General features: G+C 38.0%; 6 protein-coding genes and 1 long non-coding RNA gene across 7 annotated transcripts; 2 read left to right on the forward strand and 5 right to left on the reverse strand.

The window, feature by feature from the left end:
• Positions 1-3,809: 3,809 nt before the first annotated feature.
• On the reverse strand, positions 3,810-8,455 carry LOC141648290 (protein kinase STUNTED-like). Its single transcript, XM_074456836.1, has 10 exons — positions 8,049-8,455; positions 7,740-7,813; positions 7,533-7,651; positions 7,279-7,385; positions 6,599-7,108; positions 5,992-6,240; positions 5,713-5,876; positions 5,392-5,613; positions 5,119-5,268; positions 3,810-4,381 (listed from the first exon to the last, which is right to left on the reverse strand). Exons 1-10 carry the CDS (start codon positions 8,206-8,208, stop codon positions 4,103-4,105), a joined length of 2,034 nt encoding a protein of 677 aa, XP_074312937.1. The 5' UTR covers positions 8,209-8,455; the 3' UTR covers positions 3,810-4,102.
• Positions 8,456-17,490: 9,035 nt separating this feature from the next.
• LOC141648293 (ubiquitin-conjugating enzyme E2 8-like) lies at positions 17,491-19,981 on the reverse strand. The gene is made up of 4 exons (XM_074456838.1): positions 19,765-19,981; positions 19,464-19,591; positions 19,163-19,267; positions 17,491-17,814 (listed from the first exon to the last, which is right to left on the reverse strand). Exons 1-4 carry the CDS (start codon positions 19,832-19,834, stop codon positions 17,662-17,664), a joined length of 456 nt encoding a protein of 151 aa, XP_074312939.1. The 5' UTR covers positions 19,835-19,981; the 3' UTR covers positions 17,491-17,661.
• A 1,588-nt stretch (positions 19,982-21,569) lies between these two features.
• On the reverse strand, positions 21,570-26,027 carry LOC141648292 (rac-like GTP-binding protein ARAC3). The gene is made up of 7 exons (XM_074456837.1): positions 25,635-26,027; positions 23,817-23,904; positions 23,486-23,595; positions 23,318-23,381; positions 22,652-22,716; positions 22,113-22,178; positions 21,570-22,017 (listed from the first exon to the last, which is right to left on the reverse strand). The coding sequence occupies exons 1-7, from the start codon at positions 25,731-25,733 to the stop codon at positions 21,913-21,915; spliced, it is 597 nt and encodes a 198-aa protein (XP_074312938.1). The 5' UTR covers positions 25,734-26,027; the 3' UTR covers positions 21,570-21,912.
• Positions 26,028-27,772: 1,745 nt separating this feature from the next.
• LOC141648295 (beta-galactosidase 14-like) lies at positions 27,773-32,823 on the forward strand. Its single transcript, XM_074456840.1, has 19 exons — positions 27,773-28,062; positions 28,193-28,288; positions 28,407-28,519; positions 28,713-28,779; positions 28,862-28,954; positions 29,032-29,175; positions 29,266-29,360; positions 29,435-29,540; positions 29,640-29,724; positions 30,032-30,150; positions 30,237-30,398; positions 30,483-30,655; positions 30,759-30,868; positions 30,963-31,072; positions 31,208-31,315; positions 31,392-31,496; positions 31,760-31,905; positions 31,988-32,336; positions 32,444-32,823. Exons 1-19 carry the CDS (start codon positions 27,859-27,861, stop codon positions 32,564-32,566), a joined length of 2,508 nt encoding a protein of 835 aa, XP_074312941.1. The 5' UTR covers positions 27,773-27,858; the 3' UTR covers positions 32,567-32,823.
• A 2,034-nt stretch (positions 32,824-34,857) lies between these two features.
• On the reverse strand, positions 34,858-42,150 carry LOC141648297 (uncharacterized). Its single transcript, XR_012545985.1, has 6 exons — positions 42,062-42,150; positions 40,510-40,875; positions 38,018-38,152; positions 37,788-37,937; positions 35,627-35,769; positions 34,858-35,103 (listed from the first exon to the last, which is right to left on the reverse strand). It is a non-coding gene; the product is annotated as an uncharacterized LOC141648297 (long non-coding RNA).
• On the forward strand, positions 35,425-41,640 carry LOC141648296 (beta-galactosidase 13-like). Its single transcript, XM_074456841.1, has 19 exons — positions 35,425-35,777; positions 35,882-35,977; positions 36,071-36,183; positions 36,496-36,562; positions 36,655-36,747; positions 36,846-36,992; positions 37,345-37,439; positions 37,532-37,637; positions 37,843-37,927; positions 38,029-38,147; positions 38,453-38,614; positions 38,711-38,886; positions 39,020-39,129; positions 39,250-39,359; positions 39,498-39,605; positions 39,699-39,803; positions 40,244-40,389; positions 40,488-40,833; positions 41,225-41,640. The coding sequence occupies exons 1-19, from the start codon at positions 35,598-35,600 to the stop codon at positions 41,348-41,350; spliced, it is 2,490 nt and encodes an 829-aa protein (XP_074312942.1). The 5' UTR covers positions 35,425-35,597; the 3' UTR covers positions 41,351-41,640.
• Positions 42,151-43,747: 1,597 nt separating the features above from the next.
• On the reverse strand, positions 43,748-56,506 carry LOC141648294 (E3 ubiquitin-protein ligase UPL3-like). Its single transcript, XM_074456839.1, has 17 exons — positions 55,354-56,506; positions 54,546-54,656; positions 54,321-54,437; positions 54,064-54,234; positions 53,818-53,979; positions 53,101-53,349; positions 52,891-53,012; positions 51,070-52,495; positions 50,282-50,371; positions 48,227-49,777; positions 46,910-47,134; positions 46,717-46,821; positions 45,519-45,599; positions 45,355-45,423; positions 45,114-45,242; positions 44,434-44,553; positions 43,748-44,159 (listed from the first exon to the last, which is right to left on the reverse strand). The coding sequence occupies exons 1-17, from the start codon at positions 56,233-56,235 to the stop codon at positions 44,094-44,096; spliced, it is 5,676 nt and encodes a 1,891-aa protein (XP_074312940.1). The 5' UTR covers positions 56,236-56,506; the 3' UTR covers positions 43,748-44,093.
• Between the last annotated feature and the right edge of the window lie 14,337 nt (positions 56,507-70,843).

Raw genomic sequence — 70,843 nt, forward strand, 5'->3', positions numbered from 1 at the left:
TCTATCTATGAGTTGGTAATTAATCTTTTGTTTTTAATGAAGTTACTAGAATAACTAACTATCACATCGATCGATGTAGTCTACTTCCTCCGTCCTGGTCAATAGTTTACCCTTACTTTATTTCGTCTCACAAAATAAAGTAAATGTAAACTATTCACCCGTACAGAGGGAGTACTACATTTGGACATGAACACATAAATTCAAGAGTCTAGCTACTTCTTTAGTTTTTTGGTCTTTTTTTTTGGTGTTGATTAGGAGTATCAACTAACGACAGCTGTAGCAATCTCCTTCGGAATACTAAAGGCATTTTAATACTCTCTCCCATTCATCATAATCTTCCCCTTTGGTTTTGGCACAATACTGTAGGAAAAATATTAAAATAGGAGTAAAAGAGTTGTGTGGGGTTGGTGATAGGAGAGAGATAAATTATTAGTAGTTAAATAAAGAATTGTGGGGCAAAACATAAAAGAAAGTAATAAAATAGAAGTAAAAGAGTTGTGTAGGGTTTGGTGATAGGAGAGAGGAATGAATAAAATAAGAATAAAAGTTTCTAAAAATAGAAAGGAGAACATTAGTTTAATAATCCGTTTCGGGAAAGAGGGAACATTATAATGACTGGGAGGGAGTAGATTGGTATCTCCTAAATGCAAAAGTCAGGAACTTATTACCCACACCAGCCAACTTTGGTATTCTTTAGTTTTTTTTCTTGGAATTGTTGCAAGCCAAATGTGTGTCATTATGGATTGTTCATTGGGCTTCCAAAATGTGGAATCTCATGACCAGCCCAACATCTTGGACCGAAGACTAATCAACATATGCCAATAACATTATAGGGCCGTTTTATGAGATTTGACCCACAAAAGAAAAAAAAGAGAGGAGTCCAAATCCAAGTCATTATATTTAATATTTGCTCAATTTTATTCATTTGTTTACATTTATTAAAATATTCTTCTTAAAAAATAAGAAAGGTAAATAAGTGACTTCAATGGAGGGAGAAATTTATATGGATGAAAGCATTATTAAAAAGAACAATTATATCTAGACGATAAAAGAATTAAAGTTTAAGTTAAATTTTATGATTAGTTACGTACTCCCTCCTAGTCTGAGTGTTGGTTCCCTTTCTTTTGGGCACCAAAATTAAGTAAATGAATTTGGACCACACAAAATACTCTACCCCACATGGAATTGAATTTGGACCACACAAAACTTACCAAAAAAAGGAAAGAGGAACCAACACCCGACTAGCATGGAAATGGAAAGAGGAACTAACACTCAGACTAGGAGAGAATATTTGTTTTTGAATAAGGAGAAAAAATAAGATTTGCCGTCTTCTTTTTGATGAATAATCTTAATTGAATTGATTTGATCTAAATCTATAGGTCCAGAATTGAATTCAACTTAACTTGTGATACAAAACCTGACTTGAGCTGAGTCGAATTTAATGTATAAGACCTTAATTGAATTCAATTGAACTCAAATAATCTTAAATTAAGTCCAAAGGAACAAGACCTTCACAACTTGTGCTCCATTATAATTCAATTGAAATTTTCTAAATTGTAAGCTCTAATGATTATATTATCGACCAATTATACTACTAGCAATTACATACGAATAACTTTAGTTTAGTGGCGAAGACAGAAAGCCTCACATTTTCATGATCCCAAAAAGAAATTTGTAAAAAAGATGATTCTACAACTCTTACACCGGTTTATATAACGAAGTAACTATTACAAGCATTGCTACAAATCCAGGCAACTACAACGCCCCTTTAACAACGATTATTCACGAAAATCACAATAGACGTTGTAGAATGTATGGCGCGAATTTTACTAAAATGAATTACAACTGGTATGGTTATAAAAACCGTTGTTATAAGTTTTAACAACGGGTTACACATGCACAACCGTTGTTAATAATTTGGCGCAAAATTGACGCAAAGGTAGTGAAAAGTAATCACAACGGTTGCTTTTGGAACCCGTTGTTAAAACTTATTTGACAACGGTTGTTGTTCTACAACCGTTGTTAAAGCTTATTTGACAACGGTTGTTGTTTAATAATCGTTGTCAATACCTTCCATACTATAAACCACACAAACACAAGTCTGCTACAGCCACAAAACACAAACCTTCATACACAAACACAAACCCAACAGACAAACACAAACACAAACACAAACACAAACACAAACACAAACACAAACACAAACACAAAACACACTTTCTCATCGTCTCTTTCTCTCTTTCTCATCGTCTCTTTATCTTTCGCCGTCATCGTTGATTTCATCGTCTAATTATCGGGTAAATCTCGCCGTCCATCGTTGGTTTCATCGTCTTTCATCGTCATTATTTTCTTTTTCTAATTATTTCATTTGCATGTGTATGTGTTAGTTTTTATCGACCATTATGTTATTTCTTTAAGTATTATTCGCTTAATTCGTCTTTCATCGTCATTATTCGCTTAATTAACAAAGATGAAGCAAGATGATAGAGAGGAATGCCGATAAACATAATTAATATATATATATATATATATATATATATATATATATATATATATATATATATATATATATATATATATATATATATATATATAATAAATACATAAATTAAAAAAAAATTACATTAATAAAAATGCAATTCTTATATTTTCATAGAGGGTCTTATTCTCTTCTATGATATCCGTCCTCTCCTCCTTGGCTATTTGGAGGTTAGTTCAGCCAGATTGCTATATCGTCATATAGCCGCAATCGCTCCGCTCCGTCAAGCCATCTTCTTTGGCGTCCTTCAGAATGGATCGAGCATCCGCAAGGTAGCTCCTGAAACTTTCCTCAATGTGGAGCAACCGGCGGATGAAACTGTTGTTGTTCTCGATCATAGTAAGAGTCTTAAGGATGATATCATTCATTTTGTTGGAGTTTGGGGTTTGTTTTGAAAGATTAAGTAGGGTTAATTTATTTGAAGTTTGTTTTAGCAGTTAGGGTTTGGAGATGTATATAGTGAGATAATGGAAATGTTAGTTGGGATAATGCATGTATTTATACTAAGCAATGTGTGAGTTGAGTTGTTTTTTAATTAATATATATGTTAGGAAGTTGTGCCATAATCATCATCATATCTCTCAATGCTGCTTCAAATCTTATTACTAACCTTCTCATTCCATATTGTCCGTTCATATGCACAGTGATAGCAGTAATAATGCATGCATCGGAATTATAACAGCCCGTAATTATGCACGCATCTAGTAATATTTAATTTAATTTTTTTTATTTTTTAAGAATAAACAACGGCGGTTATTTATTAAAAAACCGTTGTCTTTAGTTATAAGAACGGTTTTGTATATTACAACCGTTGTTATAACTTTCCCCCCAAAATTGAGTCACACTTTCCACAACGGGTTTTTATACTTAAAACCGTTGTTAATAGTTTCAACAACGGGTTCCTTAAGAAACCCAACCGTTGTTAAAACCTTTTACAACGGACGCTTTAACAACGTCCACTTTTTTATATAACAACGGTTTTTAACCGTTGTTATAACCTGTATCTGTAGTAGTGAAGTACTTTATTTTAGTTTTCGAAGATTAATCTATGACTTCTTTTTAGATTCTTCTTGAATAGTGTAGGGTCTATTTCTAAGATTATCTAGTCTTGCTTGTGGCGGTGCAGGTCACAAGCTTCTTACATCTCACAACCCCTTTTTCATTTTAACATTATTTTAATTGGTTACGAGTTGTGAGCACCATCATACCCTGTGACCGTCCCAAGTAAAAAAAAATTGTTCTAAAATAGTGTAAGGTCTTTGAGATTGGATTAAAAGTGGGCAGAAATTGACAATGTGCCTTTTGGCTTTGATGGTAAGACACTAAAGATACAAGACTTCAAACTTTGATGCATATAGACATGTAGTTTATATCATAAACTACATAGTACAAACTCACATGCTAACTACCCAAAAATGTCCCCAATTCTCTCAATATCAACTCAATTCACTGTGATTTTAATCAATCCAAGTATCCGAACCGACCCACCTCTCGAACGGGTGCACCCATATTATTTTCCCACAATGCTATACAAAAAAAACACAAAGTGGAAAAAAAAGGTAGCTAATCAATACTACATCTGCCTTTCAGAAAGTCCTCTAAACAAGGGCTCTGAATTCTCTCAAGGCTACTAAACGACGTAAAATCGTCTTGATCAATGTCGAGGAGTGCTAGGCTCAAATGCGATTGCTTAGCGCTTGAGTTTTGGTAAACCTCGTCATCATCCTCGTTGTCATTGTCGTCATTGACATCAAAGTTGTTCGTCTCCCCCTTTTCTTGCTCATACACATGAGCCTTGGCCCATGACTCCATATTTTCCTCTCCTTTTAACAATTTCAGAATCTATGTTCACAAGTTGACAAATATACAAAACAGTTTATTAGATATAAATCATATAAATAAAGCCACTTTTATTATTATAAAGTAAGCGATAAGCGACATGATGGCGTAGAGCCGGAGAATCACTTGGATGCATGATGTATCATAGTTTCACATTATATAACACTATATACAGATGGGAATATTAGGGACCTACGGTTAGACCTGACAAACGGGTCATTGCATGCAGGATCAATTGTTTTGGCCATTCGGGTGCCATTTGCACCATCATCGGGTCATTTAAGGCACACATGATTTTGTTCCATCGTTGCAGACCGAGTTATATTTGAATCGGGACTATTAACGTTTTCCATTCAAATTAGGCATTTCGGATAACCCATTTTCGGGTTCAAGTTGGTCACAGATTGGAGCCCGACTATTGAGATCGTGTCAGTTTTGTCAGGTCTACTACATGATACATAGTTAAACCCAACATATGTCATGATGAATGCCGCAATGACCCATTTATACAGCAATGACACGTTGACACCCGTTTGTCAACGGGTCATTGCAGGATCGGATGGTTTCGGCCTTTGTCATCGGGTCATTTAAGGTACACGATTTTGTCCCATCGTTGCATATCTTGAGCCAGACTATTGAGATCGTGTCAGTTTTGTCAAGTCTACTAAACGATACATCGCCTACACTCAACATATGTCACGATAAAAAAAACCCGCCTTTATCGCAAATTTAAATGTTACCTGGGCCATAGTAGGACGAAGCCTAGCTGCCCTTGTCAAGCAAAGGGTAGCTGCAAGGACCATCCTCTGCATTTGGCACTCATTAAAGTTTCCTCTCAAATTTGGGTCCAGAATTCCACTTAGTTTTCCACTTTCTAGTATTGGTTTTGCCTGTTTCATTTGTCAACATCAAAATAGTGATATTAATCTACCAAAAACAACATTAATAATAGACTACTCGAATTTCGGTACTAAAAATTGATGTATGCTATTAAGACGGAAATAATTACTTACCCACATAACCAAACTCTCCTGGCCTTTGCACGAATTAATCGGTTTCTTTCCTGATAACAATTCAAGAAGAACCACACCAAATGAGTACACATCAAGTTTGTCGGTCACCTTCCCGTACATGAAATATTCCGGTGCTAGGTACCCAAAGGTGCCTACCACATCGGTGTAGGTTTCGAAACATGATTCATTTGGTCCCCATATTGCTAGCCCGAAATCTGACAACTACAATCAAACAACAAAAAATTTTACCGTTAACAAAATGATGAGAGTCTGAGACGAGCTTTTGTAAGACGGTCTTATATGTGCGATCAACCAATTTACCTGAGGTTCAAAGTTGTCAGACAGTAAAATGTTCGACGATTTGACATCTCTATGAATGATTGGTCTCGAACAGCCCGTGTGCAGATACAGGAGGGCCTCTGCTACCCCTACTGCAACATTATACCTAACTTCCCATGATAGTACAGATTTTTCTTTGTTGTCGGCTGTTCAAATCGAAGCAAAAAAAAAACCCGACTCAGATCAGAATTATGACTCGACTTATAACTCGGAACAAATATATAAAGAAGCAATGGGGTTTGATTAAGATGAGAGTTTTACCATGCAAGTTTTCTTCTAAGCTTCCTTTTGACATATAATCGTACACACAGATTAGCTCGCTGTTGTCGACACAAACACCGAGCAAGGGCGTAATATGTCGGTGTCTCAACGAGGAAATGATATTAACTTCAAGAGAGAAATCCTTCCATGCTTGTTTTGATGACTTTAGAACCTTGACAGCAACTTGTTTACCGTCGAGAAAATTGCCTTTGTAAACTCTGCTACATCCTCCTTTCCCTATCAAATTCCCTGCATAAACCAAAACCGAATCAGAAACCGTAAAATCTTGTCAACAACTCATTCAGAAACTGTAACACGGGATTTATTTCCGCGGTTTGGTTATTTTGGTAAAAATGAATAGAAACTGTTAAACACAATTTATATAACCTTTAATCATCCTTAACCAAACCGCGGAAATAAATCCCGTCAGACCGGTTACTCGGCCGAGTGTTCCTGGACAGTAACCTGACCAGAAAACACATGACACTCTACTTGGCCGAGTTAGCCCTATTCGGCCGAGTAACCAGATCCAGAAAAACCGTGGTATTACAGAAACTGTAAGACCGTCTTAACCAAAACATGGTATTCAGACAAGAATGCAACTAACCTGCAGAGAAATGTGAGGTCGCGTGGCACAAAACCTCGTAACTAAACCAAGTGAATTCCAAAAAACTCGACTCAAACGATATTCCGTGTTCCTCTAGCCATTCATTCCACAATGACTGATCACTCTTCCTACTAAATACTCCATCACAACTACTATCCCTTCCTACAGGAGACTCTGACTTGCTAGAACAGGAATCACCACTACTACTTTGTGGAGTATCGGGTGGTGTTCGGTCGGGCAAGCCCATAGCCCATTGAACCACCGACATTTTCCGAGAATCCAATGCTTTTTGCGTTGGAAGGCTCGTTCTTCGAAGCAAAGGCCAACCAGGCCTTTGTTCTGTAATAGGAGGACTCTCCATATTAAAGCTAACTGATCTTTTAGGAGCTTTGCTTTTTCCGTCACTTGAATCGGTTTCAAGTGATTCCGAATCTCCAACCTCGGATTGAACTCTGCCCGGGTTTTCGCCCTTTTCGGGTTTATGAATGCTTGGTTTGAGATCTTTAGACCCTACATGAATTACATCAAATAATTCAACCACATGAAAACTTCAAAAATATAAAGACAATATAGGACAACAACAATTATTGAGTACTAAATGAAATGTTTAACCAATAAAAGGACCGTCTCACACGGTAAGACAGTCTTATTCTATAATTTGTATTACGACGGAAACTAACCATTAGAGCCCCTTCGTTTGAAGATAACTTTGCCATTATGAACAGTAAACACTTCAGTTGTTGATGACAAATGTTTGGTACAATATTTGGCAGTTGATACCCAACTCCTGAAATTAAATTAACTGCTTAACTAATCAGATTATAACAATATAACAAATACTTTTATGACATAAATATATTTCATTAAAACATTATTATCTTTTATGTTTTCTTTTTATAAAATTAAAAAAAAAAAAAAAAAAAAAAAATCTTACCCAAGTGCTCCAAATTTGCTAATCCCAAGAATTACAGCTTTTGCAGCACAATCTTTTGCCTCTTTTACCAAACTTTTTTTTATTGATTTTCCAAATAATAATTTTCCACTAAGTTTCACCTAAAAAATACATGAATATTCCATTAAAATTAATATTGTTTATTTATTTTAGAGAAAACAGAGTAAAAAAGAGTAAAAATTAACCCACCTTGTTAATTTCACATAATCCTTTATAATTCTTCAAATAATCATCCAACAAATTCTGCTCCTTACATGCATCACCTATATCATACAATAAAAATGCAACACCAAAAAACCTTAGCAACCTTAGCACTCCCAATAGAACTCGGGTCGGCTAACATGAATCATTTAAATACGAAACAATGGAACATCATACATTAAAAATGCAACACCAAAAAGCCTTAGCAATCCCAACAGAACTCGGGTTCGGCTAACATGAATCATTTAAACACGAAACATAAAACATAATAATAATTTGTGTAATAATAATAATAACCTGAATTTCTTGAAACATGAATAGCAACAACATGATCTTGAGGGTTAGCAACCATAACAAGAGCCCAATCAAGTAACTCTTTGCTTTCATTATCAAATCTTATTCCAACCAATAATTTCCTTGTTTGATCAAACCCTTTATTTTCCTTCACAATTGTCATTTTTTCTTGTTTTTAAAAAAAATATATAATTCCTTAATGGGATTTTTTCTTCTTCAAACAACTACAAAAAATAGAGTTTTTCAGGAGAATTTAAGCAAAAAAATCCCATCAAAAATGATCAAACACTTTTTTTGATTAAACAACAAAAAGTGACATTTTTTCAAGCATTATTTGGTAACAAATCCCCTTTTTAATAATAATATTAGGGTCAATAAGTAGTAAGTGACAAAACATTAGGGGACAAATCAAATCAACCTAAACTTGTGAAATATATACTTATAGTAATAATATTAATTAAAATTATTTAGCAACATGCATTAAATAATACTATTGAAATGTTTGTTTTATTTTAAATGTGAAGAATAAACCGCCAAATACCCATCACTTGAGAATGAAGTACAACCACTTATACACCTAAAATTTGGACCCATTATGATATAAAAAACTATATGGTATAATTTTATAATATGATATAGATTTTTAATAATTTTTAATGATATAATTGTTATTATTGTTATTTTATTATTTTCCACTATTTAGGGTTAAATTAGTTGAGGATTAACAATGTTGGCATAAGAAGAGAAGAGTAAAAGAAGCCGTGAAAAATGGACTAAGCTAAGGGAACTTGTTAATGGTGCCACGGAACAAAAACCCTTAATAGCAGGTTACTTATAAATGTAACCGACAAATTCTCTACCGGCTATAACGGGTTAGCAATGAATTTTTGAGGCTTTTTTTTGTGATCATATTGTTGTGTCGTGTGTGAAGTGTATAAAAGAGATTCGAACAGTAAGTGGATTATACATGATGTTATAGTTTTTGAGCATTAATATAAAGTTTTTGAGTTTTAATCTAAAATTTTTGAGTTTTATTTTAAAGTTTTTGAGTTTATTTACTTAAACTTTAATCTCAAAAAGTTACATTATAACTCAAAAAAATTACATATAAGCTCAAAAAGATTTGATTTTTGACATCATAAAACTAAAATGTAATTTATAAACTCTATAATACTCGAAAAAAATACACAAAAACTCAAAAAATCATTAAATATGATGTAGTATATCCGATGTACAATCCTTTTTCTCAGATTCGAAGTATATAAACTTGTGTTCGGTTTTTTTCGAGTAAAAAGAGTTGAACTGAACTGAATTTAATGGAGTTAAACTGAATTGAACTGAGCTGAGGTAAGTCCATGACCATGTTCTTTTCGGCTGAAAGAGCTGGAACTGAACTTAATGGAGTTGAATTGAACTGAATGAAGTTGAACTTATTAACTAAACTGAAAAACTGAAACGGTCTGATATTAAGACAAAAAAAAAGGGTCTTACAGCAAAACTTAACCCAAGGTTTAAATGCATAATTTGGTTAACTTATTATCTAATAATCGTTTTTTTTTTGTTTTCTTAATATTATATCAAAATCAAAAGTAAATAAATAATTAGAACGGGGAGAGAGTAATATTAATGTGATAACCGAGAGATCGAGGGAACAGAGGACGCAACGCAAGGAACACGCCTCACAAAAAGCTAGGGACCCAACAAAATCTGGTGTATATGAGAGTTTGACTCCTCAACAATAATTAGATTGTTAAGTATGAATTATTGTCTAATTTAATTGCATGATCTTGTTTAGGTTAAATTAGTTGAGATTTAATTCTTTTTAATTCGCACCTGAATTTTAGCTAACGTCGTCCTTCGCTTCTTATCCAAGTTTTTCTATTTCTTTTTGTTAATAAATGAGAAATTTTGTGCTCTTTTAATTATTTTTATTTTATTGTATATATGTCAACTTAGCCATGAAGATAATAATAATTCAATAAAATGGGAGATGAGATTTTTCTACACTACATCAACTAAACCATTGCATGTGTTAGGACTTTTTAGGTATTTGTTTTTTGCTAATACAATATCCGTTTCAATCATTTGTTTACCTATTTTATTTTTGGGTGTCTTATTAGTTACAGTAATTGTTTACCAGTTTACCTTTCTATTTTAGAAATGTCTTTAACGGACAATTTGATAATCTACACTCAATTTGGGGCACTTATCATCTAATAATTGGTCCTCTCGTTTTTTTGGTGACTAGCTAGAGAACTCGCAGCCGCTATCTTTGTTGCGCACTGGGTAAACCCTCGGATATACGTGAGTATAAGCTAAACTTTTAAAACCGTCGACAAAATAAAGTGATTAACAGTGTTACTAATTATCTAAATTAAAATAGTATACCATGTTTCTAGAGTAGGTTTTATCACAAATTCTTATTTGTGACGGAGGGTATCCGTCACAAACAAGAGACGGGTATCATATTGTCTCACAAAAAACCCATAGGGGGTGAGAGAAGGAGCACATGGGGTGGGTGCCCACCTTGTCCCCTCTACCCATTTCCACTCACAAAATACCCGTCGTAAGATCCGACCCGTCACAAGCAAGACTTATTGATGTATTATAGACTTTTTTTTGTAACGAGAAAACCCGTAGCCGTTATTTACACTGCGCATTAGTTAAATCCTCAAGTAATTTGATATATTTAATAATAATTGAAAATTATTGATTCAAATTTTTAAAGTTATTAATATTTTATTCATTTTTCCAAATGTCATTATTCTTGTAGGTCTCTCAATTTTATGACACCGAAACTTTTATTTAATACGTACTTCATATTAATTTGTCACCTAAAGGTGACTTTTTAATATTATAGCCATGATAAATAGTCGTACATGATGTTTTATCGTCGGATAAAGATGATTTCTTTAATTGATCTGATCAGAGTAAATAGTTTGCTTGACTAGCTTACTTGTATAAAGTATTGTCAAGATGAATCAAAATTTGGTACGAGTATAAACATGAGTCAATTTTCTGTTTTTGGTCATCATATTTAGTCACCTTCAACTACAAATAGTTACAAAGCCTAAACAACAAAACCAAGTGGGTAGTAGTACTCCATATGTCCTTATCTTAATTTGTGTAACAAAAAAGTTATAGATCATTATCGATCGATCATTATATTATAAATTCCGAATTTCGCTTAACTCATTTTTACGAGTTGGGATTTTTATTTTATTCTACTTTTATATCTCAGAATCTTTATCTAACGATAACGATACATTATTCTTAATAAAAATGGTAGTAATTTGTTGTCACGCAAGTAGCAAGTTTGCGACCGTAGACTTTAAATTTATATTTTAATCGCGAACAAAAATACAAAATAAAGATTCGGTCACTTGCCAAAATCAAATAATCTCCAATCCCACTAAATAATGGGAAGAAAAATAGAAACTTCACCAATAATAGTCATGTGTGACCATTGTTTTGTAGCATATGGGCAATTGGATTAATCACTTTTTTCCTTTATGAGTCAGAGTTGGAGATTGACCTTTTCAAAATTCCATTCCAGGCTTAGCACGTACAAAAAGGATTTCCATTAGGAAAATGAAAGGGCGCCATCGGGTGACACCCAATTTGGGCGACACCCTCTCACATGGGGTGAGTGCGGGCCCCTTCAATAAAGAATGCTTGTGAGAGGGTGGCACCCAAATTGGGCGTCACCCGGTGGCGCCCTATCACTATCCGTTTCCATTAACTTCTACCATTGTAAATATATAAAGAACTAATAAGTTAAAATGAATAGAATACTACGGAGTATAAAATAAATTATGAATAATTTTCACTCTCAATCTAATATTTAGAAATTATTATGTAAATAATTGATTTTACATGCGAGGTTTTACATAATAATCCTCCTAGTTTCGTATTGATTATTTTGAACAGTTTGAATTTCTAATGGACGAGACTGAAAAAACAAATAAAACCGACTATACTAACTGCAACATCCAACGACATCCACCGACCACCACCATGAACAGTATTCATCCACCGCTATCACCACCACCCATCATTAACTTTTGTGTGTACAATAAGATTCAGCTTCGAAGGAATTATTATTATTAGATCGAGTTTACATTTATTGTGCTGTATATTTCAAAATCCCTAAAAAAAAAAAAAACTCTGTCATAATTATCTGTCTGCCTTTTTTATCCTTTATGAGGGATATTTGAATTAAAGAGATATTTTAATTAAAGAGATACAAATGACTAAGACGAAGGAAGTATATTGTATATTTGTATGAAAATGCGGCTCAAAGATCGAAGAGTTGAAGCACATGATGGGAATGAAATTGCACGTCGTAAATTTACATGCAAGGTGACAAACTAACATATGATGACTACATTGAATCTTACTGCTAACTGTTGAATTCTAAATAACTGCATTTATGACTGTTTTTAATAACTGCAATATAATTTGCGGCATACACGAGCTTCCTCGACCTCATCTCGTCCTTGCAAGCTCGTAAAATATTCATGCATGTCAGTTAAAGCGGTTGTTGGGATTGCCGCCTTCACCGGCCACTCCTTCACATTAGATATTGTTCGTTTTGGGACGAGTCTGAATTTAGTTATTAAATTCCCTTGATATATATCAATGAATAATAACCAAATTAAGTCCAAAAGAAAGGCCCCACTGTCTTCAGAAATTTGAAATTTACCTTCTATACAAATATTTTATAAATATATATCAAGACATTATTTGTGTTGAACGATCTCATAGAAACGTTGTTAAAATAATTATCAATGTTTTTTTTTTTATAATAAATTCCCGTTGTTAGTATTTATTTCAAACCGAATTACTTGTGATTTTAAGCTGACATCAATTGGATATATATATGAAAAGTTCTTGGGTACACCCGGTGTACAAGATTATCGTACACCCTAGCCAATGATAAATCTTTAATCATATTTCACTTAGATTTTGCTTTGTTATTTATGGAAAATACGGGTAATTCTAATATTCTTATTGGCTAGGGTGTACGGTGACGTGGTGCACCGGGTGTACCTAAGAATTTTTCTATATATATATCAGCTTTTTTAACTTTTAATTTGTCTTGTTTTATCAAAGTTTGACGAGTTAATTTCAACAAAATTGACGGCTAGCTATAGATGACGAGTATCTCTGATCAATTGAGGTGTCAATTGTTGATAAAATTAAAAGTAAAATAGATAAACTTTATTACATGTATTTTTTTTCTTTTGGCGAAGAAGATAAAATTGATTAATGAGAAAAGTGAAACGTGCAAGGCTTTGCGTTCAGCTGATGACATCCACGGAAGTTACACGCTGCATGTATATCAAAACTTCCATCAACTGTTATCAAGATTATCATGCACGCTTTCATGCATCAACGTCATTCATTCATCTACTCCCAATTAATTACTCTTGATTTTGGTTTACTCCTTCGTAAGCGGTAAATAAGATTATACATTCAGTTATACAAAAATATTATTGTACAACCTTAAAGTCTTGATTTTAAGTCCATACAGTGCTTCAAGTTAACCACAATAATCTGAATTTAAAAACAATTTAACCTCGCTCTCTCTAACTTTCCTCTCCCTTCTCTCTACAAAAAAACAAATAAAAACCCTTAACACAGTTTCTTTGCTCCGCCGTCTCCACCTCCCAATTTTTGCCCCCGTCTTCTTCCCCTACCCATTCGCCGGAGATGGGTTCTTCCCATTGCCTATCTCCGACGAATCGTCACATCTCGATCTTTGAAATTGCCAAGATTCAACTTTGTTACCTTCGCCTTTCCTATCCCGTCACTGCTCTTTATGCCGCATGCTCTGTCGCCGGAGATGAGACTGTCCTGGCTTATCTCGGGTGACGTGTCTCTCACTCTCATTTTTAAAATCTTTACCCCAGATTTTCACCCTTTTCTGATTTGTTTTGTTTTGACCCGTTCTCTTTATGGTTCATGCGATCGGGCATCTCCTTTCTGGGTTCCCCTTTCTCTCCGCCTGTCCTTTGGTCGATCTCATTGCATGCAACACGGGTGGAGTTTTGTTTGATTTTGGTGATTGCTTCAAGCCCATTACATGTCCGGGTTTGAGTCCTTCTTTGTTGTTACTGTTCCTCCGGCACCTTGTCCTGTCACCGTTGTTGTTGTTGTTATCAACCCAGGGGTGATCCCCCTATTCCCCCCACCCCTGGTTTGTTTGTGGTCGTGTCGATGAGTATAGCTCATCCTGTCGCTGTTGTTTTATGTGGTCTTGTTTTGGATCCGATATGGTGATCCCCCTATTTCCCCCACCTATTGGTTCCATTTCCCTTATCACTAGTGTCTGTTAGTGTCGTCCGTTGCTTTTTACGCGGTGATCCTGGGAGGTGTTGTCTGGTGAAACGGTTGGCTTTGTGGTGTCTTTGTTATGCCTGGTGGTTTTGTTGTTGGGTCTTCCACTTCGGTTTTTGTTGCATGCATGTGTGTCTGTGGTCTTTCGAGTCAGTTGCAGTTCGAGTCTTTGGGCCTAGAAGTTTTGGGTGCTCTGGTTTGCGTTCGGTTTGGTGAGTCTGGGTGTTATTGGTTTAAATTTGTTTGTGTGGTTTTGAGTGGATTTTCGGTGAGTTGGTTGGCTTTGAGGTGCTTTTGGTTGTTGAAGCTTTTCTGTCGAGATGTGTTGGGTAGGGTGAAGTCGGGATCTGGCAATGTTGTGGGTTGGCCGGATGCGGTGGTCTACACCTCCAGTTAATGTCATCATCAGCTAATTTCCTTTCTTGTTTTTATGTTATAATAACAATCTCCTTCTTTAGGAGTTTTATTTGTAGTCTTGGGACACGTTCGAGGTTCGATGGGAGATTGGTTGGGGTGAGCTCTATCGTCGTCATTTTCAGTTTACTTGGTTCTTTGGGTTGTTGGTCTTTGAACTGTTTGGGTCGATCACCACGGTGTAGGAGAATCTTCTCCGCTGAAGACAAGCTTGTTAAGCTCGTTCTTCCCCTTTTCTTTCTACGCTCTTGTGGCGTAAGTGCACCTGGTCCGTCCCGTTGGCCTTTGGGATTTTTTTTTTTTTTGACAGAAGGTTGAATAACTTACATTATTGTAAACAATACAGAGTAAGCTATTCGACTAGATAGCACCAGACACTTAACAAGATCTAGCACTACAAAGCCATACATCGAGATTACATAACATTTATATAAAAGAAAAGATGTGATATTAAGATAAGCAAGATAAACGGTGGTGGAATGACACGAGACGACATCTTGGTCACGAACGCTGGTATCACCATCATTAACACAAAAGACCTCCAAATACCGTCGATACATACTCACGCCGGAATGACAATAACAAGATGTACTTACGCTCTTGCGAAAAGAACGTAGAAAGAAAAGATGGGAGGCAAGACGAAATCTGCCCTCGACGGAGAAAAATCTCCTACACCTTAGAGATCGCACCCATTGATCATAGGATAGACGGATCGAGAAATCCAACATGCAATGTGAAACACGAACTCCCAGAGATAGAAGCACCTCAACACCAACACCGTAACAGGGACTTGACTTACCACTAAAGAGACGATCAAAGCTCCTATAGGAGGAGGTTATTAGGAGATAATAACAAAACAGGAAAATTAAAGGAAACACCATTCAAAAGACAAGAAAACCACCACCTCCGACCCCAACCAACACCACCATCGAAGACCCAAAAACCACCCTACCCAACACCCCTCATACACAAAGAAAAGGACCCCAGCTTACAAAATCTCACTCCAACAAAAAGCAGCGGACCCATCAGACCATCCACGAAAGACACGACACCCCCAACAAGCACAAAATCACTGAGACTCCAAATTCCAAGCGAACCCCGCCAGGACCATCGGCAGGTATGCAAACTAGACAGAGACACAACAAACCATCAACAGAAAACCGGAAAAGGGACCAATCTGGTGGGGGAGAGGGCGAGGGGCCGAGGGGGGGGTGGGGGGAAAACACCAGATCGACCCAAACGCACCACCATTGACAAAAAAACGCACCACCATTAACAGAAAAACGCACCACCAAGAGGACCTATGCTCCTCGACACAACAACGACCGATGGTGGGGAGAAGGGCGAGGGAGAGGGGAAACACCCCTGGAAAGCATGCGCCACTTCGATGACAGGACATGGGAGCGCGGAACGGACCGACCTCAGACCAACCACATGAAAACCCGCGAAGCCCACCGGACAAGCAGGACGAAAAGACGATCCAATGAAAGGGAGGAGCGAAATCAGGCCAACGGGGATCGCAACAATGATGAGGGGTGATTAATCACCGGAGATGGGTCAAGGAAAGACCCCATCTCCGGCGATGGGTAGGGGGAGAAGGGAGAAGGTGGAAGTTGAGGAGAGGCGGTGGAAGCAGAAAAGGGGATTTAGTTTTTTTTTTTTTTTTAGAGAGAGGAGGGAGTTTATTTTTAGAGAGATTATCTAGTAGAGTTGCCTTTGGGAATTTTTAGTAAAGTTGTTGATGTGGACTATTCTGCTCGTGCTCAAGCTTTTCTTCATAAGTCTGCCCTCATTAATCTTTTTTGCTTTGTTGTATTTTTAATTTTGGCTTTGTTGTAATCTTTAAGTTTGGCTTTGTTTCACTAGTTTTGCTAGTCGTGCTTCTAGTGCAACCTGGTCCTATAGCCTGTATTGTAACTTTTGGGGTACTATAATCACCCTTTTTTTCTCTGTCAAAAAAAAAAATGCTTCAAGTTAACCTTTGTTTTAGAAAGAATATTTTATCTACCAAGTATGAATGTATATGATAGGTGTACGATAACTAGTTATACCTTAAACAGTTTACACGAGTAGCACGAGCTTTTAAGCAAAGAGTCGTAATCATAAAATGCAATGTATCAGTGTATGGACCAAACGTTAGTTAGTTCAAAATTCCAAGCAAGGGAAGTATCGAACTACAATGTGTGAGCGTCTCATTTTAGCCTGTCCCTTTTGTGTCGGTGAACAAGTACATACTTCAATCTTCACACCAAATTAATACTCCCTATACCGTATAACATTCAGTAATATTTTACTCTATACCTTCCAATCATTTTTTAACCTTATTAAAATATCTCTCATAAATAATATAATAAATAAATATGATGTAAATAATTGGAACGCAGGGAGACATTTTAGAAAGAATATTGGAGTATACTTATATTTATATAATTTGGAAATAATGTCATATTTTAATATACGAAGTACGAATTAGTATTCTTTATTCTTTTTGGTAGAAAAGAACGGAACTAAACTGGACTTAATGGAGTTTTTCTGAATTAAACTGAACTGAAACAAGAATTAATTTGTGAAAAAATGAGCTGAACTGAACTGAATTAAATTGAATAGGGTTGAAATGAACTTTAATGAATTAAGTCTAAAAGAAGGGGGCCTAAATACGAGTAGGAAATATGGCCTCACAGCCATTCAATAAAACAAGAAAAGATGGTATTATTAGCAATTTTTCCTTTTGAACCTCTAGTAAAATGCCATATGATAGCCTCCAAACAACAGTTCAAGGCTTGAAAAATCTTTAACATAACATTTTGGAGAAGAGATACATATGGAGTCTTGGTAAATTATGACATAAATAATGTGGATGTTACATGAAGTCTACCATGGCATACTTCTGCGTCCAGTTACGTGCCATCGACTCGTACCTCGCTCGGTCCGACTTGTACAAGTGAGCAAACTCCGGTACCAAGGGATCGTCTGGGTTCGGATCCGTTAGCAAGGAGCAGATGGACAGTAGAACCTGCCGACAAAATAGTTTTATTATTTTTTTCTACAAGAGGACTTTTAGACTTTCATTTAATCTAATTAATCCAAGTCAATCTTTGCTTTAGGCTGCGTTTGGCACGACACTTCAGGTAATTTATTTGACCAAAGTAGCTTATTTGACCAAAATTTTAGCTACCTGATTTTTTTGCAAGTGTTTGACAAGTAGCTTATTTAATCAAATAAAGTACCTGAAATGACTTATTTTCCATTTTTCGCCCTTTTATTCTACTCCCTCCATTTCTTTATATATGACGTTTTGTATTTACGAGGTAAGCATTTGACTTTACAGTTAGTCTTGCTATAGACGGGTATATCCGTCTATAGCTATAGACGGGTCAAATACAATGAAAGTTGTGACATTTTTGGCCCCACCACCCCACTTGTCTTTTGTTTTATTAGGAAAATAGTATTGTATTTGACCCGTCTTTCATTATAGACGGATAATGACCGTCTATAATGAGATTTTGTGTTGACTTTAATATTTACAAAAATATATTTGTTCAAAAAATATAAAAATAGTACCATTAAATTCCTTACCAAGAACACTTTCATATGAGTATACATATCATAATATTTAATCTTATATTTTAAGAGATATTGAAGAGAGAAGGGAGTATCTCGAAATGTGAGAAAGTCATAAATAAAAAACAGAGGGAGTATAATATTAAATAATTTTCATATCCTTTTACGTTATTTTACCAAAATCAACTACCTTTTCAGCTAGTTTGTCAAACACATTTTTATATAATCAGTTACCTTATCAGCTCCTAATTTTTAGCTACCTTATCAGTTACCTTTTCAGATTTCAATTAGCTTTTCACTTTTCAGCTACCTTTTCTGATAGTTTTGTCAAACAGAGCCTTAAAGAACGATTAAAATAGTCGATATCTATGTTCATGCCAATAGTTTACGTTTGCTTTTGGATTGTTTTAATCCTCGTTAATTTTCAAAATATCATGCTTAAAGTATTACTCCTTCCGTCCCGGTCATTTGTTGTCCTTTGGTTTTGGCACAAAGACCAAGGAAAGAGAAGATGGTCAATTACTAAATGACATGTGGATGAAATTGAGTGTGAATGACCAAATTGTTCATCAAATGCAATCCTAAAATAGAAAGGACAACAATTGACCGAGACACCCAAAAATGAAAAAGAAGAACAAATGACCGGGACAGAGGGAGTATATCTTATTTATCGATAATAAATGAGTATTTAACCAAATTAAAAAATCTCATATTCTATAATTTCCGAAGGTTATAAATGTAAGGTTTGATTCAGGCACGTGTATATTGTCAGAAAATAGGAAGGATGATGAATAGATGACCTTGGATATAGTGAGTGCAGGACTCCATTGCTCCTTGAGTATATCAAGGCAAATACTTCCATTGCTATTAATATTTGGATGGAAGACTTTAGTCTTGAAGGCCACCTGCATGATGCATGTGGGGTTCATCAATTCTGTCGTTAGTTTCGATATTCTATTCACGATAACAACATTACTCTAGTACCTCAACAGTCTCGGAGCACAAATTCTCATATGAGGCAGTCTCAGAACAATATTATGAAATTTACGTGAACAATATTAGATCGCGCAAATTTGAATTATAATGAGAAAATATGTAAACCTTAGGAGGCTTGAAGGGATAATCAGGAGGAAAATGGATGTTAACGAGGAAGACGCCACCAGCGTAAGGACTTTCGTTTGGACCATAAATGGTTGCTTGCCAATGGAACATATCTTCTGCTACTGGACCTGAAATGTATCATAATACAAAGCAATCAATGAGTTCAACACGTCTTAGCCGAGGCTGGAAAGTCACGCGCTTTGATACCATGTTAAATTCTACAACTCGGGTTTGGGAGCTTGGAAGCATCAATCTAAGAAAATTAGAGGAAAAGAAAGGATAGCATTAAATTCAGTATTACCGGCACTGCATGAACTCGGGGGGTCTCTTTCGAGTTCCTTGAGCTCTTTCAAGATTCTTCGAGACGCCATTGTTTCACAGACAACACTTGTGATACTTCAATTCAATGAGCTTCTAAGCTTGGCTAATACAAGACATATATACACTTTCAAGAGGAAAAAAAGTCAGCTGTTTAAAATAGGGATGCCTGGTGTTTTAGTGCTAAAGTGTATATGCATCTGTAAAAACTGCTGTGAGTGGGAATAGCACAGATTCCATAAAAATCAAAATTAAAATTAAAATTAAAACATGGAAAGAATCTAATCAACAAAAAAGATCTAATGATAGTGATTGTAGTTGGTGATTTCTCAATAATTACGCTTATATTAGTAAAACGGGTCATTCAGTCAGATCAGACACGAGTCCATCATTGAGGGTATTTTTGAGTTCAGGTTGGGTCATTTCGGCAATTGGTATCTTATTATCGTATAAGATGTTCAAGTGTCTCTTCGAGATCAACGAATTCCAGTTGGATCGGGTTAATTCAGGTTTTGAATCATAGTCGGACTATATTACATTCAGATACAACGGGTAAGATGATAACTCGATTCAGTATAATATAAGAAGCATAGACAAGTAAATTAAGAAGTCGAAAATGATGATATATTCTTAAAGTAGAGTATCAATTGGAGACCACCACAAAGGAGTAGAGTGCATCACCCATTTATCAAATGGGGGTCCATGACATGGTAGAGATGGCATTGCTATGCCAACCATTCTTTGTGTACGAATCTTGAATAGCTTTCAAGTCACTAGAATGAAAGCATAATATCTTCACACAAAATTACACAAATTATTGTAAGGTGTACCCATCTTATTAATTATTTCATCAATGGGGAATATACATTTAAGGACAAATTTATCATGCAACTTGCTAATAACACAACACTATTAGACCATCCCCAAGCAGTGGTCGCGCTAACTAGGTCGCGACCCGATTTTACTCTTAATCCTAATTTATTAACCTTGACCCATTTTCACCCTCCTAAAGGAAGGTCGCGACCTGCAGTCATCAACCCAATCATTATCCACTTTACAACATTCTCAATCATTGTTTTTTATTGTTTTATAATTGTTCAACCAATAAGAAATTGACACGTAGAAGGTCAATAAGACCCCTCTTTTGATCAACCTTGGTCACAAATTGACCAACCTTGGTCACAAATTGACCATTTCTTGTTTTTGGTCACAAATTAACCACCCTTGGCCACACATTAACACTCCTAATTACTTGATTAACCGTGACCAAGCAAGGTCACGACCAAGCAATTGACCTTGCTTGGGGATGGTCTTACAATTGGTCTCTTTCAAGACGAACATATCAGTTTTAAGATTGTTTTTTGGCTAGTTCCTATGCATTCTGCTTTTGTCCATCTATCCTATTTGATCCGTATTAAGTATAGAACGGATATATTTGTCTTGAACAAGAATTTGTCAGTCGAGTCTAAAATGATGTGGTTCAAGACTTGTCTATATGTCGTACAAACCTCGAAAGCTGGTGATTACGACTTGACCTTGAATCCTACATGACCAAGTTCGCTTCTCATGTCGTGCAAGAAAGAATGCCCTTACCTCCACCCTGCACGACATTAACATGGAAAAGGGGTAGGTGGTCTGAAGTCTAGTTTAAACTGACTTGTTCCGAGAGAGGAACTATATCTAAATTTTTAACAACCCATATATTACTCGACCAATAAATAACCGGCTTTACTCGTTAAGCCCTAAAAGAAGCGGCAGCTGGTTTCTTCGTTAATTAAAAAAGAAATCTGAGAAAGGAAGCGATAATTGTACATATAATGCAAGATAACGAAATGTTACAAATGTAAACCTCGCGAGCTTAGTTACAAATACTACTATTATATAGTCACACAAGCAGCAAATCTTACAATGAAACATAATTTTGGCAATAACAACTAACAAAGAAAATGATATACAGATAGCAATGGTCAGTATCCGAGCAATCTGCCACCGGATACTTGTCTGTCAGTCTCACCTAACAAACTACTGGCATGGTGGCATCTAAAGAAGATCGAAATAGACAAGAGAGTAGTTCCAAGGTAATGTAATACGTAGTAGCAAGAGATCGTACTTGTCTTTTCAATGATGTTTGTTACAGTATCGAACAACCTTTCTGCGACTTTCTCTTCTTTCTCTTCTTGTGTTTTGGTGGTTGGAGAACCACTTTGATAGCAGCGTCAAATACGGCCTTTATGTTCTAAACTCCGAAAGGAAGGTAAATACGGGAATCTCATTAATACACAGAAACAGAATCAATATATTGTTTAAATGGTTCAAGGATGAGCAATTTACCTGCTGTGTTTTCGCACTACACTCGATATATGCAACTGCTCCAGTCTGTTTCTTCAGCTCCTCTCCCTTCAAAATAAGAAACACATGTAAGTAGACCTCATAAAACGAACCCCACCTAAATGAGTCGATCCATCACCCATATAATATAACATGAGACCAGAATAGGATCACTCAAAAATGACCCAAATCCCAACTTGACGCAACCAAAACTGTACTTGGCCCAATTTGTTGGACCTGATATTGACCTGACCCTCAATGACCCGAGTCTAAATGGCTAATTAGAGATTATGCCTAAGTTTATCATCCTAAAATTGGTAAAAATCAAAGATGACCTTAAATTCCAAATGAATATGATTGACCCAACTGATAACCGGCCGCCTTAAAATGATCCCATTTTTTTCAAGGTCTAAATGGAAAAATTCTTCAATCAGATATTAAAAAGTAAAAAATAAAAAAAAATAAAAAAAATAATGGAGGTCTTAGTTAAAAAGAGACTGGCCAGGAGACTTGGCATTTGATCATGCAGCTCGTTTGTTTACCTGAGCTGTTGTGATAGGCACTGCACCAGGGTGATCCATAAAAAATTGTTTGTCGTCACGAAGATCTGCATAGAGCAAAGTACATACGAATCAAAGGATGAAACTCAAAAAAGGAAATTAAAGATGGGAGATATGAATCTCCTCATAAACTAGCCAGTAATATTTGGCCTACTCTTTCCACATAACTCATAAACTCTCTAGCTAGATGGCGTTATACTGAACATTCATGCAATAATTCCTTTACTGTCGCTTCACTTTCTTAACCGGTATGGCGGAGGTATCTACAACTTACTGAGTATCACATTTTTTATGAGAAACTGACTGAAACTGAAACTTTCGCTTAATCGAGCCCTGTCGCCCACCATAATCATCTACTTCTTTACGAACATTTAGACGGCTCATTTTCACAAAGCTACTTAATAATAAAAACAAACTCAAAACCCTTTGACCACGCCCTAAATCTCAAAAGTAAGGTGATCTGTTAAAGATCAGTCAGGAAAAGCAAAGGCGATTTATTTAATGGCTGTGTTGCTTATGGAATACTATATTCAAGATCTCAAGACATAGCAACAACAGGACAACAGTCAAAAAACATAAAAGTATAACACAGTGCACAACTGCACATGCATATCGAGTTACAAACCCTTCACAGATGGATAATCTTACCAAGTTTTGTTCCAACAAGAATAATTGGCACATTAGGAGCGTAATGCCTCAATTCAGGAATCCACTGCAAAATGCATTAACGTGATAACATCAGAAAAATATGACACTGAGATTATTTCGTGCTATCTGTGAGATATAACTAGACATTTTAACTGCCAGACATCTTACTTTCTTGAAAACATTTTCATAACTGGCTTTGCTAATAAGTGAAAATGCAAGAATAAAGACATCAGCCCCACGATAGCTTAACGGCCTCAGTCTGTTGTAATCTTCCTGACCTGTTTCATAAAACAGATTATAAAATCAGGATAAATTGACAAGATGTCACCAAAAATGTACGGAGAGAGAGAGCAGATGTTAGCTGCTTAGTTGGTAAGGTCATTTGAAGGTGGTATCATGTCCATGGTTAGAAAATCATTTGCATTGGTATTGCCCTTGTCACCCCCCCCCCCCCCCCCCCCCAAGAATTAAATATAGGAGAGAGCAATTTGAAACCTACCGGCAGTGTCCCATAACCCTAGATTAACAGTGCTTCCGTCCACTACCACATTGGCACTGAAATTGTCAAAAACTGTTGGCACATAATCCTGTTCAAATGAGGGAGGCACACAATGTCACAACTCATAGCCAGTAAAAGTCTTTTGAAAAGTAGTGTGTGAAGGTGCCACGTTACGACATTATTTCAGAATCAACTTAATATTCAGAAACATTCTCCGAATTAGATAAGCAATTAAAAAATTAACACATAAAGAAAGGATACATAAAGTTTCAAATACATAGCCCTAGTGTAATCTGCAAATTCTCCACTATAGTGTTTGAAATCAAATTGTTAACTTAGGACAGAGAGATGGACCACAAATAGTATAATAAGAAAAAGTTGTGTAGAGCTAAAAAGATCTCTCATATAATATAGAGGAACAAAATGAAAGGATAAAAAATCCTGACTATCCAAAGTTCATGCACATCGATGGTTGAATCCCTTTACATGGGAATGGGGATAAAAAAAATCGAACTCAAATTTGTTGTAGTTAAGTGGTATAACTTTTTCGCCATTTTGTTCTTGCAACAAGAGACTTAAAATGCACAAACCTCTAGGCTCTAAGGCAACAATACACCACACTCAAAAAACCTTCAACAATTCTTTCAAAAAAAAAAAAAACCTTCAACAATAGATCACCTCACAAGTTATTGTAAATCCTTAGCTCCCCAAAACGGTGCACCTTGCACTACCAACAAACAACTAACAATTTACTTGTTTGATCAAATGAATCTAAATGACTCAATCTATTCAATTCAATTACCCAAGGAATGTGATCCTTGTAAACGTAAAAAGACCAACTAGATTGATGATTGACTATCATAATTGATATTCAATAATCAGATTCAATCTCTGAAACTACAAAGGGCCTTTTGGAGTCATTTCAGGGTTTAAATGTTGAACCTCCAATTTGTTTCAAAGAGGCGGTTTTGACAAATTAAGTAAAACCAAACCACCTAGCAGAGTAGCAGCTATATATTGTTAAGCTAATTGAGCTTAATATACTTTCGACACAAAAAACTAATGTAAGACAGTCTTCCATGACCAGCCCATTAACCCTATCACTAAATGAAAGAAGGACTACATCCGTATTTGGGTTGGTCTCACACTCTCACATATACACACTGATCCACATGATACAATCACATTCTTATGACTCAAGTCTCAACCATAGCCAGGATTCCCACAAATCCTCGACAATGTACGGTTTAACAACGAGATCACAGCACCCCGACTAAAAAGGACAGTCAATCAGAATCAACTACCAAAAGAGCAGATAATACTAGCCCATTATCCCCAAATCAGTATTCCATACCAACTGAAACCCTAATTTCAGCTTATTTTCCTACAAATCATGTAAACAGCGAGCTCAATCACAAATCACACTAACCCCATTAAAACAAATCAAACATCAAATCAACAACATAACCAAAACCTAAAAATTGAAACTTTACAACATTTACTAAATTGTGTTTTAACACTACAATTACATCAAAATTAAAACAAGAACAACTCAAACAAAAAATACCCAGATCACAAAACTCAAAATCAAAGGAACCCACTTCATCAAAATTTAACCTTGATAAAAATAAAATTCTTAAAAAAAATATATATACAATGAGGTTTAACACTACAATTACATCAAATTGCAATATGAACAACTCAAACAAAAAAAATACCCAGATCACAAAATACAAATACAAAATAACCCATTACATCGAAATTTAACCTTGATGAATTTAAAAATTAAAAATTAAAATTTTAATTAAAAAAACATACAGTGGGGAAAGTGTTGCTAGTGTAAGAGATGAGCATGCAAGTTTTTCCAACAGCTCCATCACCAACAGTTACACACTTTATGAACCTTGATGCGCTCATTTCTCAAACTAAAACGACGTCGTACAATACACTACAATGGTGGTTGTAACTTGTAACTACTTGTTTTAGTTAATTAGCTTGGCTTTAAATGTATTAATTAATTAATGTAATAAACACATTTTTAGTGAAATTAAAGAAATAATAAGTTTGAATGAAGTTGAAGAATACACATTTTGTGGTAAGGGAATAGAGAGAGAAAATGGATTAGGGATTTGGGAATTGGAAATTTGAAGATTTGAGTGAAGTCTTGAAGAGGAAGACCAAATATTGACACTTTTTTCTTTTTTCTTTTCCATTTTTGGAATTTTTCTTTTTTCTTTTTGTATACTTTTGTGACTTTGTTTATGGTGGTGAAATATTGGGCTAAAAAGGAAAAATGAAAACCACCCAAAAAAAAAAAGGTGGATTACATTTGTGTTGAAAATTATACTACTAATTTAAAAATTTGTAAATTTGAATTTACAAGTACTTAGATTAACTGATAATGATTATTCTAATTTAATTAAAAATTTCGGATTGTGATAATATGTAAGACGGGAGGGGTAGGTCATCCAAGATAAGTGTGGAAGAGAACTGAAGATGGCCGAGGCCAAAGCGATTTTAGCAGAAATGAAGGAGGCGAGACAAGCTGGTTGTACAAGAGAACTCATTGAGAGCGACGGTAAAGAAGTCATCACAGATTTGTTGCACCGCAAATAAGGGGGGAGAGATATTTACCTTGTCTATGATGAAATATTTGATTTAGTTTCTGAGTTCGAGTCGATCAAATTTAATTTTGTTACTTGTTAGTAGGAGATGTAATAGGATAATTTATGAGTTAGCTCATATAAGGCCTTGGTCGCATGGAAGACGTGTATGGTCTGATGTGTTTCCACCAAGTATTGTTGCTTTTGTTGATTTCAATTTAGTAATGTAGTTAGCCTTTTGGGTTTCTATCAGAAAAACCCAAAAAAAAAAAAAAAAATAGATTTGACCTTAGTTTTACCATTTTTGTGATTATAATATACCAATCCTCATTAAACTTGATGATAGACCAAAAAAATTGAAAAGCCCTTTGAACATCTATCTAATAAAAAGAGTATAATTAGTTTTTTTAAAGTAAAATAGTTTAGTACCAGTAATTTTTAATTTAGCACAAATTTTATGAGAGCATTATTATAAAAATTTATTGTAAGACCATTTTAGTGCATACAAGATGTCACCCTTTTTATGTTTTGCTTATCTTTTTTTTTTTTTTTAAATATTTACAACACCTTTTTAAGTAATAATTCCGCAGTTCTACATACCTATTTTATAATATTAATACATGTTTTATCGTATATTGCTATATTTTATACGGAGTACCTCATCTACTATATATTATTGTACCTATTTTATGATTTTTAGTTACCTTGCTCTTAAATAGTCTAATAATAATTTATTGTGAAACCGTGCTTAAGAAAACTTACTCTCTATTCAGGTAAAAGTCATGACTTTTAGAAAAAAAAAGCATCAAAATTGATGAAATATGTAATACATAAATCAAACAAAATAAGGAGTATAATTTTTGGAGTAATTTTTATCTCCGCTAAAAATATCAAATGTAATTGTTCACTAGTGGCTACAAAACTTGGACATGCTTTTGAACAATTTTTCACCAAGTGACTACTAAATTTGGACATGTTTTTTATGGACAACAAAACTTCACAAAAAAAAGGGTAAATTTGGCATTCATTCATAGATAGGTAGAAAAGAAGAAGATTCATAGTTGCCTAAACTTGGGACATACTAAAGAAGTAAGCATGTCTCCTCCAAAGTCTCTCAACCCATGGAATTTGTGTTTTTTTTGCCTTGACAATTGATTGTGCAACAATTTTTAATGGTCGAAAATTTACTCTTAAATCTATTTTTAGGGTGTTTAAGAAATATTTAACATATTTAAAGTTCTTAGATCACTAAACACGTTTATTATATATCCATTCATTAGTAAGATAAATTACACACATAAATAGGAGAAAAAGGATGAGATATTAGTTTGAGAAATTATAAATCAGAGAAAACCAAATACTCGAAACTAACCTCATAAAATATACGTGAATTTTCGATTTTTCCCTTTTTTGGATTTGTTAATTGTACTAAAACAATTATGGGAGAAGGTATAAACTTTACGTTGATCGTAACTCTTTTACTATTGTTTTTCAACGTACATTGTAAAGGAGACAACGATGATGTAGAGGAGAAACCAGGTCAAGCAATTGGTGTCACGTATGATGGTCGATCCCTATTGATTGATGGCAAGAGAGAACTTCTCTACTCCGGCTCCGTCCATTACCCTCGTATGCCTGTCTCGGTAAGATTCAAAACTTTCAATTCGATGGTAAAACCTAATCAAATAAATGTTCAGTATCGACAAGAATGACTTGTATTATTGCATAGTAATTGGACCTCATTCTTTTTCCTTTTTTTTTTTGGGAATGTAGATGTGGGACGATGTACTTCAAAAATGTAGAGACGGTGGTTTGAACTTGATCCAAACTTACGTCTTTTGGAACGTTCATGAACCCATTAAAGGCCAGGTGAGAACTACTAATTATTTGTACAACAAAAAAAAATATTACTACTATACTACTTAGTTTAGTAGATTGTCTTTTAGTGAATTTTTACAAATAAACCATTCTTTTATTATTTTTGCAGTTCAATTTCACTGGAAATAATGATCTGGTAAAATTTCTAAAGTTAGTTGCTGAAAAAGAAATGTGGGTGACCCTTCGAATCGGACCCTTCATTCAAGCAGAATGGAACCATGGGTAATTTGATCACCACAATCTTGTTTTGTAATTTTTTTCCAAATGTAAAATAAGTCACAGAAATGTATTTAATATAGACGAGTTTTAAACTCAGATCATCCTTGGGTTATTTACCAACACCACAAAAAAGATATTTTACTATTAATCATAAATTTGATTTCTTGGAAATAAGATAAATCTTGTATAATTACAGAGGACTTCCATACTGGCTAAGAGAGGAGCCTAACATCACTTTCAGAACAGATAATCCTGCTTACAAGGTGATAAAATCTATCGAATAAGCTAAAATAATAACTCGATTTCGACTGCTTAAAAATTGTGCAATGTAAAACTTGAATGCAGATGCAAATGGAGAGATGGGTTACCATGGTTGTAAATATGATGAAGGATAACAAGCTTTATGCTACACAAGGAGGTCCTATCATTTTGTCTCAGGTGAAAATATTTCCTGCAAAATAGACATCACAAATGAACAAACAACATGTTAATATGATTTTTCTTTCTATTCTTAGATTGAGAACGAGTACGATCATGTAAGGGAGGCCTTCGATGAAGGTGCAGAAAGATACATCAAATGGGCCGCAAACATGGCCATCGGCCTTAAAACCGGTGTTCCATGGCTCATGTGCAAGCAAAAGGATGCCCCTGGCGAAGTGGTAAGGAAAACTGAGATTTAAACCTTCAAATGAAAATACAAACTCCTCGACCACTTGATATATAATCTGTCTTGTTCTTCGGTGAGGTAGATCAATGCTTGCAACGGAAGGCACTGCGGAGACACATTCGAAGGACCAAATGCACCAACCAAGCCACGTCTATGGACTGAGAATTGGACTGCTCAGTAAGCATCTAACTCCTTTATTGTACTTTCTTTAACCCGAACCTCAAGTTAACCTTGTTGGGTTCAAATTACAGGTATAGAGTGTTCGGAGATGCTCCATCTCAAAGAGCAGCAGAGGATATTGCCTTCTCAGTTGCGCGCTGGTTTTCAAAGAATGGAAGCCATGTCAACTATTATATGGTAAGCTCAATCAAAAAATTATATGTAATGCTAAATTATAAAATCGAAACAAGGGTAATCAAATCAACTAACCATATATTCTTGGTGGCATTACCACAGTACTTTGGTGGTACAAACTTTGGAAGAACAGCTGCCTCCTTTGTAACGACTCGTTACTATGACGAAGCCCCAATTGATGAATTTGGTAAGCCACTTTCTCCCTAGTTCACATATCATAGTCTCACTACCAAAGTTGGCTGGTGTGAGTGGTAAGGGCTCTCATCTCTTAAACAAGTGGTCAGGGGTTCGATTCCTGACTCTTGCGAATGAAAAAACCAAACTTGGGAGGGGTCAACCCATTAAATTGCCTTCAGTACCCCGAAGGAGATTGCCCCAACTGTCGGTAGGGGATACTCCTGGTCAACACCAAAAAAAAAAAACATATCATAGTCTCACTACATTAGGAATTTTTTTTTTAAGATATCTAACTGGTATAATTGAACAACTCTAAGGCTTGATAAGAGATCCAAAATGGGGACATTTGAAGGATTTGCACCGTGCCCTTAAGCTAACCAAGAAGGCAATTATCGCGGGTAATTATGGTGTTCAGAAATTCAATGAAGATTTGGAGGTAAGGAAGGAGACTAAAAAAGCTAATTCATGGGATATGATTTAGAGTTAATTGAATGTCTATTTAGCTAAATAGCATAATTGCAGGCAACCTATTATGAAAAGGGAGAACTTTGTGCTGGTTTCCTATGGAACAACCACACTCATCTCGAACAAACCGTTAAATTCAAAGGCAACGAACATGTGGTTCCACCTAAGTCGATCAGCATTCTCCCTGACTGCAAGACTGTTGTCTACAACACTGAATATGTGAGTGAAATTCAATAAAATTATGTGTTCCTGATCTTTTGAAAATATATATACTAATGTTTGTTCATTGGATTCATCAAACAGATTGTATCTCAACATAGCGCAAGGGAATTTGTTAGGGCTGAGAACGCAAACAACGGTCTAAAATGGGAGAAAACCACAGAAATCATACCAATGAAAGGTTTCTTTACAAGGGAACCTAGAGAACAGTTTAGCACTGTGAAAGACTCCTCTGATTATCTGTGGTACAAAACCAGGTAAACCCTGATAATAAATAGATGACTTTTCTGTTGATTTCATTTCGAGTATTTGTTTGAAATGTAATAGACTGAAATTTATCTTTTCTTTTTTGGCTTTCAGTATAGAATTGGACAATCTTGACTTGCCTTTCAAAAAATCCCTCCAACCAGTCCTTCAAGTCCTCAGTCTAGGCCATGTCTTACTCGCTTTTGTCAACGGAGAGTATATAGGTAACTACTTAGCTTGTTTGTAGAAATAGCAAAATTATGGCATGTGAGTAATATTTTTCAAGGCACTTAGTTACGGTTCCTTGTTTCAATTAAGGAACCGCACATGGAGTAAAGAGAGAATATACCTTTCCATACCAAGCAGCCATTAGACTCAAGGAAGGTGTAAACAACATCTCGATTCTGAGCTGCACAGTTGGAATGCCGGTAAGAAACAACAGCATCATTTTCCCAGTACTTGACTAACCTGAACAAAGATAAACAAACTATTCATATCGTCACAAATTCTAACAAGTTATAGATACTAATTGTCATATTGTGCACGCCATCATTCATATACAGGACAGTGGAAGCTACATGGAACATAGATTCACTGGTATCAGGACAGTGGAGCTCCTAGGTCTGGGGACAGGAAACCTTGATCTAACGTTGAACGGCTGGCATCACACGGTAAAACTGAATCACTAGGGTTGAAAATTAGTGATTAATTTATGCATCCCAACTGACATCATAAAAAATTATGCAGATTGGTTTAGAAGGAGAGAGGCTCAAGTATTTCACTGAAGAAGGATCAAAGAAAGCCAAATGGACTCCTGCTAAAGGAGCTGGAAAAGCTCTTACTTGGTACAAGGTAATACACTTCAGCTCTGTCGATGGAATCCGATAATGACTCATGAGTGTTATCTATCTTCAACTCTCATCCTGAATTACCTACCATGACAGTTTTTATTGGTGAATACGGAGCCATATGGCAGTTTTAAAGCTGACAGATTTTGAAATCAGTCATGAGTACCACTGTACCAATACTCATGACTTTACCAGCTAATTTATTTGACATGCACGGTGCACGTACCATGGAAGAAGGCCATTATCTAAGATTAACCACTTTTACAGGCCTACTTTGATGCACCAGAAGGAGATGATCCGCTAACTATTAGGATGGAAAACATGACAAAAGGTATCGTCTGGGTCAATGGTGAAAGCATAGGACGTTACTGGTCATCCTACCTCACAATACTGAAAAGGCCATCACAAAATGAGTAAGTAAAAAAAACATATTCAGTCATGTAAAGCAATATGTTTAACATTTGTTGAGCAACATACTAAGAGAAAAGGTTGCAGGTACCACCTACCAAGATCGTTTCTCAAGCCTAAAGACAACTTCATAGTGATTCTGGATGAGGCAGGAGGAGACATCGATACAGTTCAGATCGAGACAGTGAACAGGGACAGTATATGTAGCTACATCTCAGAGGTCATGCCAGCCGACGTGTGGGCATGGAAGAGGGACGACAAGCAAATTATACCTCTGGGCAATGAAACACCAAAGCCTAAGGCGCAACTCAAGTGTCCTAAGGACAAAGTTGTGACCAAGGTTGAGTTTGCTGGCTTTGGCAATCCTTATGGTGTTTGTGGGTATTACATTGCAGGAAACTGCACTGCCTCTAACAGCCAACAGATTGTTGAGCAGGTAAACAAACGCATTCCACACATGTCCTGTTATTAACCAGTTTTCGACATACAGTTTGAATTATATTAAAGTCCTTGTTTAAGTATGACCATGTTTCTTTCGAGCAGAACTGCATGGGAAAAGACAAATGCGAAATACCAATAGACAGGAACCTGTTTGACAAGAATGCTTGCCCTGAATTAAAAACCAAGACCTTAGCCGTCCAACTACGATGTGGCCGCAAAGGCTAGACAGCCTCTTTTTTATGTTTATTTCGATTCTAGGTTTTTTTTTTTTGTTAAAGGAAAATAAAGGGAGGTAGTTATTTCATGTTTTCTAATCAGTTTTAGAGTGGGGTACTCCTTCAATGTGAGGTTCCCAGAAATAGAAAAATAGCAAGCACTAGTACAAGTAAGAAAGCTGGGAAAAAAGAATGTAAAATGTTTACTATGTCATTTGTAATTCTTTTGCATCTTATAATTATAATGTTATAATAAAAAAGCCAAAATTTCACATATTATTTTATGCAAGAAAGTAAATTACAAACTAGAAGTTTTATTAAGTGTTCTCTACTAAACTGTGGATTCCTATAAAATAATCATCCTTGGACAAGCCAACCTACAACTCAAATAAGTTTTTCCGTCGACAATTGAATATTTTGATCTAGTTCGATTCATGATCGCATCTTAAAATTAAAACATTTTCCCGTGGGCTGATGCCCCCCGGTCCAGGCATTGATCTATATCACTTCAGAAGAAAGGATATAGTAATAGTAGAAATATCAATTATGATAACAAATTTTCAGTAGGTCCAATAAGGTCAAAGTACACCATCTTAGTTAAACAGACGCATTAATAATTTTGGAATTTTGAGAATAATATTTGAAGGGACGGTCTTGGATTTTGAAAATTCCGAACTGCAATCAAAATGAACTGATAATAGCATACAGTTATGAGAGAAAATGAGAAATGTAAAACAACTGAAATGCTTAGAAATATATTTTAGACTAGATAAGTCCTTGCAATTTGTAAACTACTGTTAATTTGACTCCACTTTGACAGCGTGTCGCATGTCCATCGTTTCGACACCTTGACACGATAGACATCCCGACATTTAATTTTAGACCAAAAACATGAAAAGCTTTCGTATAACATTATTGTCTGACACTCCGCCTCTATGTTACATCTGAGTATCCGACATTTGTAGCCAATGTTGTCAGGATCGGGATTTTACTTTGGATCGATGGGGAGGGTAGGATCGAATCGTTAGAATCGGATCGTAGGATCGCAAGATTCTACAAACTCACTAAATATAATTTTTTTATTTGGTAAAAACATATAATTGAAACTTAAAACACTTATTTATTAATATTTATTCATAAAATATTGGTAAGTAATGATTTTTGTGTCATTGTATGAACATGTTTCTACAACTTAAACGAAATTTGAATTTACGGTGTCATTATATAAAAAAATATATTAATTTTTTTTATTATGTAATCGGATCGTAGGATCGTATTATGATCCCATCTCTAGAAATTTTCAAATTAACAGGATCGTAACATTCTACAACTATGATGGAATCGTAGGATCCAGGATCGGTCAAACATTTTTGGATCGTAAAATCGTAGAATCGTTGAATCGAATCGCGATTCTGACAACAATGCTTGTAGCCTAGCTGAAGTAACTTAGTTCCAGATGCTTATAAAATGATTTCCAAGTAGAATTCTTGGAGCCTTATTTAGAATGAAAGTAACTTACACATTGGTTTCTATGAAGTTATCAAATCCTTCTTTTAAGTTATTATTCTAAAACATTTGCTCTAGGATAAGAGTAATGTTTGATCTTTAGACGACGACAACAACAACATTACCCTAGTGTCTCAATGGCTCCCACAAATTGTAGGGTAAGGGGGGGTCGGATGATCGCAGCCTTACCCTTGTGTTAGCAACACAAATAGGCTGTTTCCGAATGACCCAAGATGAAAATTGCGTCGAGAACTGCATTGAAGGACCGCTACTTCATAAAAGAAAGAAGAGCACTCACTTTAGTGAGCCATTTTGATTTATTCCATTATAATCCATAACCAAAGAGTAATGAGTCTTTGGCTCCATTGGAAATATGGAAATAATGTTTGATCTTTAGACAAGTCTAATTATGTTTCTCCTCATACAACAATGAGAGTCCGCTGCCCTCTTGCATGCATTTTCTCTCTTAGCAAAGGAAAATAAGATAATGTCACCTTCTGTATTCCCTTCATTCCAAAGTATATGCAGCTTACGCCTTTTAGTAAGCCTTAGACTTTTAATTTAACAAAATACTACAGCTCTTTTTAAAAATTCCGATTTTTTTTTAAAATGTAACGAAAATGCTCATTGTAAGGTATACATTTGACAATACTTAATTTATATATTTTGAGGGATATTGAAGAGATAAATGAGGTCCTCAAAATGTGAAAATGACTTAAATTCTAAAGTAGAGGGAGTATCGATTACTCCCAGATTTATCAGATCACAAAAGACTAGCATGTCAGAGGGGTATCAAAATGGAAGAATATGCTGCCATATTACCAGTGAAAATTATCCAACTTACAAGCTACAGAGTTTTACAGCTAGTAATTAATTGACAACACCTAATCACATACGAGTATCGTGATTAAAAAATATTGAGTTATGATCTACTCCGACTCTTCTGATTCCTCCACGTACCCGTGTCCGACACTCGGATACTTTTAAACGAGTCTGAGCAACATAAGTTATGATAACCTTCATATCTCAGGCAGGAATAGCCTACAATATAATGGCATTACATACTTTACAGTTAGTGCCTTTTTGTTCTCCATTCTTAAAAATAGAAAGAATATGAGAGAAAAGATGGAATAAAAATAGACTTAAAATAGATCACAAATTAACAATACAACAAATCAACCACAAATATAGCAAGAGAAAAACAGACGGATAAAAATAGCATTGAGACTGATGATAATCCATCAAATATGGAAAATTAACTTTTAGGCAAACACAAGTAACCACCATACATTTGTTTGTTATTTTACCTTAATCTAATCGTAGTTTGTGTATATATATTCAACATTGTAACCTTCTAATCATGTCTTTTGTCCCACTCTTAACATCATTGGCGATCCTCTTCCTTCAGAGGAAGGGTGATCGCTCACGAAAACTTCAAACCCCAAACATATTTTCCTCATTTTCCTCCCTTTTGTTGTCAAGGTTTCTTCTTCTGTGCTAGACTTAATTTAGCAGGTAGACTAAAATAATTAATCATGTCAAGGTATGGTAAGTGCATGCTTACCTTGGCCCTGGTGCTTTTCCTCACTGCGCATGCTGAAGAGAAGAATGGCAAACAACTTGGCGTGACCTATGATTCTCGGTCCTTGTTGATTAATGGCCGAAGAGAGTTCCTCTATTCCGGATCTGTCCATTACCCGCGTCTCCCTATGGAGGTATAGAATGTCAACTTCAAAAAATTGAACTCACAAGCATTTTGCATAAAAATATCATTTCTTTACATAATATAATTTTTTTAACATAAATTTATTGTTGCTAGATGTGGGGGGATATCCTAGACAAATGCAAAGAGGGAGGCTTGAATGTGATCCAGACTTATGTTTTTTGGGGCCTTCATGAGCCTGTTAAGGGCCAGGTAACCTATACCCTCCTATAAATACTAGCACATACAGCTAAATTGTTTCGATAATTATAGAAAAACTAATCAAACTTGTGAATATTCTCCCAGTATAACTTCACAGGCAGATATGATGTTGTGAAATTCTTCAAGATGATTGCTGAGAGAGGCATGTGGGCGACCATCAGGGTTGGACCTTTCGTCCAGGCAGAATGGAACAATGGGTACAGACTACAGATAATAACTTTCATACAGTTTCGGAATAATAGAAAATACTATAAATGGAAATGAGCCTAAACTAGCTGCAAAAATGTTCAAACTTAATACACCTATAAATCTATGGAGAAACGTAGCAGGTAACAAGGGAAAAAAAAAAAAAAGAGTTGTAACTAAAAAAGACCTATAAACACAAAGATCAGCACACGACCATAGGAAAATCATGGATCTCATAAGTCCGCTGTTATCCTCCCATTATATGCAATTTCTCATCTTTCTCGTTTTACCTCTTGAACCTCATCAATATGATTGTGTGACAGAGGATATCCATTCTGGCTAAGAAAGGAGCCCAACATTATATACAGAACAGATAATGAAGTATTCAAGGTGATCATAGTAACAATCTTGATTACTAATTCTGTCTTATGTTCGATTAATTCCAAGTACTCTTCAAATTTGTAAACGGAATTTATGTGCAGGCACATACTAAGAGATGGGTCACCACGGTGATCAGCTTGATGAAGGAAAACAAGCTATTTGCCTCACAGGGCGGGCCTATCATTTTGTCTCAGGTTTAATCATTCTGTCAGAGAATAAGCAATGGATATATATATAGATGAAGCACACTGTCTTAGAAAGTTTATATTATTTTCCTCCTTTCTATTTTCAGATCGAGAATGAGTATGATCACGTAAGAGGAGCCTTCAGAGATGGCGCAGCAGAGAGGTACATCAAATGGGCAGGAAACATGGCCGTTGCCCAGGAAACTGGTGTGCCATGGATCATGTGCAAGCAAAAGGATGCACCAGGACCAGTGGTAACCATCTATTCGAATAAAGATATTATTCATAAACAGCAAAGCTACAGAGTTAACCAAGTGGTGTTAGTCCAGTGGGCAGTGGTAGCTGGGTTAAACCTTGAATCTTGCAGAAATGCAGGAGTTGAGAGGTCCCGGGTTCGACTACCAGCTGGGGCGATGATCACTTGGCCACTGCAGCCCCCGAAGGGGGTGGCTTACATGGTCCATGTGGTGGTGCGGGAATGCATGGGCCCGGGGAGATTCAACCCCCTCGTCATATAAAAAAAAAAAAAAAAAAAAAAAAAAGCTACAGAGTTGAAACTTGAAAGCAAAATCTAGCAGACCTTAACATATGTCCTTTTCCTGATAGATTAATGCTTGCAATGGTAGACATTGTGGAGAAACATTCGACGGTCCTAATGCACCTAACAAGCCATCACTATGGACAGAGAACTGGACTACTCAGTAAGGATTACCTTCGGTTCTCAATCTTATAGCTAAAGTACCTCTTGCTCCTGAGATGTATAAGTTTCCCACTAAATATTTTTCAATTACAGGTTCAAAAGTTTCGGAGAGATAGCTTCTCAAAGGTCAGCTGAGGACACTGCCTACGGAGTGGCTCGTTGGTTCTCAAAGAATGGAAGTCATACTAACTACTACATGGTATTCTACCAACCATTTCGAATCCCACAAAATTTTATTTCCCTATTGTTCACATCCAAGATTTTTCATACATTCATTCAGAATGACACTTGCTCAGATATTTATGAAAGCTCCATATCAAAACTAATCAAGGGATTTTGGAAAAAATACCTTTTGGTGGAAAATCTAACTAATCATATCCATCCGACAACTCTTTGTGCTGCAGTACTATGGTGGTACAAACTTTGCAAGAACTGCTTCCGACTTTGCCACCACTGGATACTATGATGAAGCTCCAATTGATCACTTTGGTACAGCCTTCTGTACTCTTCAATAATATCAGTGAAGCATGCATCAAATAGATGTTAATTGATCTAAATGTCTTGACTTGGTACGTATACCTTATCCTCAGGGTTGTTAAGAGAGCCCAAATTCGGACACTTGAAGGATCTCCACCGTGCTTTGACACTCAGCAAGAAAGCAATGCTAGCGGGGAGGTACAAAATTGAGGTGTTTGGCCCAGAATTTGAGGTAAGCTATAAGAAAGAGAACACATGGTCATAAGACTCGTAACAATATAAGAAACTCTGATATGACACCATCTGACCATAAGAATAGTCATGATATAGATGGGATGTTTCCGGTGTTACTACAGTAAATTATTTTGAAAAAACAAACATTTTATCCTGAAACCTCACTGTTCTACCTTGAAAACTTACCTTTTATCACATAACCCTATAGGTCTGACCGTAACCTTATAAAAAAAAGTCCAAATTTGTGTAATGGTACTAAGATGAATTATCTGGACTGCTGATACATTCTGCTATTATCATCAGGCACGCTTCTACGAGAAGGATAATCTTTGTGCAGCCTTCATATGGAACAACCGTTCTCATGTGACGCTTAAGGCTAATTTTAAAGGGAAAGAGCACGCCATCCCTCCCAAGTCTATCAGTATTTTGCCTGACTGCAAGACTGTTGTCTACAACACTAACTATGTGAGCGTCGACTGAGCATAGCAGACAAAGCAAATAGTAAAAGAAAATTATTTAACCATGTGAGTTTTGACAAATAATCATTATTTTCCTCGACAGATGCTAAGTCAACATAACGCAAGAGAATTTGTAAGGTCCGAAAAGGCTAACAAGGGTCTAAACTGGGTGAAGACCTCTGAGTCTCTACCAACTAAGGGGCATGTATTCACAAGAAGCCCACTGGAACAATTCACCACCACGGAGGACACAACCGACTATCTATGGTACAGTACCAGGTAAAAATTCAAGATTATTAAAATAGGAGCAAATACTACTATTCCATATCAATTATTCAAACATATAATAACATTATTGATTAATATCTTAATCAATTGGTTATGTACTAACAATCCATTTTCCATTTTCCAGCATAGATCTAGACAATGTTGATTTGCCATTCAAAAAATCCACTAAACCAGTCTTGCAGCTTCGCTGTCTAGGAGATGCCTTGCTCGCCTTTGTAAATGGAGAATTCGTAGGTATGAGTGTATGACCAACAGATTTTCCCATAAAATATGGTGTTTTCCGTAAGGTTAATTTGAGTCAACAAACGTTTATTTGCTTGCCATTTCTAACTCCTGCTCCTTCCCCTCATGCAGGAACGGGGCATGGATACCATAGATCACCCACATTTCCTTTCCAAGCACCCGTAAAGCTGAAGGAAGGTGTAAATAACATAACAATTTTGACTACCACAGTTGGAATGCCGGTAAGAGCAAACTAGATGCAGAATTTTTTCAATTCGCCTTTTCAAGTCATAATTTCAATCTGAGTACACCGACTGTGCAAAGAACTGAAACAAAAGCCTCAAAGAAAATCGTCATTAAGCATACTCTCTATATTATAGGATAGCGGAAGCTATATGGAAAAAAGAATGGCAGGGCTCAGGTTTTTGGAGCTCCAAGGATTGGGAAGTGGAGACCTAGACCTGTCTTACAATGGATGGCATCATAAGGTAAATGATGACTTTTTCATCTCACTTAATGCTGAAACTTTTTTTTTTTCATTCGGAAAGCTAAAAGAAGATAAAAATGGCTTCAATTTTCAGGTTGGGTTGGAAGGCGAGAAGCTCAAGTACTTCACCGAGGAAGGAGCAAACAAAGCTAAATGGACCTCTGCGAAGGCATCTGGGAAGCCTCTTACCTGGTACAAGGTATTGCTGCTATGATATTCACTAGTACGACAAACACGGTGGGGTCTTTCTGCAGTGTGGTGGTCTGTGTTCTAGAGTTTCATACTCCTTGTCTTTCGCTTACTAATGCTAAGCGAACTTCTTTACAACAACATTACCCCAGACTCCTGCCTTCGGCAGGGTAGTGGAAACTGAACATGCCCAGCCTTACGCTTGTGCTTTTAGCACAGGGAGGTTTTCCCAAATGATCCATGATGAAAATTGTCTCTCTTAAACTAGATATCAACAAAAAAAACAAGGTGGCGACTTTGTAGCATATACTTAAAAAATCACTCTAATCAAGCTCTATTGCACAGATGCATCAACATGCATGCCTATTACTTACAGATATCTGATGTGTCATAATCAATGTTGTATCCCAAAGGTTGATAACACTAACGACTGAGCTAAAAAATTTGCAGACATATTTTGACGAACCAGAAGGACAAGATCCAGTGGCTATCAGGGTGGCTAACATGACGAAAGGAATGATTTGGATCAACGGAGAAAGTATAGGACGTTATTGGTCTACCTTCCTTACACTTAGGCAAACACCTTCTCAAAGCGAGTATGGAACGCTCACTGATAAATAATGGTGGTCAATCAAGCAATAATATTACTCAATACCAAATTTAATACAAATATAAATGTTGCAAAATGTTGTAGGTACCACATACCAAGATCATACCTTAAGCCTAAAGACAACTTCTTGGTGATCTTTGATGAGGCTGGAGGGAACATTGACACAGTCCAAATCGAGACAGTGAACCGGGACACCATATGCGGCATTGTAGGCGAAGACATGCCAGCTAGCGTCTACTCATGGAAGAGGGATGACAGGGATATCCTTTCTGTAGTGGACGACACACAGCCTAAGGTATCACTTAAGTGTCCTAAGGACAAAGTCATCTCTCATGTTGACTTTGCAAGCTTTGGCAATCCTTACGGTGTTTGTGGCTACTTCCTTCTTGGCAACTGCACCTCTCCCATCAGCCAAAAGATCGTTGAGGAGGTAATTAAATGTTCATCCTACTTTTCTGATTATGCTGAAATTCTGTCAATTTCATTAAAGAAAATTCATGAGCCACAATCCGCTAACAACAATATTACCCACATTACCCCGGTGAATAAGGGGTGGTTTGATGTATGCAACCTTAAACTTAAGTTTTTAACACAGGGAACCTGTTTGTTTTCAAATGACCAATTATTAAAATTGCAGCGAGAATTGCATCAAATGACTACCACTACACAAAAATAAAACACATCCTATTTATTTAGCCATTTTGCTTTATTCGTATGATACAGAACCAAAGAATAGTCGGTCTTTAGTTCTATATAATGCAATTCTTGATGATACTCTGGTAATAAATCATCTCTTTTTTTTCCCTTTCAACAATGAGCAGCACTGCTTGGGAAAAGACAGTTGCAGGGTCCCAGTTAGCAGGAATCTATTTGACAAGGACCAGAAGCTCTGCCCAGAATTACCAAAAACTTTGGCTGTGCAAGTAAGATGCACCAAAAAGCACTAGAAAGGCATTTTTGTATTGTATTTTTCGCTCGGAAAAAAAATAAAGTTTGGCAACATGAAAGAGAGATTAAGCCATACAAGGGGTTTGAAATTTCTTAGGGAGCAAATGCAATTTAAGGGTGAACATGCAAAAGATAAACCAATTGTAAAAACATTAGAAATTGCTCTAGTTTCTCTTATATTAAGTTCCATTTTTAATCTTATGTTTGTTTCCCTATAACAATGGCGGCTTTTCGACATTTTTGTGATACTCCACTTTGAAGAAATACCACATTTTGAGAATTACAATAATTGATCTTTTATCACTGCTTTCTCAATCCACTCAATTCTTCAACCATATATATCTATAACTCATCACAAACTACGGAATAAGACCGTCTTACGACCCTTTGATTGGTTAAACACTCATTTATTACTATCAATAATTGCGGTATTTTACCTACAAAAGACCGTCTACATTGTACAACAATCTTACACAATAATTACTAATAAACCATATTCATATTCATTAAACATAATCAAACATCACAAATTAGCATTGAACTTCTCAAAATTTAAATGGTTACAGTACAGTATCCTAAGACAAAATATTGAAAATTTCAGCATGAAACTTGCATCAATTTTGAGCTTTAATTATGATTTTTTTTTAAATTTGAAGCTGCTAAATTGCAATTAAATTAATCAAAGATGAAGAACAGAAGGGATTTCTTGCCTGTAAAAGCGAGAAATTGTAGTGACATTTCATCAAACAGATGGTGGACATGGTCTCCCCACTAGCTTGGTGTCTTGCCACGGACTTCTTTGTGTTGGTTTAACTATTAAGTAGCCGGGATACCGTCTCACATAATAATTACTCCCTTCATTTATCTAATTTCATCCCATTTCCTCTTTTTGGCAATTTATTTCTTTTCTTCCCATTTCTCTTCTTTCCTTATTTGTCATTGCTTTTTCATTCTTTAATTCCTCTTTCATTAATTTTTCATTATTTTTGTTACTTTTTCATTTTTTAATAATCTCTTTTTTTAATTGTTGTGCAAAAAGAAATGGGATGAAATTAGATAAATGGAGGGAGTATTATTGAGACCGTCTAACATGAGAATTGGAGTTGGGGTGGGGTTACGAAAAATTTGTCCTACTTTGAAAATTGATTTGACCGGATGGGTCAGTATAGGTCAAATGATTTCTGTTTAGTCTGATCTCGTCTTAGACAAGACAATTTAAGTTTAGAGACGCTAACTTGGTTAATAACTAAGAAGTTAGGATTATCAGTTGGTTTTTTGATAAACAACGTTTAACTTGAGCTCATAACCTTCTTTTATTTACACCTATTTTTATCGAATGAGCAGTTAAAACGATATTAAACAAGAGATGATGAATAACTTAACACAAACTAGTGTAACACCCGTGAAAATTCACGTGTTATTTTAAATTAAATATATTTATTAAATTTGTAAAACTAAAGTGGCACGGTGTAACTAATTATTACATATGTATACTTAATTGTATGTATATATAGTTTTGACGCCCCACTCGATTGTTCTGCAGTAAATTAGCAATGACCTGTGTTCACTAAAAGTTCAATAACACGAGACTCGGAAATTCTTTTAGGTTGATTCTCTTTGGAAATGACATCTAACTTCAGTAGTTTTAATTTGACATTTTATGAGTCTTAGAGTAAGATTATTGGTTGGTAGTCTTGACTCTTGAGACAAGACTTTGGCAAGTCTTAACACAAAACTCACTCAAGACTACCAATAATCTACCATAGTCTTGACAAAGTCTTAAGTTGAATCTTAGAAATCCAAGACTCAACTTAAGACTCTTGTAGAGTCTTTACCTCACGAAATTATCTAATGAGTGGCTCACGTGTTATTTTATTTTTTGTCCTTTTTTTTAAACCCTACATTTTTCTCAAATGAAGTGAAAAATGTAAAGTCTAAGGTGAGTTTAACTAATAATGTATCTGATATGAGTGAACAATAAAGAATTAATAAAAGTTAGTAAAAAACTTATGTGCTCGACTTTTAAGAATAAGAAGTCTGTCGTTGTCACTGTCTAGTTGGTCTATGCTTGTCCACTTTATTTGGCATGTCACATGATCCAAAGATGATGCAAATGTCATGAAGCCTCGAGAAGAGGAAGGTGCTTCAGTTTTTGGGTCAAAGAAAGAAATGCATTGCCCGTGAAGGTGATTCTTAATTTGAAGAATGTGCCCCCCTCATGCGATCTTATTTGAGAATGTGTCCCCTAGACGGATTGGCAAAGGCGTCCAAGCCTCCTGAGATGATTTTGGCTCGGATAATCATAAATTCACCTTCGGATAACACCTATCGAAAGCCTCTGCCACAGAAGCTTTGAAGTCTCTTAACTTGCACATGCCGAAACCCATCTGATGATATTCACTAATTCACTATTATTAATTTATTAATCATTATTAATGGACAACAAATGGTAACTTAGAACACTACTATCTGAATCTTTAACTGAGGTTCAAGGACTTATTTACAAAATGTACCAAAGATTACAAAAAAAAACTGTTCCCAGTACTCGGAGGAACTCCCCCTGCACGCCACCGCCTGAGAGCAAATCTTCACCATTGATATCGGCCATTACTTTGACAGGCCGATGTCTAGGATAAAATTAAATAGTGTAACACTTCCGGCAACATATTCATCCCTAGGAGAAGATGGAACTTTTTCGGCTTGAATATCATTCAGAGCAGAAAACACAAGTACGGTAGGCAATCACGACAAATCAAACGAGCCTTGTCCTTCATTGATAGCAAACAGCAATTTCTTGTACATTACCTCCTGCTCACGCATGATAACATTAGAATAATACAAGTAATGCAAGGTAATCGCATAAAATGGTTTACCGTAAAAGCAAACATTAAAAAAAATTATATGCGTACGGCCATACCATAAATCATTGCAGTCATTTATTTAGAAAAAATACAAGGGTATTCGGGCTAAATAAAAAACAGCTTTATAATACTAATACCGTAAACTCGTAAAGCAACAACAAATAGTACTGTTAATGGAAATCCCTATAAACCAGAAGTTCACAAGAGAAATTCGAGAGTACCTTGGTTGAGTATGGAGGAAGCTTGAGATAATTAGCGCATGTCATAACACTGGGCAGGTCATAATCCGCCGATTCTGAAGCCCCTGTCCCATTGGCAGCCGTCGTCCCAGAGGAAGAAAGCTGTGTCATACGCATCATATCAGAAATCACACATTATTATAAGATAGTAAGTACAAAAGGGTAAATCGATATATCAAGATGAGCTTCAACTCTTCCTTGTGCGGCCTACCCATATCCAACAAGACACTAAAAGAATATGCGTACGGAATTTCTACGTGATCCTTTTCCAACCTGATACTTCTAACAAAAATGAAAAGGAGGCCCAAGTGACAAATATAGAGGAAGAGACTACTTTATGAAATTAAGCATATAATATGAAACGACTCCTTTGAAACCTATTTTTAAGTTTAAAGCCTTTGATTCCTTGAATATTCAACAATTTGTATTCCACTTTTAAGCCTACATATTTCAAACTCGTAATAAAAAATTTGTTTTGATGACGCAGCCCCTACCCACATCCTCAATTTAAGGCATAACCCCATGTCTCAAAAATTGCAGCATGCCTCAACATTAGTAGCATACAACAACATTACCCCAAGGCCTCAATAGCTCCCGCAAATTGTGGGGTAAGGGGGAGTCGGATGTATCCATATCCAAGTAACATGGGATTCAATACTTGCCTTTCTCACAATAGTCAACTTGGGATTCAGTACAGCTAGACCTCCTGGAGGAAGCATTGGTGCGCCTGTAACAAATTGACAAAAGGCACGCTGTTGTTCTGCCGTGAACTCCCCCATGATCTCAAGTAACTGCATAGGTGACAGAGAATAGAATTCATCAGAACTACAGATTTACAGGGAATTTAAATGAAAATAAAATGCCAGCTGAAGTTTCTAGATCAGGTTCTAGAAAGAAGTATACATTGATAATTGCAGGACTCTTGGCTGTGTAACCATGATCAAATTTAATGTGATCCACGAGTGTCTCAGCCTGCCAAAAGAATGAATGAGCCAATAATCCAATATTCCACAACTCATAAGCACAGTGATCAACGCGTAAATATACTAAATAAAAACATATATTACCTTCCACAATTCTCTACGTCCACAGAGTAAGTAGTCTATCTCACTTTGATAAAATATTTGTAAAGAGGTGATGTCAAACACCTAATTACAACAAACATCAAAAATCAGTCCCAGTTAAATGTATCACGCAAACAACTGGTGAACAAAATCAAACTCAAAACCACTACTTCCAAAAGCTACTGACAATAAAGGAAATGCCAAATGCCAACAGGAACTAGCACTAAAACATCCCACACCAGATCAAAAATGATTTATCTAATTTGGTTATCCAGATACAGCTTCGGCCCCTCCCCCTCACCCTGATATTTCCAGGAGCATTCTTAAGTAGCATATCACGCAATTTTCCACTATGGGTCATCTAAAACATCGTTTATATGTTTCTGACACATGGCCACATGGGTAACATTACTTACATCCGACCTCGTTTTACCACACAGTAGCATAACACGCAAGATGTGGCATATATCTCACTGTAGTCAAACATAGAAATCTTAAGTTCTAGTCACTTTAGCTGCTATCTTCCAGAGACCACCATTTGGATAGACAGGCAAGAAAGATTATTAACAATTGTCAACATAACAGGAAAAAAAAAAACTCGGAAATATATAACAACTTCACAGCAACAAATGAAGCATAGTTCTATCCATGGAAAAAACAAGACCCCTACAGTCCATACCAGAAGCAGAATAGAATTTTATTAAGACGGTGGCATACTTGACCTGTAGGCTAAACATCCAGTTATGTTCCGCCAAATTCTATGGTAATTTTGTACTTCAAAAAGTGTTCAAGTAAACGTGACCACTGAGCAGGTCCACAATTACTACTTATGAGGGAGAAGGAAATAAGAGAACACTGCTGAGATGAATACGAGCTGGCAATTATAACAGAGACCTCCAGACTTGATATCAAGAGTATAAAGAATGAGAACACCAGCATGAAACTACTAAGATACCAATGCAGCCTAGCAACAAAGTATTCCAACTAGAGAGGCTTAAATAGTTGCTCCTATTTAACATCACTGTCCCGCTTCATCTGTTATTCAAAATGACCGACTATCTCAAATATATTTTTTTAAAGAAAAGAACGATCAATCCACAGAAAAGATCTAGGACCTCGCAATTGATCAATCCTTCCAAGAAATTACAGAGCACCATCAATTCTTGCCTAATCAGAAGAAAAGAGAACAGGAAATAAGTACCTGGTTAAATCCTGCCCTAAAAGCTTCCAATTGTCGTACAATTCCAGTCTTTACTGTGGCATCAACTACTAACGAGATATACTCTTCTAGATTATCAATATCAACCTGCAATAAGCCCAAAGAAGATCAGCGATTAACTTACACTCGAAAAAACAGAATTCAGCGTCATTTCATTTTAGCAAATGGTGTTTACATTTTCGTCTCCAGGTTTCAAGACATAATCCGGATACCCAGGAAGTGTAAAATCCAGACACAGATCTCGAATTGGAGCTCCACGAAAGCATAACTCTGCTACTGCATCTGAATGATCACCACCGACTGATTCTAGATACTGCTTTCTGCAAACTAAAGCTTGTAATTCTTGCAAAGTTTTCCCTATCTCGGGATCAAAAGAAAGAATATCATGCAAATCAAGCTCCTGTATTACACAGCCACAAAATAAGGTAAATGAAATAAAAAGAGGTGAATTTACTGGGAAATTAATTAATATAACTCCTCTGATGAAGATAAATAATACAGAGAAGACTATAAAAGCCCCATTTCGCTTACTTGGATTAGCCCTACTTCCTCTTTTGACAACTTGATATGATCAAAATGTCCATTCTATCCTCATAAACATCTTATTTTACAGAACACGCCACCAACTGTGAATTATAAATTAGACCCTTATAATTCCTAACATCAACTCAAGTACTAAACCCACTAAATTATACATTCAAATATTTAATCAAATTAAAAAAACATTATTAAACCCTAGGTGAAATCATCATCCTATTTTCTTTTCCATTTCCATTTCCATATCCTCCACCACCACTCTCTCTCTCCTCATCTCCAACAACCACCCAACCCATTCACCAACTCAAACACCAAGGACCGCCATATTAACCACCCCTTAGACCAGAGTGACACTACCCCACCCCATCACCAGACCCAACAACCAAACTGCTCCACCAACAACAGGTGAGCCCCACAAAACACCACTTAAGTATCACTTCGCACCGCCACGAGCACTGCTAATGGAGCGACGGTGGTGTTGGGTAAAGAGAACGGTGGAGGGAGGTTGGGCAGAGGGCACAGCAGTGGTGGTAGTTAATATTGGAGGGTGGTATGGTGGTAGTCATTGAATGGTGGAGGGAGGTAAAGTAGTGGTAATAAATGGAGGAGAATTGTGGTATTTATGGCAAGGTATGTAGAATACGAGAATAAGGAGCATAGGCTTAAGGGTGTAAGAAAGAGGGGCTATTTGGTCTTTTCACCTTCCATAAAATTGGGGTCATTGCCCTATGGGGCTTATTTTAAAAGGAGGACAAGAGGGGGGGGGGGGGGGGGGGGTTGTTAAGAAAATCGTGTTAACCTATTAACAACATCTACGGTAAATAGAAGTGTCCCTTTGCAAGCTGTAAAAACACACAGCTCTCAAGGAAAACAAATTTGTCGATGTGAAAAAACCTGAAAGTAAACCCCATAAGGTCAACACATAAAACTTGAATAAAAAGAGGCACCACGTTACCTGCCCAAGGACAAGTTTGTAGAACGCCATTGATAAAGGTATATCCAAAAGCCTTCCATCTTGAAGAGCTTTAGCCATCACTCGTCCAAGCAGCCGGAAATACTCTATGACTTTAAAAAATTGACTACCGTCTGCAAAGTCGGCATTTGGAGGCCATGGCCGAGGAAACAATCCGAGAGGAGAGAGAACAATATTTGCAGTAGGACCAGAACCCAATCCTGAGGAATCTTCCACCTTCCCAGCTTTGCTGTGATCATCATCGAGAACTTCCATAGAGGCCTTATCAAAAGAACAGTTTGCCCTCCACATTCCTAGATCAACTTTTTGAAGGTCGTGACTCAAGAGAGTATAGAATTCTAATGTTGGACCTAAGCCAGTTCCTACCTCACCAAAATATTCAACTTCAAGTACAGCCTTATGACTGGAATACATTTCCATAACCTTAGCAGCAGAATCTAAAATGCGGCTCCTCGATACGCGTACTTTCTGACGTTGTAACCTCCCATTCAACCCTTGACCATCAGCACCCTGTTGTTGTAAGCGATGCAAAGCCCTGGATAATCCAAAGGCAGTTGAGTAAAAAAACTGTCTTCTGGTTTCGAAAGGAAACAAAAATGGGCAAGCTTTTGTCAACTGGTAGCACCAGGAAGGGAGACTGCCACTGCAAAGGGCAAGTGCATCCTGCATCTGCCGAGCCAATTTAGGAGTGAGTTTACTGTTAACGAATTCTGTAGTAGGAACCCTAGATCCAGTGACACTCATCTCATCCAGACTTGTAATCATCCCTTCAGAGAAATTGTCAGAAGCTGACTGAACTCTCAACCGTGGTGCTAGCTGATTCAAACCTTCAAGCACACGTAAAAGTGACAGAATTTCATATGTTGGGTTGTTCTTCTCCATATCACATGGAAGCTCCCCTTGAAGAATGCTATCTAGAAGAGATCGGCCAAATGAAGCATCACAGCTTGAATTAGATGTAGATCCTAACTGGGTATACTTTGACGAAGAGCCAGAATGCAAAATGCCAGTGGATGACTTGTCAGCTTGGCTATCTCCCCTTTGGTATGTGATTGTATAAATATCACTCCACAGCCTGGTTCCATCACTAGTAACAAGATCGCATCCAGTATGCCTCTCGTCATCTTCTTCATTGGTAACTAGCTGTCGTTGGATGGCTTGGTATATTGTCATATTCGAGTTAAGCTGTTTCCCACCAGCTGAAAAAATTAACTTGGGGGGTTCACTCGACCCCCCAAGAGAACGGCCATGACGATCCTGGCTTCCTTTAATACCTCGACTATTGGATGCAAGCCCGGCCATTGCAGAAGCAGCAAATGACATTGCACCCCTTGAACCAAAAGAACTTCCACTCCGAAAATCAGTGGAATCTAGGCCTTTGACAGCTGCCTTTTTATTATTGGAACCAGAAGCCGGAGTTGTTTGACAGTCACTAGTAGCAGGCCCAGGAGCAGTGTCATCAGCAGAGTCACTCAACTTAACATCATGCACCTTGTTGGATGTGAACATAGGAAATGTGTCATCCCTCAGTACCTTCAAAAACATATACATAAATAAATGAGGCAGCTTGATAATATAAATAAGAAGTTACTTGACAACTGAGACATGCTCATTGTCGATCCATGCTTAACTCTACACATAAGAAATCAATCTACATATAAGTATGTCATAGTCATTTTGTACATCAAGGGCCGTAAGAAAGGCCAACCTAGTATTTTAGCAGAATAGCAATGTAAAAAGTTACTAATACGACTAAGACAAAACAAATACATAATTTAACAGAATAGCAATGATTGAAGTTACAAATACGACTTGTCGCAAACACATCGCTATAGCTACTACTCGACTAGCGGAAAACAGAACTGGCTAAGACAAAACAACGACGACTACGTCACAAGCAGCGAGATAAGCAAAAGAAACCTATTTGAAATATCTTTGCAAGAAAAAACAAAGATTAAAACAGTAAATATACATCTTTTTTTGAGTAAAAGATCAAAACAACTATGAGTACATGATAAATTAAACAAGTTCACATACATTCTCATGTTCCTCATCTTCATCATCTGAGTTGTCATCATCTTCCATCGCCAATGCATCGTCGGCAGGGGACACGTCAAGATCTTCATCCTAAAAGTAACAAAGGATATTTATGTACATCAGAAGTTAATGAACAGTTTTAGTTCCAAACCAATTACTGCATGGCAACCTTCATTTGAACAGTTTTACACACGACGCATCATGGCGATAAGGGGCCAAAGCATTGAGGCCCAAAGCGAGGGCGCGCTTTAGGCACACTATTTTTGGTAACAAAATTATATTTTCCATATAATTTTTTCTGCAACTACACCCCTTTTTAGAAATTTCAAGTTTGTCAGCATGTAAAGGGATAGAAGTTTGGAATAATGTGGCAAATCATGGTAGATTAAAGAACTAGAAATAAAAAAATATGGAAAGTGAGTAGTAATGAGCCTCGCTAGCTGGGCCCTATCTAAAAGGCCACCTAAAATGCACCAAGGCGTTTTGGCTAGTGCCTCATACAAGGCGTGCCTTAGGCGCACACGAGGCACGCTTTGTTAAACTAAGGCGGCAACCAATAACTAAATACGAGCAGCCTGATTTTCAAGAAGCCTAAGAAGTGCAACATTTAACAAGCAGAAGAAATGCATAGTTCGGGTTTATCAAAGATAGGATAGCCAAAACCTATTATTAAACATCCTACGTTTCCCTGGCTGTTAGTACCATATCAGAGGACATACAACGCTTCCAGATAAGTGTATGTTTCAGTAATAGCACAATAAATTGGCAGAAATAAACATCCATTGTACCTCAGAACTAGATTCTTCGTTTTTTGATTTCATTTGAGCATCCGTCTCTGATGCAGCTTTTCTTCGCACAGCATTTCTTGTTTGAGGACCTTTTGTTTCCTCTGTTGCAGGTTTTAGTATAGCTTTTCCCTTCCCTTTCAAAGAGCCGCTAGATTTATCATGAGATGAATCCTTTCTAGTATCTCCGATATTAACACCTGATTTAGATCTAGAGGATTGACGACGAGAGCTGGGAGGAGCAGTAGCAAATGGTGAAGAAGCACCAGCTCCTGCAGCTGTAGCCCCAGAATCAGAATTTCCCACAGATGGTGATGGCCTTTGCCCAGAGTCACCTCTTTGAACTCGTGGCCAAAGAAAGTCCTCAACAGCAGTTAGGCTAGCTAGGGGATCAATCAGTACAATAGTGTTTGAATAGTCCCGAAGAGATTTCTCACCCTGAGCTCTACATAGACGCAGCTTAAATGGTTGAGATAATGCACTTAAACCTGACGATAGTCGGGAACTTCCACTTGATGACCTAGCCGAATGACTTAAAACAACTGGAAAACGCTCCAAGGAAGATAAAGCATTTTGGAGCTTTTGAACTAAAACAGTCATAGGAGCTCTGTTCCCTTCATTAATACTACTAGGAAGGGCAACAGAAATAAACGATTTATATCTTCGAAGAGCCTGTAACCTAAGCTTGGGAAGATTTGCCCCTGACATTTTCTCTTTGGAGAAATACCCACACGAGAAGTAGTTCAACAGAGCAGCGACAACACCACTGCCAATAAATTCAAATGTAGACACTCCATCTCCTTTGCTTAGTTCAGCCAGCATCTCGGATACTATACTAACCAGGCTCTCCTCCTTCCCAACTGAAAAATCTACAGCATAAGCAGTTGAAGTTTTAGATTTTCCTTTAGATTTAGACTTCTGCTCCACAACACCAGTATTCAGCCTTGCACATAGAGTCTTCAAGTGTAATAGATCATCAGAAATTCCAACATCAACTGCCCCAGGATCAGAGGGGAAGTACTTATTCCTCAAAGACTTGGCAGAAGCACTGACCGTGGAGCGTAGTTTGGAACTAGCAGAAGGAATTTCAACAGAACCAGGAGGTGAACCAACACAAGTAGAGGCGCTATTTTTGGATTCTTCAGCAGTGTTTGCATCTTGCTGCTGGTTTTCACTGCGTCGCCTCGAACGTCGTACGCGTGTTGATACTCCAGGTGTTGAGTCATTGTCTTTATCAGGAGTGGCAGTCTGAGGCAAAATAGAGGTTGAAGGAGGAGCTAGTATCAACGAATCCACAGCATGAACTACACCTTCTCTCACGAACAACTTTGAGAATGTCTCCGGAAGTTTTTCCATAAGGATCTCAGCAATTTGGAGGGCCGGAATCAAAACCTGTGGATCCTTCCACGCTAGGACACCAGCAAGGAAACTGAAAGGAATTGAACATGTCAAGATGAGTAATAAGCAAACTAAACCTTTGTTTGGACGTATGAATTTGGGGGAAAAGGGAGGGAAGCCGAAGTAAAGGCAGGGGGCGATTTTACTTTTTTGGATAACAAATGAGGTTGGACAGAAATGGAGAGGAAGGAAATGAAGGGATCCCTTTTCCCTCTTGCAAGTGACATTAAAATCTCTCCAATCATGTGAAAGATTTTGAGAGTAAAGGACAAGGCTCCATTCTCCCTATCCTTCTCCTACCTCCCTTCCGTCCCCTTAATACAGATTTGGAGAAAAAAGACCGAAGCTTCATTCCCCCTCTCCTTCATTTTAAGCTTGCTGAGATGTAAGTATTTGCAGTACGTTAGCAAAACAGAAGGCAAATACCTAGAAATGTTCGTCTCAGTATTCAGTGATGATATCATGTCTGCGTTGCTGAAATACATAAGTTTACCAATCACTGAAAGACACTTGTGACGAACAGGACCATTTACACTTGACCCGTAAATCTGTTCCAGATAATAAGTATATTAGAAACAACCAGCTATTCATGAATGTTTGGAGCTTGCAAGTAAAAAAGATTTTAGCTCTTGTGACCTGAATCAGCACAGGAAGCAGATCCATTCCAAATTGCTGCAGAAGCTCTGGCTGATCACTGAGAAGTTTCTCTCTTGCTGAGACATCCTGGGTGTTTCCATTTGACTCAACTGGGTTGGTAGAACTGCTGGTTGGTGACTTCTTCAAAAGAGGTCCTCTTGCAAATAAATTAGAGCTTGCTGGAAGGGATATTGTACCTTGTGGAAGTGGAGGAAGCAGCTCGTTTGCAAGGTTCACAATCTCAAATATCTAAATAAAACAAAAAATCCAACATCAGATTTTGGAATCTCGAAATTATCCAGCAAGTGATAAAACAAAATAACGCAGTCTGAATGGCATAATGGCTCGGACACATCAACAAGTAATAACGCAGTCTGAATGTTCCATATTTACGATGGAGCCAAAGACTCAGTAACTCTCTGGTTCTGGATTATGATTGAATATATCAAAACGGCTCACCAAACTGGTTGCGCTTCTTGCTCTTGTTAAGTAGCGGTCCTTCGTTGCAATTCTCGATGCAATTTCCATCATAGGTCACTTCGGAAACAACCTCTTTGTGTTGCTAACACAAGGGTAAGGCCATGTACATCCAACCCCCTTGCGGGAGCCATTGAGGCAATGGGATAATGTTGTTGTTGTAATGGATAAAAGAAGATGCCAGCTCAACCGCAATTGAATGAGCAAGTTACTAAGACAGGGAAATTAACAAAAGTGTACCTGCTCAGGTGGCCTACTCAGAGCAGGAGAAACAGACATGTTGCCCACAAGTCCAGATCCAGCCAAAATGTCTTTAAGAATGCCACTGATTCCTAAAAGCAATAAAGTCTTTGCTCCCACAGTGGACCCACTTGCACAGGTGGAGAGCAGTCGAATAAGGCCCTATAATCGTAAGCTACATCACATTAGCACCGTAATGATCTATTAAGAATATACTGCTTACAACGAATTAATTACAGCACTTACGGTGTATGTAGAAGTGCTTAGGGAGGCCTGACCTCCACCAGAATTACTAGCTGAAATAAGTGAAGCAGCCTGGGTGACCAGACCATGATTACAAAGCTCGTCTAACTTGTCGGACGATGTTGCAAAGGCCTCAACAATTCGGGCAAGGCAAACAGAAGCATGTTCAAGAACCTGCACTCCACATATAGTTTATAAGGAAACAACTTTAGGTCATAAAGTGACTGATAAGACAGTAAATAGTGGTTTCATGCCCTAACCTTTGCATCATGATACTGCAAGAGATTCGTCAAGTGAGGAACAGCTTCCATCACAAAATCAGCAGCATCCGAAGGAAGTTTCTTACACATATTTGCAGCAGTAGATAGCGCGACTCGCTAAAAATCACAGATACAATAGGTGAGAACTTGAATCCTCAAAAACAACTGCATTTGAGTCACTATAACAACACTTGAAAAAGGCAGAAAGCACAAGAAAAGGCTTGCCTGAACCCCAGTTGAAAAGAAATCAAGGTAAGAGAGAACTGCCATAAGTGCACCAGCTCGCAAACATGCAGTAGGGTGCTCTTGCGATATCTTCTTAAGTGCTTGCAGCGACTGTTCCCGGTTCAAACAATAACATAATCAGCATCACCATAATCCCTCCCATTACTTATTCTAACCATTCATTCAATAATTCAATTACTAGCAAACACTACTACTTAACCCCAAAACCATATTACCATCCAATCAATATACATAGCTAAATCAGCGAAATAGAAACTAACAACACAAAAACTTGGGAGAGATGGTCTCTCAAGAAAGACTACTCTTACGTTCCCCTTTATGTGTTTTAAATGAACCTTCTATTGCTGATCGTGAACTAATGCGACTTTAACTTTTGTACCTATTTTCTAAATAAGCTACCCAGTTCATATTTAACTGTGATTCGTGCCTGTCGTACCATTTTTCCTGTAATTTGTATAATGGTCTCACAATAACCGTCTCTCACGAAACTTACTAACAAATATCACATTTCTAAACCTACAATTCATTCATTTATTAGCTAAACCAATACCCTATGATACAATTCTCAACAGAGTTTTTATTTTGGGTCATCTACAAACCAAAAAAACGTCTTCATGTTAGAGCTAACACGGAAGTAACGCCGTGTACATTCCACCCACCAATCACAATTTCCAAGAACTTTGGGAGTTGGGGGTAATATTGTTATCATTCATTCATTCAATCATAAAATCGCAAGCAATTAACTCGGAAAACTTAAAAAAAAACAAAACAGGACTCGGAAACAGACCTGCTCAGCCAAGTCCATATACTCAATAGTAAGCAACCTAGCACAAAAACAATTAACAGCACCATAATGCACAACAGCAGCAGTAGAAGACGGCAAACCGTCAACCAAATGCGTAATTGCCCTAGCAGCCAATAACATAATATCAGGGTTACTCTCATGATTAAGCAACCCAACTAAAACCGGCACAAACGAATCAACAGAGATAGTACTAAGCGAATCCTCGGTCCCAATCGAAAGCAACTCACACAACTGTGTCAATGCCTCGACCTGTTTCCCATCCTCACCGTCAGCCCTTAACCCTGTCAATATCTTCTTCAATCTCCCACTTTGCTGCGATGACGACACCCCCAACCCACCCATTGCTGACGACGGAAGTAAATCATCCAACCCGGCCCCGAGTTTTCGAAGCAATCCTTGTAACGCACTACTCGCTGACGTCAAATTCTGGTGCAACAATCGTACGCCAGCACCTCCTTCTTCACTATCATCATCATCATCATCATGATCATCATCTTCATCTTCCTCCTCATCCATGGCGTCTATATTCAACTGCTGCTGCTGTTGTTCTTGTCGTTTACGATCTCGTTCCGACTCGGTTTCGGTTTCTGTTTGGATAACCCTAACCCTAACCTCGTGCTCCTTCTCTTTACCTTTATCAGCGGAACGACGGCGAGATGAAGTCGGCGCGTCCATAGCGTCGTTAATGGCGGTAGCGGTGGCAGTGGCGGCGGCGGCAAGCCGAGTTCGAACCCTAGACCTAGTGACCGGCGCGGCGGCGGACGGCGGAGAAGATAAACGCGTGCGTTTGGAGGCGCGTGTGGTGGGACCAACTGAGGAAGAAGAGGAAGCGGAATCCACGCGCTTCCGATTACGAGTTTCCATTCGTAAATTGGATTTGAATGTCGACGATCTTCACCATTTGTTTGGTGAAAACCCTAATTGTAATCCAGACAGGTTAGGTTAGGTTAGGTGATAATCGGAATTGAATTGAAGAACCCTAATTGAAGGAAATTGATTCGATTGTACGGTAAAGTGAGAGTGAATTGGAGAGGACAGAGGAGTAGAGATAAAAAGAGGGAAGAAATGGAAAAGGAATACCTAGGTTTTTACGATTATGCGTTTACATTTATACTTTATCATTTGTAGTTCCTCCGTTTCATGGAAATGGTTTACACTATCTATTTTAGGCCGTTTCATTTTAATTTCCTTATATGGGTTATATTACTTTTAAGACAAATTGTTATATAGGACGGTCTTTTATTATGAGACCAGTCCGGTAAGTAAAGCCCATAATAAACATAGGGTTTTTCTCATCTGTACCCTTGTGTTTTTACGTTTTCTCACTTGTACCCCTGCCTTCTTTCTATTCTCACATATGCCCTTATACTTTCCCACTTATCCCCTACACGACCTTACTAGTTTACTCCGTCACTTTTGATTCCGTTAACCGCCTCCCTCAAGTTCTGCTTCAATTAGTGTTCTTCTTTTACTCTTCATTCTCCGACGAGCTCCCATTCGCTCCATCGGGTTTCACCGCCATGGCTCGTGTGCTTCAACTAGCCCCACCAGGTCACCAGCAGCAGTTCGCAGCAACAAATCCTCGAGCCCGAAACCCAACAGTGGAGCATCAGTTTTGGCACCGGATTCAATTTCAGAACTGCAAACTCAAGTTCACCACCTCAAATCAATGGAAATACCACGCACCATTCCACTAGTCTACTACCAAGTTCGACATTCCTGCACCTACGACACCTAAATCCGAGTCTGAATCTAATTCGGGTCATCATGGCTCAAGCTTTTTGAGTTTATCTAATTATTGCCTGAGCGGGTCTGCTTCAACCCCACCTCTCTTCTTCTACATTTGATTAATTGAGTTTGAATTGGCCCACACTTGAGCTCCGTTTCGGCATCGGAAGTGAAGAGCTGGTGGTGGTGGAATGGTTGAGTTTGCAGCTGTGAAGGTGAACGAACAAGATTGCTCCTGGCGTGGTATCGTGTCGGAATTCGCGCCGCTATTGCTTCTCCTATTAGCTCGAAGTGCAGGGGTGTAATAGCAGAAACTCGGCGCCAGTTCTGGACTTGTGGTGGACTACTGCGGTGGTCTTAGAGAGGACTGGTGAATGAAGGACGAGGTTGCGGAATTAAAGGAGGTGTTTCGTGTTGGTGTTGGTGTCGATGTAGGTTGATTGATGGTGAAGGAGTCATATTTCGGTGTCGGTGCTGGTTGTCATACAAGCTATAGCAGATCGCAGAAGCTATGAGAGTTGAAGATAGAGACTGAAGAGTAATATTTAACAGATTAATGACGGAAATAAACAGTAGGGTTATGTTAGAGAGTAGTTAGAAAGTAGAAGGGTATAGGTGGGAATAAGAAAAACGTAAGGGTACAAGTGAGAAAACGTATAAACACAGGGGTACAGATGAGAAAAACCCATAAACATAAATAACTACTCTATTTTTTCACAGAAAAGAAAGTGGCGGCTTATGATTCTCGTCCTTCTCTAAGCCTAAATTGCTTGATCAACGCCCGAAATCATTCATTGCCAATCTCGTCTGGACCATTTGGTTCACCCATGAATGACGATCCTACTCGCAGCCCCTTAAGGCCTCCACGACTCCACTGCATGTATTAATCCCAAGCCTATGAGTTTTCAAATTTAGATACTTCCTCTAATCTGCTATTTTCTTCCCCTTTGATGTGGGCACATACAAGGATTAAGGGTGGAAGTATTATACTGATAAAGGACATAGGTGGGGTTTGATTATAGAAGACAGAGATGAATAATTAGGAGTTAAATAATGAATGGTGGGCCACAAACATTAAAGGAATAAAATATGAGTAAAAGAGTTGGGTAAGGTTTGGTGATAAGAAATAGAGATGAATAAAATAAGAATAAAAGTTACCAAAAATAGAAAGAGAAAGAGAACCTGAATAATACGTTTTAGAAATATGGAAAAATATAGAGAACTAGAGGAGGTATTAGGTTGGCAAACTACTCTTAAAAAGTAGTTAATGTATTATACAACTGGTTGTTTATACAACTTACTTAAGGGGGCGTTTGGTTCAAACATTAGGTATGGAATGGAATGGATTCTAACACCAAGCATGTATGGAGTTAGAACCCCATACATGTTTAAAGTTGTTTGGTTCAATCCGGGAATGAGAATAATAATGTGTTGGGTGGAATGGAGTTGGAACCTTTGGAGAAAGATGGGTATGAGATTCCAAGGGGTTGGAATGGAGTTAGAATCCATCAGGTATATAACTCCATTCCAAAATGCTCTAACCAAACATTGGAATGGCTTGAATCCATTCCAATCCATTCCAAAAGCTCCAACTAAACACCCCCAATTAATGCAGTTGAGCTTTGTTATAAAGTTATCGAGTTATACAAACAAAATTATCGAGCTATGATACAAAGTTATTAAGTTTAACAAAATAATTATTAAGCTCAATAACTTCGTAAAATAGATCAATAACTTATAAAATAGCTCAACACTTCGTGCACGAGCTCAACAACTTTGAGGCGGTTGTACAATGCTACTATACAACTGGTTGTAGGATAGTATTTGTGCTTAAAAAGCCAAAAATCATACTTTAAATTAATCACACTCTTAAATCATCAAGTTTTTAAAACAAAGCTACAATTCCTTAAACTAAAAATTACACTGAAAAAGCTTCTTTAAAAATGTGGCATGTGATGATGAACAAGTGAACAACTCAATTAAAGGGATCCAATTATTCAAACATAACTAGGGTTTCCTGTCTATTTTCTTCATAGTGTCGATCCTCTAGTTCGAGGATTATCTCACGATTTCGATTGTGAGATAGTCGTTTTTCTTGCTTGTTTTTCTTGGTTGCTTTTATTTCTTCTATGCAGGGTCAGATTAATGGTACAACGCGAGGTCAGATTCGAGACGGAAAACGGCCAATAGGGGAAGAGGAAGAGATCGATGGTGAGGCCTTCGAGTGGGAGGAAGGACATGACGAGGGACACGAAAAGGAAAAGATGCTATTGGTGGGGAAAATATGGGCATCCAAATCGATCAATGTGAAAGCGGCCATTGAATCCATGATTCGACTTTGGAATCCTACAAAACCTATGATAGGGAACGTGATTGATGCGAAGGAGAAACTTTTCGTTTTTCGATTTGGTACGGAACGGGATAAATCTAGGGTTTTGGAGGGCCAACCATGGCACTTCGACAAGTTTCTATGGTGCTTCAATGAACCAAATCGCGAAGGTAAACTCACTGATGTCCCGCTTTTCTTTTTCCCAATTTGGACGCGGGTCTATGATCTTCCTGTTGCGGGACGTACAAGTATGTCAAACATACAGAAAATTGGAGCCTCACTTGGGACCTATATTGCTATGGAATCGGGGCCTAATAATGAGCTTGATAGGGCTGTTCGTATACGTGTCCTTCATGATGTTCGCGAACCTTTGAAATCAGTTGTCCCAATTAAAATGAAGGGAGGTCAAGTGATCAATTTTGATGTCAAGTATGAGAGACTTCCTTTGTACTGTTATGGTTGTGGGCATATAGGACATGGCAAAAAAGACTGTGAGGATGGACCATATGATGAAGGCGAGCTACGTTTTGGCGAGTGGTTACGTGCATCCCCATGGAAGGTGACTAAAACGGCTTCTGACGGACCAGGGCGTGCTAGACGTGATTTAAAGGCAGAATTTGAAGCGGAGAGACCACATACCAGGGAGCTTGACATAGCCAAAATGATAGACAAATTGCAGGCTATAGCTATTGACTTGAAAATAAGAAAATCATCCACCAGTACATGTTTACAACAACAAGGAGAAGATGTTTCAAAGGTGGGGGGCACAGATGCGAGTTTGACAATGGGGGAGAGAAGTGCAGCAGCTGTGAGCTTGGCAGGAGGTGATACTTATAAGGGAGGTGAGGGAGTTTTGTATGGGGAAGAGGAGATGCAGAACAAGGGATGGGAGGAGGGTACTGAGGATGGAACTGATGACCAAGGTTACCAGAGGGAAGGGGGGATGAGGGATGCTGTTGAGGGTGTGGCTGCTACGTGTGGGGGAAGTAGGAAGGGGAAGGGGGCGATGACTTGGACACGGTTGGCGAGGGAGGTTGTGGAGAAGAACCGAGGTGGAGGTGGACGCGAAACAGGGAAGAGGAGCCGTGTTGATGAGCTGATGGGTGAGGATGGTAAGAAATTAAAATTTTCGACAAACGGGGACGTCTTAATATCTGAGGCGGAGGTTGAGGGTGCTCAACCCCGCTGGGCCCAATGAATCTTCTAAGCCTTAATTGTCGGGGCTTGGGTAACCCCGACGCTGTAAATAATCTTCGTGCCTTGGTACGAAAGGAAGCCCCGGCCATGTTGTTCTTGTGTGAGACGAAATTGTGTGGTCGTGAGATGCGGAAGGTTAGAGAGAAGTTAGACGGTTTCTTTGGGATAGAGGTGGATTGTATGGGGCGAGCTGGTGGTCTTGCATTTATGTGGAAGAAAGAGCTAGACTGTACTCTTAGAACTTCATCAGCCCATCATATTGATGTCGTTGTAAGTGAGGGGGAGAAGGAGTGGAGAGTAACGGGTCTTTATGGGTGGCCAGTGGTGTCGGATAGACATTTAACGTGGGAGTTACTTCGCCTGCTTCATGGGCAATCTGATCTTCCTTGGCTTGTAATTGGTGATTTTAATGAAGTTCTTTATTCGATGGAAATGAAAGGAGGAAGTAGAGCTCAACGACAAATGAACAACTTTCGTGCTGCTGTTGATGACTGTGGCCTTAAAGATGTGGGGTGGGAGGGATACCAGTTCACATGGGATAACGGACAGGCAGGGGATGCAAATCGACAAAGTATGATTGATAGAGCGATGTGTACGGGTTCTTGGATCGACATGTTTCCGTATGCCAAGCTCATCCACTTGACCCGGGATTGGTCCGACCATGCCCCTATCAAGCTGCTGTTCGATAAGAGAGCCGCGGGAATGGAGGTAAAGAAGTGCTTTCGGTTTGAGCACATGTGGTTGGGTGAGAAAGGTTGTGAGGAAGCAGTCAGATGCGGGGTTATTAAGGGCGGGGGAGTTCTAGGCGAGTCGATTAAATGCTGCGCACGAGAGTTACAAGCATGGAAAAAGACAAGTATAAGGAAGATAAGTAACCTGATTGAGCGAAAGAGCAAGCAACTTACTCGGTTAACGGAAGGGGCCGGTCTGAGGAGGATGTGAGAAGAAGGAAGAAAATCGTGGCTGAAATTGCTACTCTTCAAAGACAAGAAGAACAGTATTGGAGGCAAAGATCTAGGGCGTTGTGGTTACAGGACGGAGAACGCAATACTAAATTTTTCCATACAAGAGCCGGGGAACGAAAGAGAAAGAACTTTATTGGTATGTTGGTGGATGATAATGGGGTGGAGCGGTCTGGTCATGACGACATTTCAGAGGTGGCCACGAGCTACTTCAAGCAGCTGTTCACTTCGTCACAGCCAGATAATTTTGACGAGATGTTGATGGGTATGGAAAGACGGGTTACTGATAGCATGAATGCAGGTCTAAGACTTGACTACAGTGAGGAAGAGGTGATCGAGGCCCTGAACCAAATGCATCCACTCAAAGCTCCTGGACCGGATGGTATGAATGCCTTATTCTTTCACTCGTTTTGGCATATTATTGGACCGGAAGTTTTTAGCACAGTGCTCTGCATTTTACGGGGAGAGATTGACCCGCGTGATTTTAATAACACCAATATAGTTCTCATCCCGAAGAAAAAGGCACCGGACAAAATTAGGGATTTTCGGCCTATAAGTCTATGTAATGTGGTGTATAAAATTGTTGCAAAAGTTTTAGCGAATAGACTTAAGGTCTTTCTTGATGAGGTTGTCTCGGAGAACCAAAGTGCCTTCACCCCTGGGCGACTTATAACCGATAATGTGCTTATTGCTTTCGAAATGTTCCACCATATGAAAAACTCGAGACAACCCGATGGTTTTATGGCGGTGAAGCTAGACATGGCCAAGGCCTATGATAGGGTGGAGTGGCGGTTTTTGCGACGGGTCTTGGAGGTGATGAATTTTGATCGAGGTTGGATTGCTCGTGTTATGGCGTGTGTTTCATCGGTGTCGTTCTCTGTTCTCATAAATGGTGTGCAGACGAGTGCTTTTTGCCCGGAGCGAGGTCTCCGTCAAGGGGACCCTCTATCACCGTATCTTTTTATCCTTTGTGCTGAGGCTCTCTCTAACCTCATGCGACGAGCAGTGGAGAATGGGTCATTACACGGGCTGCGGATTTCGAACTCAGCCCCTATTATTTCTCATTTGTTCTTCGCAGATGACAGTATATTCTTTGTGAAAGCCACCGAAGATGAGGCCGAGAGGGTGTCCTCTATTCTTAGACGATATGAGGCGGCCTCGGGTCAACTTTTCAGCTTAGAGAAAACCACAGTGTCTTTTAGCAAAGGAGTCCCAAGAGTGATGAGGGACAAAGTGCTCGGAAAGTTAGGGGTTCGAGAGGTAGAGACGCAGGAGCGGTACTTGGGTTTGCCTACGGTTGTGGGGAGGTCAAAAAAAGTCCTCACTGATATCCTCCGTGATAAACTCAGTAAAAGATTGCAAGGGTGGCGTGGGAAATTATTGTCGAAGGCTGGTAGGGAGGTTCTCATAAAGGCTGTTGCCAATTCACTCCCTACCTATGTGATGAATGTGTTTAAAATCCCGGCGACTTTTTGTAATGTTCTCCGTTCGATGGTTTCTCGGTTCTGGTGGGGGCATAATGAAGATAAGAGGGGAATCTCGTGGGTCTCTTGGAAACATCTGTGTCGGCCTAAATGTGTTGGGGGGGCTCGGTTTTCGTGATTTTGAAATGTTCAATGATGCTCTATTAGGGAAACAAGCATGGCGCCTAGTGTAACACCCCCATACTCCAAGTGCCTTACCAGGACCACCCAGGTATAAGGATGTTACCATCTCGGTTACCCGAGGCAATGATAATCAAATAAACAATGAAGAAACAACATTTAATTAGTAAATATAATTCAAGTGATTACATATCTCAAACCAAAACTGTCAAAGGAATTACAAAGTACTTAGTCCGTCTACTGATAAAACTATCAAGCTACTAGACATCGTCTGACACAGCGGAAGACTTCTAACTGCAACGTGATGACTCATCCCAGCTATCCCGTACGCATCATATCATACCTGTTCAATAATCGCTCACCACCCCGAATGGATCACCACAGTTTTTAAAACATTTAAACGGGTCGATTATTTACACAAGTTATATATCAACAGTACAGCAACCAACACAGCTTAAGCAATCATACACAATCAGGCACTCCACTCCATCTCTGTCACCGACTGTCCACTGGACCAACCCTGCCAGTGGGGGACCGCAGCCGTACCCACCTAAGCCCCGCTCATCATACCGAGCGATAACCCTGTCCCATTAACGTGCACATCCCCTTCCGTGGCGGGTTCCACGAAGGGCGAAACTAGGGCGTGAAGCCACTCCCGCAAGTGACTCCACTCAGCCGAGAACGCATCTCGAGAACCACAGACAAACAATCACAATCACAATATCAACAACCATCTGAATCAATCAACAATGTATAAGCACAACCGCCTGAATCAATCAATCACACTAATTACAGCACAATCACCACAGATTATGTAAATAATACTGAGTAGGGAAACCCTACCTGGAACAGGAACACAATCAGACGGTCTCAACAGCTATATCAAAATTCCTCTCCTACAAATCCTCCTCCTAACATATAATCATGCAATTGCTACCAATCAAGAAACATAACAAAAACCCCCAATCCCAAAATTAGGGTTTAACGAAACTTAACGAAATACTATAAAATTGGTATGTAGATCTTACCCTCGACGCAAGGATTACAAAGGTATAAAGAACGATGGGATCCGACCTCTCGAGCTCCGGGATTTGTCAACAACACGGATGAATGCGAAGAACGTAACTTGAATCTCCCTTTTAATGTTATTAGGTTTGTAAAGGTGTATTATGAAAGTGACGGAAAGATATATATATTAATCCGTGTTATTAACAAAACCCGTCGAATTATCACCCGCTAACCGAGCTACTCGATCGAGTAGCTGAGGTACTCGATCGAGTGCCCCCTTACTCGATCGAGTATCAAGGTTACTCGATCGAGTACCCAACAGGTCGGAAACTAATTTAAAACGCAACACACCCTTACTCGACAGAGTAAGGCCTACTCGATAGAGTACCCAGAGACTCATAAAACCGTAGTATTACACCTAGTTACGGAACCGGATTGTTTATGGGCTCGGGTTATGAAGGCGAGGTATTACCATACGAAGGACTTTATGACCGCGGATGTGGGGAATAGGCTGAGTTATACTTGGCGCAGCATCGTTGGTGCACGGGAGGTTTTGGAGTTTGGGCTGCGGAAGAGAATAGGCAATGGACGCGACATTCGAGTGTGGGGAGAGGCGTGGGTAGAAGGGTGTCAGAGGGGGAAAATTATCTCTCCATGTGGGCCTGGGAATGAGCTGATGTGGGTGGCTGATCTCCTTCATCCTGACGGTAGGGGGTGGAATGTGGAGGCCCTTAACCGTCACTTCTTAGCTTTTGAAGTCCAACGCATTCTCAACATTCGCATTAGTCCTAATATGCCGCGAGATACGTGGTATTGGTGCCATGAAAAGAATGGGGAGTACTCCGTGAAGACCGCCTATGCGCGTTTGGTGGGGGACAATAGTTGTTCGGGTAGTCCGTCGAACTGGGAGAAGGAAAAGTGGTTATGGAATCGGCTGTGGAAGGTTCGAGTCTGGCCTCGCGTTAAGCTGTTCTTCTGGCAGCTGTGCAGTGGAGCATTGGCGACCTTGGACAACATTGCAAGGCGTACTAGAGGTGAGTCTTCTTCATGCTTTTTTTGTCAATCGTTTTCCGAGTCATCTTTACATTTGTTTCGAGATTGCAGCGTGGCAAGGTGGGTGTGGAATGCTCTTCGCCTGGAGGGAAAGGGGTGTGATGAAGGTACAGAAAGAGGGGAGGATCTGCGTGATTGGGTGGAAGGCCGTTGGGGGGAGATCGAGGCAAGTGAATACAGTGTAATACTCCGTATTTATAAGTCTTGGGGTACTCTATCGAGTAGGCCTTACTCTGTCGAGTAAGGGTAAGTTGCGTTTTAGAAAAGTTTCTGACCTGTAGGGTACTCTATCAAGTAGCCTTAGGTACTCGATAGAGTAAGGGGGTACTCTATCAAGTAGCCTTAGGTACTCGATAGAGTAAGGGGGTACTCTATCAAGTAGCCTTAGGCACTCGATCGAGTAGGGGGGTACTCGATCGAGTACCTTGGGTACTCGATCGAGTGTCCGGTTTTGCGGGGAGTTTTCTCGGGTTTTGTTAATTACGCGATTAAGGTATTTAAACATATTCGTAATTGTTTTAAATCACTTTTTACAAAACCTAAAACCTGTTTAAGAGAGAAAGCAACTAGTCTTCTCGCGTTCTTGACAATTCCCGGAGTTCAGACGGTCAGTTCGTATCGTAGTTCGCGTCGTTGGATTCCTTGCGTCGAGGGTAAGCTTTTAATATAATTTATATAATGTTTTGTTAAGATTGATGAAACCCTAATTTAGGAATTGGGGGTTTTTATGAGTAGTATTTGAATGGTAGCATCTATGTGTTGTATGGTAGGAGGAGAATTCGTAGAGGAGCCATTTTGATACAAATTGTAGATACCGTCTGCGTGTTGTGCTTTCCGGTAGGATTTCTACTCGTATTAGTCCCATAATGGGATATTGGTGATGTCTTTGTAGTTAGTTGTGTGATACGATGATTGTGATTGTGACTGTGATTGTGTTTGTGATTGGTTTCTATGGCTCTCGAGATGCGTTCTCGGCTGAGTGGGGTCACTTGCGGGAGTGATTTCACGCCCTAGTTTCGCCCTTCGTGGAACCCGCCACGGAAGGGGATGTGCACATTAATGGACAGGGTTATCGCTCGTACGATGAGCGGGGCTTAGGTGGGAACGGCAGTGCGGTCCCCAGCTGGCGGCGGGTCCGGTGGATAGTCGGTATTGAGATGATGGAAGTTGGTGTGTGTGTGTGTGTGTGTGTGTGATTCATTTATCTGTGTATCTTGTTATTGTTATCTATATTGATTGTGTGATTAGTATCGACCCGGTGTTGTTTTGTAAACTGCGGTGATCCATTCGGGGATGGTGAGCAGATATTGAACAGTATAGAGATGAATTTGGGATATTTGGGATGGCCACGACCGACGATAGAGTCTTATTTCGTAGTTTAGCATTTATTTACATTTCGATTGAGAAACAGATAGTTTGGAATAATGTATTGTACTTTTGGTTTGGTTTGAGGATTGTAACTCTTCGCTAAAGCATTTATAATTAAACGTTGTTTATGTTTTGTCTATTTGATTATCATACCTCGGGCGTAGAGATGGTAATGTCTTCATACCGAGTGGTCCTGGTAAGGCACTTGGAGTATGGGGGTGTTACAAATGGTATCGAGCGACGATCCCGAAACCCGTAACCAATGAATCTAATGAATCTAGGGAGTCAATTAAAATGAACCCGGGTAAAGGTTGTAGGAGCTAATGCAAAGACTTGGGAGACGTCCTAAAGTCGCGAACTCGCCCTACAATTTTGAACCGGTCACCATGGGATATGTGTCGGGATCGTTATGTCTTGATTGTGTCTTTGTGTGTATTTATGTAGTAGTATGTTGTATGAATTGATGGATGAAAGATGATAATGACGTGAATTGTATGTTGGTTGATTGTAAAGCATGAAAGTATAATTATTGATACATGTAATTTGACATGTTATAATTACGTAAGGAAAAGTGTTTTGTCTATATATATATATATATAAAGTGATGTGTAAGTATACATGTTGTTGTTGTCGTGATGAGTAAAAGTACAGAAGGTTAGGAGTATGAATTGAACATGTGCTGGGTGAGTATGTTGAACGTATATGGTGGGTAAATATGTGGTATGATGGATGAATTAGTGGAAAAAGATGAATCATCGTGGTATGATAACATGGTTCGGATTAAGCGGGTTATATAATGGAAGTTATTTTATAGTGTTGTTATGTTAGTAACATGGAATAGGATTTGTAATGTATGAGTATGATTTGTCTTACGAAAGGCTAGAGAATAAAAGCATGTGGGTAGTGCATGATGAATGTTGTTGCGTTGTTTCCGAAAATGTGATTGGGGCTACTGGTTTCATGAGTATTGGGTTGTTTTCGTTTAACTTGGTTGTTGTTTAAGTTGTTTGGAAGTAAAAATCAAATAATTATGTCGTCTGATTACAGCAAAGTTGTCTTTAAACTGTTATAACTTGAGATGCGTAAATTATTTTAATGTGATTCCAATTGGAGGTGATAGCTTGTTCTTTTACGATTCTAACGATAGGTCACACACCCAAAACGACCAAGAAATGAGTGAGTTATGGCTGTTTTTCTGGCGGGACAAAGTCTTGAGAATTGGGGTACTCGATCGAGTATCCTTGGTACTCGATCGAGTAAGGGGGCACTCGATCGAGTACCTTAGTTACTCGATCGAGTAGCCCTGGTGATTTGTTTTACGTGCTTCTGATCTTCACCTACTCGATCGAGTAAGTCCCTTACTCGATCGAGTGGCCTGTACTCGATCTAGTGACCCCTATTTTGGGTCATATGTTTATCTTTTGACTTCGTTGCATATTATGTTTAATTCAAAGGCGTTATTTTGCTTCTTTATGCATTGTTTTACATGTATGTTGGTCTTGACGCGTAAGTTACCCAATTTTGTGGTGTAAAGAGTGGCACCTATGATGAGTATGAGTTCGGTGGGGAGGACATGATTTATATGTGTTGGGATTAGTAAGACTTAATTGAGGTATAGAGCATGTTGTGTGAGACGAGATGAGTGACATGATTGTATGTTGAGTAATGAAAATGTAAGTGAATGTGAGCAAGGCATGATGTAAGTTTAAGGAACGTGAGAATGAAAAGAGTGAAAGAAAGGATGTGGATAGTAGCAACCTGAGATGTATAATAAATTATGGAGGGAGATGGTTAGAAATAGTGTTGAGTAAGAACATATGTAATGAAAGGTCGTTTGGAAATAGTGGTATATAGCGAACTTAATGGAGGCATGTCGCGACGTAGATTTGCGGATAGTGAGTGAGATTGGGAGATTTGGTTCATTAAGAGGTGAAACTAATGTGTGACTTCCTTGGGCAATTAATGGTATGAAATAAATTTGGATTTCTAGAGAGGTGCAAAGGAGATGCAATTGTTTGAACAGTGAACGTTGATTTTATGGATAAATTAGTGGCAAGGGTGAGTGATAGCATAATAAGAGGATATCTATGGTAAGGAAGAGGGAGATGATATCGATATAAAATAATGAGATGTGAGTTCTTGAACAATGAGAAGGTAACCGGAGCACTAGAGAGTTAGATAGAAATAATGAAGAGTTGAGTTAATAAGGGATTTTGTCAAGGGCAAAAGAAAAGAATGAGGGGAATAAAACTAAGGAAATGTCCACCGAGGTCATGTGATATAAAAGTAAGGAATCGTCGAGATGTATGATACTATCATGAGGATTTGAGTTTACTGATTATATAGAAGTTCCGAACAACATGATTAGTTTTGAGTTTTGAGGAATTAAGGAAAGCAAGAAGTTGGTAGAATACCTGCATGATATGAGATTTTGGTGGAGAGTTAGATGACAATACAAATAAGATAGTATTGGGAATAATGTTGAGGTAATTTTGTTGATGGGTTTGTTGTTCGTTGTTTGGGATGTTAACCAAAGATAGGAAAGAAATCGTGATGTTTAGAGATGAGTGAAAAGGGTTCAATGTCCGGATAGTGGTAGTGTTATGGTTTTTGACTAATGGTTAAGAGTGACGGTATGTTAGAGAGATGGTAATTCTAAAGAGGCTGATTTTGTAGAGACTGAATTGATAAGTATGGTTGTGAGGAAGTATAAGACATAGTCTTGGGAGGCGGTTTCTCATAGTGAGTGTTAGCTATATGGTTATGTATGGCAGAAGGTGTTGGGCATGCGAATGGAAGAATGTGATGAGGGCCATGCGAGTTAAGCTCGGGTGACAGGTAACCTTGGTTGAGTGGTAACTTACGTGATCAGGATTGATTGGTTGGATGTGATTATGGGTCTATGTTATATATAAATGTTTGTGTGAGGTTCTGACCTCACAAGAAGTGGTATGGTGTGATAATTATAAAGTTGTTATATGATTGTTTTGTAATTTATGTTGGGTACGGTATACTAATTGAATGATATCCAAAAGGGTAATAATTTGATTAATTTAACATGGCTAGTTATAATTTTGTGTGTATTAATAACACGCGTGTATTCCGTGAAATGGTAGAGATGATGTTCATGAGATGCTTATCTGTTTATCCATATCATATGTTGCGTGGTGAATTAATAAGTGGATTTGAGTAAGTTTTTCTTGTCTGAAAAGTTATGCTGAGTCAGTGTTTATGGGAATTGTATGCGATTGTGATGTCGCCGGTGTATGTGGTTGTGATGCCTCGGGTGGTGATCCGGGCACGGTACATAGTGTTGTGATGCGGGTATTTTCGCACTACGGTGTGGCTGTTGGTGGCGGTGTTGTGATGCCGTCACCGGTTGTGGTGGAGTAGGCGGGATGATTATGATTCGAGTTTCGAAAGTACATACCAGTTATACATAGATTGTTGCTTTGTTTGATGTTGCCCCCTGCGAGTTTCAGTTTGTGCAGATAGACAGTTGTCTTGCTTATTGATGTTTTCTTTACCAGGTTAAGTTAAGAATGAGGTAGAGTATGATATGAAATAGAGTTGAAAATGTTTTTGTTGTTGTCATGGTATAGTGATGTTCTATTGATGGGACACGGTTGTGAGAGGTTATTCTGATAATTTTGATCCTGTTCTAGTTAAGGTTTGATGAGACATGGTAATGGCAAGTGAGTCGTAGAACATGTGTGGTAATGATCCGAAAGATGCAGGTGGTTCATAATCCTTTATTGAAGACAGTGAGTGCAGGATGTTGGGGAATTAGTGCCATGTTGAGTTATGTATGAGTTTTGCGGTAATGGAAGAAAGAACTTGAGGATCTAGTGTGAGTGTACGTAACAAGTGTGGATCGTGAGTTATGCTTTTGGCAATGAGAGTTTTATATAGTTTATATAGAGAGGTATGTCGTGTTGCGGTAATGTGGAAGAGTTGAATTTTTGGGTTAAGCTAAAGATTTTGAGGTATAAGTTAGGTGGTTTGATGAGTGAATTAAAGTATGAGAATTGTTTAAGTAAGAGAGCCTTAGATATATGCATGGTGAGTGTTTGGTTTATAAACGGTTGTCTTGCACATGTGGTGGTAAAGAGGGTAATGAGATATGTCTAGGATTTAGTATTAGTGAGTTACGAGGACGTAACATTTATCTTAAGAGGAGTAGGAGGCGATAAAAGAGAGTTTCATGGTGGTGCATGTTGTAA

Source organism: Silene latifolia, chromosome 3 (assembly GCF_048544455.1).
Source record: "Silene latifolia isolate original U9 population chromosome 3, ASM4854445v1, whole genome shotgun sequence".
NCBI lineage: Eukaryota > Viridiplantae > Streptophyta > Magnoliopsida > Caryophyllales > Caryophyllaceae > Silene > Silene latifolia.

Bases quoted from the DNA above. Each gene is read 5' to 3' on its own strand.
- LOC141648293 (XM_074456838.1), bottom strand. From the start codon at position 19,834: ATGGCGTCTCGAAGAATCTTGAAAGAGCTCAAGGAACTCGAAAGAGAC. The intron at 19,592-19,764 runs GTAATACTGAAT...GATACATTTCAG, and splicing joins CCCGAGTTCATGCAGTGCCG to GTCCAGTAGCAGAAGATATG. The intron at 17,815-19,162 runs GTCATCTATTCA...TTTTGTCGGCAG, and splicing joins CTGCACTCACTATATCCAAG to GTTCTACTGTCCATCTGCTC.
- LOC141648296 (XM_074456841.1), top strand. From the start codon at position 35,598: ATGTCAAGGTATGGTAAGTGCATGCTTACCTTGGCCCTGGTGCTTTTC. The intron at 35,778-35,881 runs GTATAGAATGTC...TATTGTTGCTAG, and splicing joins ACCCGCGTCTCCCTATGGAG to ATGTGGGGGGATATCCTAGA. The intron at 35,978-36,070 runs GTAACCTATACC...ATATTCTCCCAG, and splicing joins ATGAGCCTGTTAAGGGCCAG to TATAACTTCACAGGCAGATA.
- LOC141648292 (XM_074456837.1), bottom strand. From the start codon at position 25,733: ATGAGCGCATCAAGGTTCATAAAGTGTGTAACTGTTGGTGATGGAGCT. The intron at 23,596-23,816 runs GTAGGTTTCAAA...TTTATGAAACAG, and splicing joins AGGGTTATGGGACACTGCCG to GTCAGGAAGATTACAACAGA. The intron at 23,382-23,485 runs GTAAGATGTCTG...TGCATTTTGCAG, and splicing joins ATGAAAATGTTTTCAAGAAA to TGGATTCCTGAATTGAGGCA.
- LOC141648295 (XM_074456840.1), top strand. From the start codon at position 27,859: ATGGGAGAAGGTATAAACTTTACGTTGATCGTAACTCTTTTACTATTG. The intron at 28,780-28,861 runs GTGATAAAATCT...ACTTGAATGCAG, and splicing joins CAGATAATCCTGCTTACAAG to ATGCAAATGGAGAGATGGGT. The intron at 31,497-31,759 runs GTAATACACTTC...CCACTTTTACAG, and splicing joins AAGCTCTTACTTGGTACAAG to GCCTACTTTGATGCACCAGA.
- LOC141648294 (XM_074456839.1), bottom strand. From the start codon at position 56,235: ATGGAAACTCGTAATCGGAAGCGCGTGGATTCCGCTTCCTCTTCTTCC. The intron at 53,013-53,100 runs GTCACAAGAGCT...TATCTGGAACAG, and splicing joins TGCTTCCTGTGCTGATTCAG to ATTTACGGGTCAAGTGTAAA. The intron at 44,554-45,113 runs GCAAGTATTGAA...CGTATGACACAG, and splicing joins AGTTGACTATTGTGAGAAAG to CTTTCTTCCTCTGGGACGAC.
- LOC141648290 (XM_074456836.1), bottom strand. From the start codon at position 8,208: ATGACAATTGTGAAGGAAAATAAAGGGTTTGATCAAACAAGGAAATTA. The intron at 7,386-7,532 runs GTAAGATTTTTT...ATTTAATTTCAG, and splicing joins AGCAAATTTGGAGCACTTGG to GAGTTGGGTATCAACTGCCA. The intron at 4,382-5,118 runs GTAACATTTAAA...TTGTGAACATAG, and splicing joins TTCGTCCTACTATGGCCCAG to ATTCTGAAATTGTTAAAAGG.